This window comes from Humulus lupulus, chromosome 2, assembly GCF_963169125.1.
Source record: "Humulus lupulus chromosome 2, drHumLupu1.1, whole genome shotgun sequence".
In the NCBI taxonomy this organism is placed as follows: Eukaryota; Viridiplantae; Streptophyta; class Magnoliopsida; order Rosales; family Cannabaceae; genus Humulus; species Humulus lupulus.
In genome coordinates, this window is record NC_084794.1 from 157,167,203 (window position 1) to 157,239,291 (window position 72,089).

The window sequence follows — 72,089 nt, forward strand, 5'->3', positions numbered from 1 at the left end:
GAGACAGTATCCCTATGCCTCAGCAGTAGGCAGTCTACTGTACGCCATGTAGTGTACAAGACCTAACATTTGTTATGCAGTAGGGATAGTCAGCCGTTATCAATCCAATCCTAGATTGAGTCATTGGATTGCAGTGAAGAATATTCTCAAGTATCTTAGAAATACTAGAGATTATATGCTTGTATATTCAGGTGGAGACCTAAACCCCACTGGTTACACTAATTCTGATTTTAAATCAGAGAGAGATAGTCAGGAATTGACTACTGGATCAGTGTTTATTCTTGGAGGAGGAGCATTAGTCTGGAAAATCATTAAGCAAACCAGCATTGTAGACTCCACCATGGAAGCCTAGTATATAGCAGCTTGTGAAGCAGCTTTGGAGGCTCTATGACTCAAAAGGTTCTACTCTGATCTGAAAGTTGTTCCAGAAGTGGAGAAACCACTTGTTCTATACTGTGACAACAGTGGAGCAGTGGCCAATTCTAAAGAACCAGGAAGCCACAAGAGGGGAAAGCATATAGAGCGCAAATATCAGTTAGTTAAAGAAATCGTACATAGAGGAGATGTATCCATTCTGAAGTCGTATCAGAACACAACCTCGCAGACCCGTTCAAGAAGACGCTTCCAACAAAGAAATTCGAGGGTCATGTACATAATATGGGATTGAGAGAAATGTCTCACTTGTTTTAAGTACAAGTGGGAGATTGTTAGGATTGTATCCTAAAAGCATGTAAAGACATTTGTTTTTTCTGTGAATAAATAAATACGATGGGTTTATTATTATTGTTATATTTAGATTGTTAAATTATTGTTTGAATAATTTTGTAAATATCAAAAAAATTCCATATTCATTATTGAGGATGTGATCTTGTATTAGTACGAGAGAATTAGGATCACATGAATGAATAAAAGTAGTCAACAACAACAAATTAAAGTTATGGAATTCTTTAATTGGAGTTGTAAGTACGGTTTACTGAGTATCATTATGATACAAATAATCTAGATTCAGATTATTGATGTGGTAAGACATCTCGGTAAAGGTGCTTTATATAATATGATTATATATGACATGGACCGATGTGAATTAAAGTCTTTATCCAAAAACCATTTAACAATAAAGACTTGTAATTCATATCATAACTGATGATCATTTATAGATCAACCTGAATCCTGAGTGTGCATGAACTCCTGTTCATGTTTATTAAATCTTTTGATTCATTCGTTAAGGTCTCTTCAAAGAATGAGGCTAATGACTTTTGTTTTGGAGATTTAATATCATGGATGGCTGGGAACATGTATCAACAATACGGAATCTAATCTTTCCTAACAGATCATATATTAGTTCCCTTAAGGGTTAATTCTGGAACTGAGTGATTTTGAGCTCAAATCTATAATTAGATTATAGATTAATTATTCACTAGTGAATTAATGGTACTTAAGGAATAAGAAGTAAATTAGAAAGGTAAAATGGTAATTCTTCTATTCTAATTTATGAACTAATTAATTAGAGGGTTGAACTATTGTAAGATGGTTATATCAATGAACGACTTAAGAAAAAGATTTCTGTAAAAGTATATCTATAACATAAAGAGTGTAATTCTGAATTTATAGTGGAGTAATATCAGAATTAATAAATTAACTATTATAATTAAAGAGTTTAATTATTTAGTTTCAATTTATTGGAGCTTAATGTTATAGGTCCATGGTCCCGAAATGGCTCAAACAATCACTGTCAAAGGCAAATACAAATATGGGCAAAAATGGGAAAAAAGAACTTATGTGATAAGTAAAATATTTTTCTATGTATCAAACATAATTATTGATTAATTATGTGTAATTAATTAATTGAGAATTAATTAATTATTTGATTTATCAGAAATATAATTAATTTTGAATTAATTTATTTTGGGGATTTTTGGTATTTAAATAATAATAAAATTAGGAAAAATCACATGCCTGCACATGCATGTGGTACACGTGTGGCACAGTGCACAGGAACTGTGCTACACGCATAAGAGAGAGACTTGGTCTCTTGATTCCACAATTTTAGTTATTTAAATATTAAATAAATAATGAGATATTTTAATATGATTAAAATATTATTATTTAAACAAAAATCTAATAATTGATCATTTATTTTGAATTTGTTTAAAATAACAAATATTTTAATATATTGGATATTATTAAATATGGGATATCAGTTTTCATAGAACGTAAGTTTTCAGGGATAGAAAAATATCTAGGATTCTCTCAGAGAAAAAGGTCAGTGACAAAAACAAAGGTCATTGTTCTTCACAAAATCTAGGTCCAAAATTTATCAGATCTCATGTGTTGAGAATATCTGATAAATAGTTATTGCCTATTATTTGTATAGCAAGCCCACACTCGTTCTTTGGGTGACTGAGAACATTTTGGAAGATCTTGGTGTGAGATCTCAAGGATTCAGCCATACGAAAAGATAGCAGCAAGGAAGGACCTGAGGTAATGTTTCTATTCTTGTCCTTGATTCAATATATATATATATGAGTGTGAAGAAGTAGATCTAGAAATCTTATGGGATTAATCTGACAATTTGATTGTTGTTCCGCTGCGCATAATCTCTGATTTGATCAATAAAAACCAACACATACCATCATCTATAACTCACCCCACATAACCCAACAACCTCAATTCTAACCACATGCATCATCAATCAATGAAAACAAGCATTGAACTCAGAATTCAAGAACTCATCTGAAAACCAGCAACTACCTAGCAAATCAAGATGACCAAACCCAGAAATCCTCACTTTTTATGGAGAGCCCAAACCTAGGTTTCCTCTAGTATCCTTCCAATCCTTAGATCCTCTATCCCCAAAGCTCAATTCCTTTAAGTTCCATCCAAAACTCAAGTTTAGAAATGCATTCTAGGAAAATTAAGAAAACCCACTAAAACCTTGAAATCTTACCTTAATTGAGTGGCTAATCTCTGCTAAACCCTCTAGATTCACCAAGGACCTTAGCCCCAAGCTCCAACCTGAGTTTCACCTGAGTTACAGCCTCAAAAATCCTCAAGGTGAGGAAGAGAACAATGTATCGATAGGGAAAAGGAAGAAGAGTTTCTATTTTTCTTCTTTCTCTTTTGTTTCGTTCCTTCAGCTTCCATCTCATTATACACATTCCACTAAGTGCATAAAGGCAAAAAACACCCTTATCACTTCTTAACCAGAAAAATGACTATTTTGCCCTCCGATTTTAAACCTAAGTATTAAATCATCCTAAAGGCATTTCAGTCATTACTCCCAATTCCCGCTAATTCCTCGAGTGTCCCTAATAATTACCGCTTACATCCCGACACCTATCTAATCACCAATTATTTTCCTTAGTATCAAATAGTCTCCAATATATTTCCCAAATTCCCAAAAATACCCCCAGGCTCCCCCGAGCCGGGTATAAATCCCCACTGTGACTTTTTCGCTAAATCGCTCATGAGGATCGTCTTGAGTCTCAAACCGCAAATATATCTACATAATAATGTGGTCTCAACAATTTATCACAAATAATCATGTTTATGCCTTCAATGGGCCAAAATTACAATTATACCCTTATAACCTAATCGGGGCCTACATGCATACTAATACTCATAGTCATGCATCTCATTTATTCATATAATCATATAAGCATGCTTATCACATAATCATGCATCTAATCATATCCATATACTCATTTAGTCATGCATGCCATATAGTCATGCATTTAATCATTCATTCACATAGATACCAATCATGCCCTCCTGCACACTAATCAAGGCCCTTAAGCCTTATTAACAATTTTGGGTCATTACAGATTAAATGAGCACTAGAAACTTGTCTAGAACAAATAAAGAGACAAGAGTTCAATTGGGAGCATCGATGGGGTATAAGCTAAAGGGAGTCTGACACTCAAGTTAGTCTAATTGCGATAGAGTAATAAGACGGAAGTAAGTAATAAAACGACTAATGATAAAGAATGAGTAAAAGAGATAGTAATGATGGCAGAGCTTGAGAGTGATGACTAGGTCGGAAGACTGGTCAGGCTAGCTAAGTACGAGTGATTAGTATGAGTATTTAATATTCGATATTGTTGACCACAATTTTGGCCAATGGCGAGTAGACGTCAAAACTACAATGAACCTTCAAGAGAAAAATACGACACAGATCATTTTATAGTGGTTCAACCCTAATTTATTGGTAATAGCCTAATCCACTTGGAGTTGTGATATATATCCTACACTTAAGATTAGATGAACTTGAGCCAACTGAGTTTCTTAAGTGTAAGTAGGAAAATACATAGTTTCTCTCTCTAACTTTCTTAGAAAATGCCCCAAGAATCCCCAAGTAACAGTCCCAAACTAGAGAGTTTTTCTCAGTCTCCAAAAAATCAGATCCCCTCAAATGATGCCATGAGCCATTTATTTATAGGCTCATGGATCGTACATAAATATCTCCCTTTTACCGGGTCACTAGTTCTTCCAACAAACTTTATTTAATAAAATATAAATAAATCTAATATTACAACAATATGGCTATTATTCCAGGATATCTGAGAGATTCCCGTGGTAGTTGAGAATGATTCAGGTTGAAGTTGTTACTGATGAAATAGGCGAGCACCTCTCGTAGGCAAAGCACTCCTCTAGCACACCTCTGGTCTAGCAAAACACTCTACTGGTCGGGCAAAACATATGACTAGTCGGCCATGCACTCCACCGGTCGGCCAAATACTTCACTGGTCGGCCAAACACTTAACTGGTCGGACCAACACCTCACTGGTCAGACAAGCACATGACTGGGCAGACAATCACAAGACTGGTCGGACAAACACATGACTGGGCAGACAAGAACATGACTGGGCAGACAAGCACATGACTGGGCAGACAAGCACATGATTGGTCGGTCATGTCACTTGACTGGTTAGTCAAAAATCCTTATCGGTCTGACAGAATCTCTACCAGGTCAGTCAGATCACTTTATCACAACTCTGAAGAGCCAATACATTTATTGACTACTAATGTGTCATTTACGGACCATGTATTGCCACTTGTCACTTCTGATTGCCACGTCATCGAACTCCAATTTTTGGGGATAACATTTGCCCCCCAAGTTTATTATATGATATACTCACATAATAAGCTTTTCTTCTAGCAAAATGTTTTTGAGGTCATCAAAAAACTTCTATCCAGTCGGTAATTTTCACTCTTGTAATAAACCCACGATCGAACTTTTCTTTTGATTTCTTCAAATTCCATTCTTTGAGCTTGTTTGAATAGCTGATTTGAAATGTCTGTTTGGTCCCCGGGACCCAAAAAAATTTTTGACTACTAACCCTTGGGTGTATTGTTTCTTGCTGCTCAGACGCCTCCCTGGCTCTTCAGACACCACTCCAAATATATGCTCAACCTCTCGGAAGCAGACCCTCGGAAGCACCAGGCTCCTCGGATGACCAGCTAGCATCCCCTCGGTCATAGATAGCAGCTCCTTGAAGGTGCACCCCAGCTGCTCGGACGAAGTCCGCTCGGACGCAGCCCACATCCACTCGGACGCACCCCTGCTACTCAGACACAGCTCACACCCCGATCGGACACAAGCCTTCGGACGCTCGGACGCACCCTCGAATGCAGCTTCTCGGATGCCGAGCCAGAAGCTCCTCGGATGCACGCCATCTACTCGGATCAGCACCCCAGCAGCTCGGACGCATGCAGCTGCTCGGACACCTGCAGCCTCACCGCTTAGACATGCCTCTAGCCACTCGGACACATGCAACCTCACCACTCGGACACGCCTCTAGCCACTCGGACACCTGCAGCCTCACCGCTCGGAGACGCCTCTAGCCACTCGGACATCTGCAGCCTCACCGCTCGGATGCATGCCCTTATGTCCTCGGGCTTGTAAAAAATGGTTTAGTCCAGGAACTCATCATTTGTTAGTCATGCTCAAAAACAGAGTTTCCTACTGGACCAGTGATATATGCTCAGCTGACCAAGGAAGTTGTATCTGCTCTCCCGACCAAGAAAACTTTGCACCTGATCAGCTAAACTTTGTACGTGGCCAGTAGTTTACTCTTTTTTCTTGTGAAGTGATATTTTTCTCGTACAACTGAGTTGTTGGCTTTTTATACTTTACTTTTCTTTGTTAACTTAAAACATTCTAAGTCTTTTTAGACTTAAAAAGTTATAAGTTTTTTGTGAATAGTAAAGTCACTCTGATGTATGCCTTATATTTTCGCATGAGTACTTAGTTTTCTAACTTTGAAATTCTAGACATTTCATAAGTCCATACTAAGTATAATATCTCACACTCTTATTGCTCTAATATTTTATGAGCATAATTTTTATTGTCACACGAATATCTGCTTCTAACTTGATTTTTTTTTTAAATTCCAAGTTACTTAAGCTTTGTCAAACAAGTTAGCTTAATGACCTTTTTGGACTTCAAAAATTTACAAGTCAGCCTAAAAACAGATATCTTAACTCGTGCTCTTATTGCCTATGTTAAATTATATACTAGCATACCCCATGTGCCCCCCAATCGATCGAGGGTTGAAAGATCCTAGTCACTTGCTACTTGACCGAATTTGTTCGAGCAGTTAATTGCTCGTGAAACACATAGAATATATTGAAAATATTCGAGCAGTTGAACACTGCTTGAATGTATCGACCAGTTGAACACTGTCCAATTTTACCGACCAATTGAACACTGTTCGAATAATTAACACACATGCAAATTTGTAGCAAGAATCGACCACGCTGCGTGTAATCTCTTTTATTACTCGTAAATTAAAAAAGGACAATACGTGTCTAATAACGAGTCTTAAACAACAAAAATTGTTCAAAAATAGATGACTGGTCAGCAAATAACCAGCTCATAAACCAAAATTTAAATAACAAGTTAAACAACTTGAAATTAAACTTCCACTCTGAAAGCGGTATTTAGAAATAATATATTCACAGACGCTCACCGTTCCGGTGGCTCCTGATCCTAGCACTCCCTCTCAGCATACTTCTCCCTTGCTTCGTTGCTATCCTCAGCCAAGTGTGGACCTCCACATATAGTGTCTAAGGTAAAGTCCACAGGTCCAGGCTTGAAGGGTGGAGATCTTTGTCGTTTGAACCCAGGATTGTTGCTGCCTCCTTCTCCTTGGGGTGTCTCTGCCTGGTACTTTCTCAACTTGCCCGACCGGAGAAGAAATTCTATCTCGTCCTTGAGGTGATTGCATTCATTCGTGTCGTGACCATAGTCTCCATGGAAATGACAAAACTTATTCATATCTCTCTTCCTCATCTCTTTCCTGATGGGGGGAGGCTTCTTGTAGGGAACCTCTTCATGACTAGCAAGATATATCTCCGCTCAGCTAGTCGAGAGAGTGGTGTAATTAGAGAACTAAGGCTCATACTTGGTTGGCTTTTTGTTTGAACTCAACTTTGCTTTCTTTTCCTCATGGTGGTCAGACCTGTTATTTCCACGTTTCTTTCCACCATTATTAGGAGAGTCAGTTGATCCGCCCGGATTTTTTATGCCATTCTCCTCTTTTTCGATTGCATCATCCAATTTCATATACTTGTCTACTCGGTCAAGAAATTGTTGAAGTGTTGAAATTGGATTTCTATGTATGCTATCCCACAAAGGGCTCCGATAAGTTATCCCAGCGGATATTGCAACGATCTTCCCCTCGTCTCCTACAGCAGTTGCTCTATTGGCGTGTCTCATGAATCTTTGTATATAATTCTTTAAAGACTCATTTTTTCCTTGTTTGATACCTGCCAAGTGGTTGGCATAAACTGGTGGAGTCCGGGCAGTGTTGAATTGTCTACAAAACTCCTTCCTGAATGCTTCCCAAGAGTTAACGGAGTTCGTCTTAAACCTCCAATACCATTCTTGGGTAGTATCTGACAATGTAGTCAGGAAAACTCTACACCGATAATCGTCACTTACTCCGAGCAATTCCATTTGGTCCTCGAACTTCCCAACATGTCTGATGGGATCTGCCTTTTCTGTATATACTGGCAGATTCAGTGCTTTATATTTTTCCGGCGGCTGGACTGCTCTAATCCGGGCACAAAATGGGCTGCCACTCTGGTGGTCTATCGCATCTATCCCAGAAGGTTGTTTTGACAAACTTTGCACTCCAGCTGTTAGCACGTGAAGTTGGGCTTGGATGGCTGGTGTAACTGATGAAGCTCCAAGGTCTTGACCGCCTGGTCGGGCATTACCATCTGGTGCACTGTCGTCAAGTATTTCTACTTGACTGGCAGGGCAGTTCAGATTTTGCCCTTTGACCGGAACGGTCCTTCTCTTGTTGGTGATAACGTCCCTCGGATCCTTCCAGGAAGCATGCTCTCCCACTACGCTGATGGCCGGGGTGCAGTGGAGGCCTTTCGGTACGCCCCGGGTAGTCTTTTCCTCCTTGTTGATCGTTGTCTTCATTTTCCTTTGACTGGTCGGCGTGATGACTATCAGCCTCATCACGACCATGCCCATCTTTGAATTGTGAAGTCCTCTTATCTCGAGGAGTCCTGGTCTGATCCGGCCTGGGTGGAGTCCTTTTACTGCCTGATCGGTGACTTCCTGATCTCCAAGTTTCTGATCGTTGGCTCCTGGAGGGGGTTCTAGAGTGCTCCCTTTGCATCGAGGCAGTTCTGGATCGGTCCCCATCATCTTCCCGACCAGGGGCATTACTCCTGCTTCTGTCTGGTCTACGAGAATTGGCTCTGTCAGTGGTCCTCTGATCAACATTATTATTTCTTGCTCCCTAGGAGGCTACTCGTGCTTCGGCTTGAGCATTGGCTTGGGCCAATTGGGTAGCCACTTCTAGAGCAAGTGTTGCTTCATGATGTCTCCGGTCGACTTCCTCCTGTCGTTGTCTGAGCTCTTCGCTTTTGGCCTCCATATCGCGCCTTTGCTGCTCTAACACAGCTCTCTGCTTGGCCATCTCTTCAGAGAAAGACTCCTGTCGAGCATTGAATTGCACCATCTCCTCTTGGAAAGCACCTATTGCTTCCTGGAGTTGTTCAACTTCTGGAGTGGTCTCCTCGAGAAAGACCCTAGGCTCAGTCTCTGGGTTCTGCGGTCCAAGCTCTTCTGATCTAGCAGGCTCCTTTGACGTGCCTGACTTTTTGGATGCCACATTGGCATTCTTGGGCGCCATTTCGATATGATAGTCGTGTGCTTCTTCTCTTCAGACTCTCAATGAAAGCACCAAAATGTTGACCGCAATTTTGTCCAACGACGAGTAGACGTCAAAACTATAATGAACCTTCAAGAGAAAAATACGACACAGATCATTTTATAGTGGTTCAGCCCCAATTTATTGGTAATAGCCTAATCCACTTGGAGTTGTGATATATATCCCACACTTAAGATCAGATGAACTTGAGCCAACTGAGTTTCTTAAGTGTAAGTAGGAAAATACATAGTTTCTCTCTCTAACTTTCTTAGAAAATGCCCCAAGAATCCCCAAGCAACAGTCCCAAACTAGAGAGTTTTTCTCAGTCTCGAAAAAATCAGATCCCCTCAAATGATGCCATGAGCCATTTATTTATAGGCTCATGGATCGTACATAAATATCTCCCTTTTACTGGGTCACTAGTTCTTCCAACAGACTTTATTTAATAAAATATAAATAAATCTAATATTACAACAATATGGCTATTATTCCGGGATATCTGAGAGATTCCCGCGGTAGTAGAGAATGATTCAGGTTGAAGTTCTTACTGATGAAATAGGCGAGCACCTCTCGTAGGCAAAGCACTCCTCTAGCACACCTCTGGTCTAGCAAAACACTCTGCTGGTCGGGCAAAACAAATGACTGGTCGGCCATGCACTCTACCGGTCGGCCAAATACTTCACTGGTCGGCCAAACACTTAACTGGTCGGACCAACACCTCACTGGTCAGACAAGCACATGACTGGGCAGACAAGCACAAGACTAGTCGGAAAACACATGACTGGGCAGACAAGCACATGATTGGTCGGCCATGTCACTTGACTCATCAGTCAAAAATCCTTATCGGTCTGACAGAATCTCTACCAGGTTAGTCAGATCACTTTATCACAACTCTGAAGAGCCAATATATTTATTGACTACTAATGTGTCGTTTACGGACCATGTATTACCACTTGTCACTTCTAATTGCCACGTCATCGAACTCCAATTTTTGGGGATAACAGATATCAGATTGTCCTTGAAGACTCCTTTTAATTTCGTTTTGTAGAGTCCTCTTATGTATAGTTGCCACTCTTCCTCATCATCTTGTTCGACTCGTTCAGAGTTGTTGTTCCCTGAATCTCGTGGGAAAAGTCATGTCTGTTATGAACGATTCAGTTATCCTTTGGCTGGCTGGCTGGATGAATACACGTTTGGACCCGAGTGCGGGTTGGATGGGTTGTGTGATCTGCTAGCATCATGGGCCAGCTTATTGACTTAAAATAGGTTACCTTCCACGCGTATAAAAAATAGTCACGCATGCAATACACTATTTAAACTTTGTTTTCTATCCTATAAATTATTCGAAATTTCTCAAAAATTTGCAAGATATTCTAAATAACTACAATTTACACGCTTATAAAAAAATTGTGCCAAAAACACTTCCCAAACCAAAAACTAGGGGCGCACCGGAGAATCCTCCAATAATATTATTGCATTCTCCATGTTTTATGGCCTCCATCCGTGTCAAAAGATACATACTCTAAAATAACTTGACAAATAAATATCCAAGAAGAAAGGAACCTAATATAATCCAAACTTCAAACATATTCTATAGACAGAAATTTAAAACAAAATATATATAATATATTAAAAAATGAACATCCCACTCCACAGTGGGTACAGGAAAAAAAAACAAAGTTTCATTTTGATATCAAACAAAGGTCCAAAGTCGGGTACGTAAAAACTAAAAACATGAGTTTTGGTTTAGAAGTTGTTACACACTCTAACTGGAATAATCTAACATACAATTAATTACATGAGAACCATCAATGTCATCTAACAAATCAATTAAGAAAACGCGTAACTTTTCCACTCTTTCATTTTGGCGTTTCTGTCCTTCGTTTTCTCTCCCTCGTTCATTCCACCTCTTATCTTCTATCGTCGTATAAATATTCCTAGCCTCTTCCAACCTTAGCTGCTACTTCTACCCCTTCTTCTACATACTTCTCTTTCCTTTGCTGTTGCTGATTATGTCTCTTTTCCAGAGCAACACTTTGTTTCTCTGGCTCTGTTTTTCCTCACTCCTCTTTACCCTCTCCACCCAGGAAAAGGAAAAGCAGCACGCCTCCACCTCCATCTCCCTTTCATTCCCACTCAAAACGGTTCGTCTTGGTTCCTCCCCCAATGCTTCCGCCACTTTCCGGAATTCTCTTCTTTTGAAATTCAGGCGGAACCCGAGGCTCAAAGCGGCGTCGTATAACTACAAGCTGTCGTTTCAGTATTCGATGGCTTTGATCGTTTCTCTCCCTATTGGAACTCCGCCGCAGACCCAAGAAATGGTTTTGGATACCGGGAGCCAGCTTTCTTGGATTAAATGCCACATGAAGGCTCCCAAGAGATTCCCTCCAACGCCGCCGTTTGATCCCTCTCGATCTTCTACTTTCTCCGTTTTGCCTTGTACTAACCCTATTTGCAAGCCTCGAGTTCCCGATTTTACTCTCCCGACAACCTGTGACCAGAATCGCTTCTGCCACTACTCTTACTTCTACGCTGACGGAACCTTCGCCGAAGGTAATCTAGTCAGAGAAAAGTTCACATTCTCTCCTTCCGTAAGTACGCCTCCTTTTATCCTTGGATGCGCCAAGGACCCGAGCGACACCAAGGGCATTTTGGGAATGAATCTTGGTCGCCTCTCTTTTGCTTCCCAGGCAAAAATTACCAAGTTCTCGTACTGCGTGCCGACCCGGAAAACCAAACCCGGTTCTTTCCCGACCGGGTCGTTTTACCTGGGTAATAACCCCAACTCTCGTTGGTTCAAATACGTCGACCTGTTGACTTTTCCAAAAAGTCAACGCGCGCCGAACTTGGATCCATTGGCTTTTACACTCCCGATGCAGGGGATTCGAATAGGCGCTAAAAAGCTAAACATTCCACCCTCAGTGTTTCGACCCGATCCAAGCGGTTCAGGTCAAACTATGATTGATTCGGGCTCCGACTTCACATTCCTGGTGGACGAAGCATATAACACGTTGAGGGAGGAAATTGTGAGACGGGTGGGACCGAAGATGAAGAGGGGATACGTGTACGCAGGAGTGACTGACATGTGTTTTCAAGGAGCAAACACAGCCGAGATCGAACGGCTTGTGGGCGATATGGTTTTCGAGTTCGATAAAGGAGTGGAAATAGTGGCGCCAAAGGAGCGAATCCTGGCAGATGTCGGGGGTGGGATCCATTGCCTGGCTATCGGGCGGTCCAACATATTGGGAGCTGCGAGCAATATTATCGGCAACTTTCATCAGCAAAATCTATGGGTGGAATTTGATCTGGTGAGGCGCAAAGTTGGGTTCGGTAAGGCTGTCTGTAGCCGCAGTTCTGTATAGGACAGTGAATACTGATCAATGAATATGCATTGCTGGGAAAAGACTCTGATCTAAATTACAAAAAATAATACCGGTGCTCAAGTGGGACCGAATCCGACGGTTGCTTACGTCGATCTATTGTAATATTAGACGGTATGGAGGTGAAGATTCTTATAAGGTTTGAGATCATCCACGAGAGTTTAGGCTTTCAGATACCTACATGAATCGTTGTATGATATGTTGAGACTAATGTATATACGAGGATATTTGAATATAAGAATAGCTACTAATATGTTATTGAATTACGTTTCTCAAAGCCCTTTTCAAAAAATAAAATAAAATAAAATAATTTTTTATGCAAGTATTTCCACATATATGTACATTATGTTACTGTTCTGATAATCTTAATTAGGGTCTTTCTTTTCTTATCTTAATATTAAAACAATAAACGAAAAAAAGGACAATGTATGTCTGCAACAATCAAAACAATTATGTAGGGTAAGCTATCATAATAAGTTATTATTTATTTACTTTTTATGAAAAATATATAATATATGTTATGGCCTTTCCTAACAACTTCAAAATGGGGGCAAGCGTTGGGTCTTTCCGAAGAGAGCTGGGCTAATTTATTATGTAGTTTGGCGAGTAGATAGCTTAAACTAAATAAATATGAACACTCGTACCAAATCATTAACTAGGACCCTCTGCTCTGATATACAAGTGTTGTAATATAAATGGACCTTATCCGCCACGCAATGGGTCGATGCCTTCACGTTAAGTAGCATAGAATTGTCTTCTCATGTGACTGTCGGAAAATATCTATTTGCAGGTCTTTAAATTTTTCGATATAGTAATGTGAAAGAAAGTAGAGGGGTGTTATCTTGTGCTCTCACTCTTTCTCTCTCTCTCTCTATATATATTTTTTAAAAGATTGATAAGTAGACAAAACTTGAATGTTAATATTCTTAAAATATGTTAAATTATTAAAAGAATATATGTTGGCATAATTTTAATAATGTCACTTCTTTCAAGTTACTCTTCTTAATTAGTTCGCAAGCATCACGAAGATCGATATCAAGGTCGTGAGAGTGATAGATAAGATTGAAGGTATGACCAGCCCCGGATCCTCGCATATAACTTGCAAACGAGTAATTGTTTCACGACATAACTAATTGTTAATAGTGGGGCAAATAAGCATTTTGAATAACACAATTTTAAAGTAATGTTACTTTGTCATTGTACTCAAACTCCAATCTTGGATGACAATTTACTGTACTTATTTGAATATCTTTAGAGAAATTGGTAAAAATGAAATCTTTTTTTTTAGTGTATTTGTACTTTGATATACTTTTGATAATGTTTTACAAAATGACATTTGTCTAAAGTTTTCTATCAATTGTTTGAATTTTTCGATCACCTATCTAAATTTTCGACTATCTATCTAAATTATAAGAAATAATTTTATAAAAAATTATTAAAATTAAATTAGAGTGCAAAATAACTTTAAAAAATAAATTATTTTGCAAAATGATCTATCTTTTTATCATTTAGTAATAAAATAGTTAGATGGATTCTAAGTTTATTAACCATATAGTTTATTTTTAATTGAGTAATGATATGTGAACTTAAGATATGTACTCAAACAGTATACATGATGTGTTATTATTTTTTAAAATAGTGAGTCCTAATTTTTTATAAATGAGATTCATTAATTTTAACTATGAGACCACTATATATATATAATTTTTAAGTATATATTTTGGGTACATATTATTACTTTTATTACTTTTGTTATTTTTGCTAAAACATATATTATCATTGGTTTTTTTCTGTGTAAACAATACATAATTAGACAGAATAGTGTTAAAAAAGGGGTTCTAATGTTTATTTGTTTGTATTATTAATTTATCATTTAAAAACTTCCTCACATGTGTACATGTGTATAGTTATAATGCTTGCCCCCACTTTTATTGAGTTGCAAAACAATTCATTGAAAAGTCGAACGTACATAATTTTAACCCAAAACAAAAGCAAAATAAATAAATATAAAAACAAAATTAAACTATTAATTACAATCGTAGCCAACTCTTCTTAGGCCACTCAGTCAATTTGTTTTCAACTTTTTTTTTTCTTCTCAAACTTGCTGACCTATTAATGTTGAAGTGATGGGTTTGAAGCTAATGAACAACTGGTGGCATTTAAAAGAGAAAAAGAGTAAAGGGCTACCAGTTAAGTAGAGGCCGAAAGGTTATTGTTAGTAGGCCAACCAATCACTTGTGGGAAATACAATAGGAAGAGATCAATTTAAAGATCTTAAAAGAGTCATGTTTAATGTATCAACTTCATCTCCCAAATCTGTGGTTATGGCTTTGCAATTTGCATGCCATAATATATATATATATAAATATATAAATATTTATATAGATAATTTATGAATTAATGCGAAAGGTCTCCGTCATCATGCGCGCAAGTATCATCATCAAGATCTGTTGTACTCTTCATAAAGATGGCCTTCATATCAAATCACATACAACTTTCGTGTGATCAGACACTGTACATCGGTCCTATTTGCAGTTGCCACGTTAAAAAGAAAAAGTCTTTCTATTTATTTGAGGGTAAATATTCGGGGGACAAATTCTTTTTTAGGGTTTTACTTAGGATTGTACAAAAAAATTTACAACTAGAATAAACCGCTTAAATTAATCCGAAAAAACCACCAAAAAAATACAACCCGAATAAACCGACTAAAATTTAAACTGTCAAATTGTTACATTGAGCGGGTTGAAAATAATTATCAACCCGCCCAATTAAGAATTTATTATTTTTAATATATTCAAATAAATATATAAATTAATTAAGTTTTGTTTTAATTTTTTTACTATAAATTTAAAATATTGTTTTAAGCTTAAAAATATAAAATTCACAATATTAATACTAGTATTTAAAAGCAAAAAATTACAAAAATATTAAAAAAAAAATACCACTTTTGTTTGGGCGGGTTGACCCGACCAACCCGCCCAACCCGCAAAAAAAAAAAATACAATTTCGGTTTGGGCGGGTTAACCCGACCAACCCGCCCAAATTATTTGACGGGTTAAACTTTTTTTTTTCTTAATTGGGTAAGTTACGGGTCACTTTTGCTAACCCGATTATGACACTGGACAGGTAAAAATGCCTTGTAACCCTACCAACTCGCTCAATGCTCAGCCCTAGTTTTACTTTAAGCCCTCTCGGTATGGCTTTCAGTGTTTCTCGACTCGTGAATAGTTTTCGGCGCGACTTTTTTTTTATGACCGTGTATATTGTAGCTATTTAGAGCATCCTTGAAATTTTCAGAAAAATTTGAATAGTTTACAGTACCGAAAACTAGGTTCAAACATGTTGTTTTCCATGTGCATAAAAAAAAATTAGTCACGCGTGCAATAACATGTTTGAACCTAGTTTTCGGTACTGTAAACTATTCTGAATTTTCTGAAAATTTGCAGGATGCTCTAAATAGCTACAATATACACGGTCATAAAAAAAATCGCGTTGAAAACTTTTCAAGAGTTGTAAACACTGAAAGCCCTACCGGTAGAACTCAAAGTGAAACCTCTATAGGAGAATTCATCAATATTTAGCTCCCAAATTTTATGGGTTTAATAGTTTTGATTCCATATTATTTTAACAATTAAATGCTAATTTTTTTTTTTTTGCTATCATAAATTCTCAATATTATATTCTTTTAAATAAACCTAAAATGTTAAAGGTAATATAGAATTTAAAAAAAAAAACAAAAACAAAAGTTGCACCCATTTTTTCTCTTTACACCCATTGTAATTATTTTATTATTATCAAACATATTACTTTAGTAAATTGATCAAAATATTCTCATTAAATATAAAAAATTATATTATACCTCTAAAATATTTTATGTATCATTTATATATTAATTAATTTATCATTTTTAATAAAAAAAATTACATACTTTAAATTTTTTAGAAACTAAAAATTTATTAAGGGAGATTTTATCTATGCCCCATTTTTTTCTCATTATACACTTTTCTTTTTACATTCATAATAAATTGTTAAAACAAATTTCCACACACCTTGCAAAAAATTCAAGTATACAGAATTGCCTAGTAATTAATTTTACCTTTATTCGTTCCAACTTTAAAATTTATTATTTAAAAAGCTAAAATACGTTTGACACTCTTAATGAAATAATAATAATCTTTTCAAGAATATTAAACATAAATAAATTAAAAATTAATAATATATATCACCATAATTAAATTGATTAGTAAAATCAAAATATTAAAGTTGATGCTTCTAAAATTTAAAATATTTTTTTAATATTTGATGAGGATATTTAAGTTAATAAACTAAAATAATATATTTAGTAATAATTAATTAATTAAAAAGGGTATAAAGAGAAAAAAAAGTTAATATAATAGAATATGACATTTGGTACTTATGTGAGCTAAAAAGTAATGGTTGGACCTAAGTGCTATACTTGGTAAAGTTTGGGGATTCTAAATGTTATTTACCATTTATTATATATTAGATTTATTTTTTGGCAAGAATATTTTATATCGAGTTTAGTTTTCCTTTTATTACTCTTTGTTTGAAATAAAGTGTCTTGTCTTCTTTGTGGAGTTGTGGTTGCTTAGGTTTTTTTTTTTTCCAAATAAAAAAAAGATCGGGTGGTGCCCGTTATATCCCCAACATTTTCAACTAATAGTATACTCGAGAACCACCGAGGAGTGTTAGGGACGTGACATAGTCCCTATCACATTGCCAACCGAGGCCCACCCACACAGGAATTGCTTAGTTTAGACATAGTAAAATACTATTTGATTGAGGCTCATGCCCTGCTAATTTTTTTTCTATCAACTTTTATTAATTAAGTTTTTTTTAAAAAAATATGAATTAATATAGCGTAAAATTAAAGAAAAGAAATGAAGACTCTCTCTAAAAATTTAACAAGAGTACACATGTGAGGAAGTTTGTATAAAATTTACTACAAAATATTAAATATGGTCCACATTAATCTATTGTTATTGTTGTTAGTAGATTTCTCTCTCAAAGATATACATGAAATCGAGAGACATCGATCGTGATTGAGCTTGAGTATTAGGGTTAGTCCCCGAGCCAGGTTTTAACACTAAAACTGGCAATTGCTTTTCTCTTCAAAAGTAATAGTGTGATGGGCACATGTGTGTCTCTATGGCCACTTAAAGGGATTCGATGCATGCCTGAGTGTTGGTTATAACTGCTAAGCCTGCTATTTATGATCTAAATCTATTGAATATTTGTTTATGTTATTATCTGTGTTTTCTTGTTGAGTTTTGGTTCACAAGTGCTATGTGGTGCAGGTAAAGGCAAGGAGAAGCTAGACTAGCCATGAGTTGGAAAGCTTCAGGGGCGACGTGTACATATATGACCTGCTTGATCACCACTGTCGAGACCTCTTTTGTTGATGACCATAGTTCATTTTGCCGCTTAGGTCGGCCACTTTGTACCTTGGTTATGGTTGTAAAGGCTTATAAACTCTTTTTGGGATCCCGTGTACAAACTTAACATTTTTAATAAAATGATTACCGTTTGACCAAAAAATTTAATACCTAGTCCTTGAGTTAGTTTTAATTACACATTTTAAGTCCAAATGACTCGTTTAGCGAGTTAAGCACTATTTAAAACATGCAGTGTAACAATCCTGGATTAGTAGGGTGTTACAATTTTGTCATATATATGCCTTATTTGCTACAATGATGTAGTCAGGGCTGCAAAAGCAAAGTACGCTCTGAAATTTGATAGATTATCCAAGTTTGGTGTAGGGCGCCATGACAGTGACAAAGTATGCTCTGAAATTTGACATATTAGCCAAGCTTGCTTCAGACTTGGTACCCACAGATATAACCAGGAAGGAAAGGTTCTTTCGGGGGCTGAATGCTATGATAGCCCAAGATGTTAGAATCACCTTTGTACTTGGAGTGACATTTTACTGCTGAGGGCGCAGAGAACAAGATCTAGTGCGACCACGCGAGATACTAGGATGGTGGTACCTCCATTTACAAGATTTGGTAGGGGCAGAGGCCCTAGTGACCAGAAGAGAAAGACCCCCGATAATTTTATAGTTTCAGGCCTAGACAGAAGGCCACGGGGTGTTCAGGGTAGTCGTCAAGGTGGCAATGAGAGCTAGAGGACTTATCCAGAGTGTGTCAGATGCAGAAGACTTCATCTGGGAGAATGTTGAGCGAAGTCATACTTTTTGTGTGGTATAGTTGGGAATTTCAAGAAGGATTGCGAGAGCAAAGGAAGAGAAACCAAAGAAGGCGGACAACTTGACTACAACTCGAGTGTTATCACCAGCTGAGGATCAAGGAGGAAGATATTTTGAAGATGGCCTTTCATACGAGGAATGAGCATTATGAGTTCTTAGTCATGTCATTTGGATTGACTAATGACCCCACATCTTTTATGGATCTGATGAACAAAGTGTTCAAGGACTACCTAGACATATTTTTGATAGTCTTCATTGATGACATCCTGGTTTACTCTCAATCAAAGGCAGAGCACGAGCAACATCTCTGGTTGGTATTACAGAGGTTGAGGGAGTACATACTGTATGCTAAGTTCAAGAAGTGCGAGTTTTGGTTACCTCATGTGATGTTCCTCGGTCACATTGTTAGTAAAGATAGAATTAAGGTGGATCCGGCCATGATTGAGGTAGTTAGAGATTGGCCAAGGCTAAGGAGTACTTCAGAGATTAGAAGTTTCCTTGGATTGGCAAGGTATTATCGGCGTTTCATAGAAGGGTTCTCAATGATTGCTACACAACTAATAGAGTTGACACACAAGAATCTGAAGTTTGTATGGTCAGGCAGATGTGAGAACAGCTTCCAGAATTTGAAGCGGCGATTGATTACTACTCAAGTGTTGAGTCTCCCATCAGATTTAGAGAAATTTGTGGTATATTGAGATGCGTCAAGACAAGGGTTAGGTTGCATCTTTATGCAGGCTAGAAAGGTGATTGCCTATGCATCACAATGTTAAAGGAATATGAAAAACGGTACCCTACACATGATCTGGAACTAGCAGCAGTGGTATTTTCCTTGAAGGTGTGTCGACACTATTTATATGGAGAGAAGTGGGAGATCTACACCGACCAGAAGAGTTTGAAGTACTTCTTTACTCAGAAGGATCTAAATATGAGACAGAGACGTTGGCTAGAGTTGGTAAAGGATTATGACTGTGAAATCCTACATCATCCAGGGAAATCCAATGTGGTGGAAGATACCTTGAGTCGGAGAGGTCCGGGACAGTTATTCAATTTGTAGAAAATATCAAAGGAGTTGATAGAGGATATGACTAAAGCAGGGATAGAGTTGGTGGTTGGCCAGTTAGCCAACATCACCTTACAATCTACTCTTTTGGAGAGAATTAAGGAAGGTTAGCTGAATGATCCTCAGTTGATGAGGCATAGAGGGGACGTCCTAGCTAGAGTGGCTAAGGACTATAATATTTTCAGAGATGGGTTTGCTAAGGTATAAAGATCAGATTTGTGTTCCGATGGACTCTGCTATCAGATGAGAGATTCTTGATGAATCTCATACTACACCTTATTCGCTACATCCAGGTACCACGAAGATGTATCAAGATCTGAGATCTTTTTATTGGTAGTTTGGGATGAAGAAAGATGTGACTGAATATGTGGCTATGTGTCTAACCCACCAGCAGGTGAAGGTTGAACACCAGAGGCCAGCTGAGTTGTTACAGCATTTAGGTATTCCTGAGTGGAAGTGGGAAGACATCACTATGGATTTTGTGTTGGGGAAACATGACTCGGTATGGGTGATTGTAGACAGATATACCAAGTCGGCCCATTTTTTTCTTGTGAGGACAAATTTTTACAGTAGATGAGTACGCTAAGTTGTATGTCAGGGAGATTGTACATCTCCATGGGGCTCCAAAGTCTATTGTGTCAGATTGGGACCCCACATTTACTTCCAAGTTTTGGGGAAGCCTACAAAAGGCTGTGGGTACTCAGTTGGAGTTTTGTACCACCTATCATCCTCAGACAGATGAAAAATCTTAGAGGACAATTCAGATATTAGAAGACATGCTGTGAGCATGCATTTTTTACTTTGAATGGTCCTGGAGTAAGTATATGCCTTTGATTGAGTTTTCCTACAATAACAACTATCCTTCGACTATTGGAATGGCTCCATATGAGATGTTGTATGGAAGGAAATGTAGATCGTCCATCAATTGGGATGAAATGGGTGAAAGAAGATTCCTAGGTCCAGAAGCAGTTCAAAGGACCAACGAGGTTATTGAGAAGATTAGAGCTTGGATGCTCGCTTTATAGAGTAGACAAAAGTGCTACGATGATCTTAAGCGTAGAGATATAGAGTTCCAATTTGGGGACTGTTTACCCAAAAAAAGGTCATTGATGACGTGGCAAAGATTACTTACACCTGGATTGACACATGGCGGAATTAAAAGGCAGAGGTACTGTTCGGCTATCGACCAGAGGCGCGCCTCCTTGTCGGTGTTAATTTTTGTCACGACCAGGCTGGTCGTGAAGCCTGATTTATTTCCTTTTTAGGTTGTAATCTAATATTAACTGCATTTGAATATTTCTTCATAATTATCCTTGATACGCGGTTATTAAGGATAATATATGACACATTATCATATGTAACCCTCCTTGAGCCTATAAATATGCATGAAATAGCTCAAGGAAGGGACTTTTGGATTCATTGAGCCTTTTTGCTTAAGATTGAGAGAAAAAGAGCTAAGGTGAGTTGTTACCATCTGATTGTATTACGCCTAAGGATTGTGAAACTCAAGAACCCTAGTTCTTTGATCACGACTTTAGGATTCTATAATAACAATATCACAAAGTGGACGTAGGTCATTACCAATCACTAGGGTCGAACCACTATAATTCTTGGTGTTTTTCCTTTCCATTAGATCATCTTTTCAAGTGTCGTTTATATATCCTATCATATACTTGACTCCGCATCATTGTCTAATTTGAGGGTCAACATTCTGGTGCTTTCATTGAGAGCTTGTGAGAGAATCCAATGGCGAAAACATCCAAGAAGACAGGACAGGCCGCTAACGCTGCATCATCCCAACCTCCTCCTCCAAATGTGGCTGAGGACGAACCACACTTGGAGTTTGATGAGGAGGAGTTGGATTGTGAAACCTTGAAGGCAGCACTGGGAGTGTTGCAGGATGAGTTGGCCAATCTGAGGGCCAATCAAGAGAATGCTACAGAGATAATGACGTCGCAACAAAGAGAAATAGAGCGCTAGCATCAGGAGCTGAGCGAGCGACAGGCTGAGATGGATCGTCGGCAGAGGGATGCCATGGCCGCCTTCGAGGCAGCCATCCAACTGGCTAGGAATCAGGAATCAAGCTGCGCCAGCCTCCCAGCCAGACCAGCCACCAAACGGGCCACCTCAAAGGGGTCCCAATCCTAGCCCTCCGCTCCAGCCTGTAAGCCCTCAAAGGCCGGAGCAACCTCCTGTGGCTTAGGATGATGTCCTGCCTAGGGATCCTGAGCAGCAGCCTCCATCTCAGGCTGGTCGAGGAAATCCCCAACTCCCGAGGCAGAATAGGGCCAGGCAATCGCCCTGTAGTCCTAGACGCCCAGGGGATGAAGAGCCACATCCACCGAGCAGGGGGCAGCGTCCTTCTGCCAACAGGAGGAACTCCGAGACAGACTCTGTGGTCCGGGGCCCCCCACGGCATAACAATGCACATGGACCCACCGACCAGCGCATGCCTCCCCTTGACGCTCGGGAAATTCCAGCTCGAGGAGGCAACAAGGTGAATAGCCGGTTGCACCATAGTCAGCCACAATTCAGAGATGGCCACGACTACAATGAGGCCGATTTTTGCAGAAGAAATGCTGGTCGGAGGCCGATTTCCTCAATTACGTGAGGTTGGCCCTATTCCAGCTCCCCCCCAACTCTTATCGTTTGTTGGCGGGGTTAAGATACTTGTTCTTGAAACAGGAGTGGGAGGTCCCCACTCCTGCGAACATTCTTTATTTCTTCTGCCTCAAGGCCAGCCCAGAGTAGCGGGGGCGAGGTGACGGGTTTTATTACTTAACCCGATTCCCCAACACGGCCACGGTCATCGAGTTGCCCAGCCACCCCAATGACTTTAAAGATCAATTCCTTATGTCGATGGGGTTCCGAAACTGCGAGATGCACTACTTCAACCATCCTCGTAAGTGCCTTTCAGTCTTAGCTCGTAAGTTAAGTACCATTTAGCTCCTCCTGTATCCCTTTCTGACTTAGATTAATTCTGCAGCTATCTTCGCGAGGACAGAGAAGTCTGTGGTCCTCGGGAACCAGTACGAGACACTGGCGGGCTTGCCCCCCAGTGAAAAGGACTATCGTCAGCTCGTGATAGACGAGACGATGCTGGCCTGTAAGCTGATCTCCCCAGGCCAGACTCTGAACCTGAGGAGGCTTCGGGCACTTCCCCCAGCTCGCAATACCAGACCTATCATCGTGGAGGAGGACGCGAGGGATGAAGATGAGGAGGACGAGGTGCCTCTCGTGAGGACGAAGAAGCGGGCGTTGGAGGTCGCCCAAAGAATGGACGAGGAGAGGATCCAATCCGGAGCAGCCGCGGGTCCTTCTGGCCAAGGTAACCCATACATGTTTAGGAGCTTAGATAGGGCCACCGTCGACCCCCGGCTAGCTAGGTACAATCCCAAACAGATTGTCAAATTCCATCGAAGTGACCCAAACTTAGATTAAACCCTGCTCACTGCGTCGACCAGCTCGTGCTGGATTACGAAAGTAACCGCCCTAGGGGGACCATAGTTGTAGATAACACCCTAGCTTTTAGGTCGGTCCTATTCGAGGAGTATGGGACTAACCTTCGATCATGGCCATCACTCCGGGAGGGTACCGTAGCTCCAGGACTTAGGCAATATGTAGAAAGTACTCGGAACATTGAACTTCACCAAATATGGTAAAAGACTCAACCCCGAGCACCCTAGGTTAAATTTCCAAGCCTAAAATCTTAAAATCCCAAAATCCCATAAGCGCCGCGGCATGGCCCCCAAACATAACCTCCAAAGGTACAAAACACAGGCAAGGGCCGTGGCATTGCTTGGGCCATGCCGCGGCCCGCCCTTCTTCTTCAGCATGCAACTACTTCGAAGGGCCGCGGCTCACCAAGAACCATGACGCGACCCGACCCTTCGAACCCAGAAAAAACCACCATTTTCAATCTCTAAACCTCACCTTAAACCATCCCAAAGCCCCCAACTCAAAACCAATTAATAATATCAACATTAGAATGATTTAAACAACACAATCCAACCAAAAATCCAGCCTAAGACTCACCAAAACCCCAATCCCAACTTCTGAAATTTCAAACCCACAGAACTCAAAACCAGCCATGAAAACTCTCAAATTCAACCATCAAACTTTAAATTAAACCTTACCTCAGCTGTAGAATCGATTCTCTAACGGTCCCCTGACCTATCTTCAAAGTTTCAAGCTTCAATTTCCACCTTGAATGTCAAAACCATAGCCATTTAAAACTCAGCCATTTCTTTAAGTTTCTAACCCCAAGAACGAAAATTCAAAACTTACCTTAACACTAGCTCAGACCTTGATCAGTTCCTGAGCTAATCCTCCTAATTATTCCCTTCAATTCCCAAAGGCATAGCTCAATTCCAGCTATTTCCTCTCAAATTCCAGTAGTTTTCCTTTGCTAAGAGAGAGAAGAAAGAGAAATAGAGATAGGATCGGTTTACACTTTTCTGTCTAGTATTTTCCTAAGTCTTCCAAGTATACCCTTAGATTATTAGACTAATCCCAAAGCTCGGGGTGCCGGAAACGTCCCCGAGGCCAAAACGGTAAAATTCCCTAATAATCCCGCCTAGACATCCTAACCTTAAATATATCTCCAATTATTTATTTTCATCACCCGATAGTATAAATCACTACCTGATACCTAAAATACCCCTGACTTGTCCAAAGTCAATTATAATACCTCGTTGTGACTTTTCCCGCTATCTAGCCCTAGGATCGCCTCGAGTCGCTGGCTGCAGAATTATCCACATCATAATGTGGTTCTCGCATATATCTCAAACATATATATCACATCATCATATAATATCACTAATTATCATAAACACACTATTAATCATACATTTACGCATTTAAATCAATAACATTCATTCTAATCCCAGTTATGCCCTCTCGGCACACCAATCAAGGCCCTTAAGCCTTAATAGCAAGTTTGGGTCGTTACACCCAGGGTCTCCATATTTATAGGAGAAGGCACCTGGGAGTTGGTAAGAAGGTCATCCCGTGACCTTCTTACCTATCATGTCAACTCTGTGACATTCATGATTTATTCTTAAACCTGACACATAAGTGTGGTCAAATCAATAGGTAAGGGGATAATGGGCCGCACGGCCCAACCCAGTCGTGGGTGTCTGAATACGCACGTTCATGCTGTGCGTCCGAGAAGTCAGGGATATATCAGACACGTGATGTCTAATATATGCACGTTTACCTTGTGTGGTTGACTTTATAAAGGGTCACAGCCTCCAACTCTAGCTCGTACCACGAGCTGGATGCTTCCCTCGACCTGTGGTCTTCAGAGTCCAAACTTAGTCTATTCTTAGCGAACCCTTATGTTATCTCGAGCTGGGGAGGTAGGGCCTTTCTATGGCAGCTCCGGTCTTGGGGATGTCCACGTGGTAGACATGATTAGGTCGACTCTCATAATTAGGCCGTGTCTCAGCTTGCTAACAGCCCGTGGGAAAACCAGGGCGTACAGTCCCCAAACCCAGTTACTTTCTTAGTATAAATGTTAATTAGTTTTTTATTTTTAAAAGTCATTCCAACTATCATCATCTTAACCATCGACTTCTTGCCATTTCCTAAACTAAAAGCCATTGATGATTATATATGAAAACCAAATCAAGTTTATATAATACATGCACAATAATGTATATATATATATATATTGTAGAAGCCAAAAAAAAAAAGAACATGTTGAATCACTTCTGGTCCTAAGCTTCACTTGGTTGTTGACTCTCTTCTTGATCCGAAGGTAGCTCCACCCCTGACGAGCGCAAGTATACTGCAGCCGGATCGCCTACTCGCAGTCTCACCGGAATATTGTCTCCGAAATAAAGCAGAGAGAGGAAGAGACAAGGAGAAGAGAGGAAGAAAGAGTAGAATCGTAGATTATCGACATCTTTCTTCAACACATTCTTAGCATCTCCTTGATCGAATTCGTTAGTCGGCTTCTTCTCCCACGACTGAGTCTTGGGAGACATCATTGATGGAAAATGTTGGGTATTGGGTGACATCTTTGGTGGCTTAGCACTGTAAAAATCCAGACTTTGAAAGCTTAATGCTCAAATCCATATTTTACTTAATTTTTGTAAAAGCCATATTTAGGAAAACTTCTATTAAAAAATCCATATGTTGTCCGTATTTTTACCTCCTGACACATGACAACTCACAGTGACTGACTCAGATGCTCGTAGACATCTTCGGGGTATGTTACCCCCTGAGGCCTCTCTCCAGGGTGAGGATCCTTCCAGGTGATGTCACCTGTCTTTGCCAGTTGGTAGGCCGTGGGTACCTTAAAGGTAGATTGCCCTCGGAGCTAGAGTTTTTCTAGGAGAAGTAACTGCGACAATAACTCTCCTCCCTTAGTCGTCCCCCAAGTCTGAGGTTCTAGTTCTTGGACCTAAGATAGGCGCCATTTGTTAGCCAATGCGGGTTTGCAACACTAGAGGATCGTCTGACAACCTTTTTGGCGATCCGTCCACAGTGTTATCGAGTGTATGACTTGAAAATTCGCACTCCCACTATGCCGTCTGACATGGAGATACGTACAACACGCTCTGAGAGTACCTGAGGCAGGTTCCCTGTAAAGTAGGTACCTTTATGTAGTGGGCCCCGCGGATCTCGCCTGGGCTGTGGTCTCTATTTAATGTAGCCCAATGCATTGAATTTGTATTAATCCCTCAATAACATGAATAGTGTGTATTAATTACAGATGATTAGTATTAATGACTCTAACCTCTATAAATCGGGTGGAGAGTCTCATTGTAAATGGTTCGGTTTTTTGGAGAGAAAAATACATTGTACTCAGAGCAATCTAAATGCTGCCTGAGAAAACTCTATTGGAGCTTGTCCTAACAAGCTTCCGATCCTCTTAATACAAAAAGACTTGTGGACTAGGACTCTTTTATAGCCTGAACCACATAAAAACTATTGTGTTCCTGTTGTTTATTTGTTTAATCTTTTGTTTTAAGGTTGATAACGAAAAAGATTATTAACACTATAAATATAGAAAAGCCTTAGACTTTAGCTGTCATATTATTTTATAATTATATTTTCAAATAAATACATAAAAATAAAAAAAATACTCAGAATTTACACATACAGGATGTAATTTAATTGTTAATACTATTTCAAAGTGGAGCTATGAAGAAATTATAAAGAATGACCCATTTTTAAATTAATATGTTAAATAATGTTATGTTTTTATTGGTTACTTCCACTCACGGAAAAAGAAATACTATAGAACAGTAAAGTAAAACTACGAAGTAGGAGGAAGATACAGCATTACTATAAGATATTATACAGTGCCCAATGTCACTTATTATGATATATTATGATTGTTTAAATTTAATAATTTTAATATTTTCAATTATATTTAATACGACCCAGTTATGAATTCAATCGTTATTAACAAAAGTAGACTTATAAAAATAATACATATAAAAACATAACAAATAAAGAGGGAAAGGGCCCATAGAATACTAAATTCAACACACGTGTTGGATGGTAAATGTGTTCAGAAAACGAGTAAAGGCTAGCCGAATCCCATCAATGGACAAGCAAAAGAGTTAAAGAAGTAGAAGAAACAGACTAGGGTTTGAGAAGGAAACAGCTGTCCTATAAGTCAAATTTAAAATATACACTCACGCTTCTTTCTCACTTTATTGCTTACTAATCGCTTTCAATTCAACCCGATCTCGAGAGACTAGGAAAAAGAAAATAAAAGCCATTTTCGAGAGCCTAACCCAAAGCTGAAGGCACAGCTAAGACACCAGTAAAGAGTGATGAAGACAGTGACACACTTTCTTAACCACCATTAATTGGTCCATGATTAAAATGAAAGTCCACAATTTACATTCTTTTTATATTACTACTTTTCATGCTATTGTTTTTTTTAAAAGTATGTAATTAATTAAGTAATTATTACGAAATTAACTATAATATGCTACCTCATGTGGTGTTTGATATTTAAAGTGTCAAATAACAACCATCAATAATAAATTACCATTTTACATTAGGAATTTGAAAAAGAAAATGATAAGTGGATTAAAGATCCTATTGAATATAAAAAGGTGTGCTACTTTTAATTTAATATGCATAATAATGTCAAGATATTATAAACTTGTCACTTCTTTTAGCTTATGCTTTAAAGACTACAAAGCTAAAACAATGGTTGGTCTGGTAGCCATTTTTGCCTTTTGTTTTGTTCTTAATATAAAAATAAAATGGTTACATCACTTGAGGTAGCCAAAACTTGCACTTCTTGAACTTGGCATACAATATGTGCTCCCTCACCCTCTATAGTACCAACTAGAGATGCTGCTTGTGCTATGCTATGATTGAGAGTAAACTAGGATATCATCGATGGAGACTATCACAAATTTGTCTTGGTAGTCCTTGAACACTCTGTTCATCAGATCCATAAAAGATGTTGGGGGCTTTAGTCAATCCAAATGACATGACTAAGAACTCATAATGCCCATACCTCGTATGAAAGACCGTCTTCAGAATATCTTTTGTAACGCCCTGCTAATTAGGGTCCATTACCAGGTGTGTTTTGAAACCAGTGCTGGACTTACTAACAAGTCATTTGGACTAAACATGTGATTAAGCCACTAAGGTTTGGGTATTAAAATTTTTTGATCATCTCATAAACATTTCCACTAAGTTAAAGATAAGTTCTTTACATGGGATCCCAAAAATGTTAGTTTAAAAGCGTAATACAAAACTCAGATTACACAATAAGCCGTCCTAAGCAGCAAAAGTTGGGTTTAACCCTAGTTCCTCTGAGCATCTCGGCCATGGTGATCGAGCGGACTGCATATGTACATACCACTGCTAATGCCCTCCGACTCATGGCTGGCTGAGCTTCTCCTTACCTTTACCTGCACCACAAAGCATCTGTGAACCAGAGGACTCAGCAAGAAAACATAATCAACAATTCAGTGAATAAAACAACCATCAAACAGTAATAACTGAATCCAGCGCATTCTTTAAACTCCATTGGGGACTATAGAGTCACACAAGTGCATGCCGCACTTTCTATTAAGTTGTTGGCATCCGAGCAAGTCAAGTGCATGTTGCACTCCCAGGGTGGCCAAGCCATGGTGGCCTGCACTCCACGTGCATTATGGCAATCTTAGCTTATAAACTAAGTTCCTTATGCCCTTGACTTATAAGTCAAGCCACCACGTGCCTCCAACTTATAAGTTGAAGCCTTGGGATTCTCAACTAATAAGGATCTTCTAGAGCCCGTCATATTCTCAACTAACAAGTTGATCTCCACTTAACATCCTAATGATACCCTAGTTTATAAACTAAGCTTCACAGTCATAACAGACAATCACATGTTTCCTATAGCATACTTATCAAATAGTCACACAATGCATTATAATACATTCACTCAACAGTCATAAGCATAATCATAATTATGCACATTACAGCTTACCTAATCAGACATTTGCAACATAATTATAATCATGTTCATTACCTTAACTAAGCTCTAATCAAGCATTCACATAACAGGTGCAGTTTTCTTACCTCTGGTCCGTATGCAGGTTATTAGTGACGACCCACTGAGTACGATCCCCGATCCAAGCCCTTAGCGAAAACCACAAATGGTTGTCTTATGCTCCCAAGCTACTCCTAGTTTAGTCTTGAACATCAAATCCCCAACCTCTTATGTTTTGCTCCTTCAATTATCCAAAATCCCCCAATTTTCAAAAGAGAGAAAGAGAGGGAGAGAGCTACGGGAAAGAGAGTTTTCCTTCTTTGTTTTCTTTCTGAATCAGTCTAGATTCCAGCTGCCTATGTCATATATTCCTTTTACCAAAAAGTTTAAATTGCCCTTCCACCAATTTAAAGTCCTTTAATGACCTCAAGGGCAATTCCGTCAATTGCCACTTCGGGTAAATCCTCAAGTGTTTCTCTAAATCCTCAACTTCCACAAAATAGTGACCATTAAATCTTCCATTACCCACTAGTACCCGGTAATATACTAAATCAATAAAATACCCCTAAGCTTACCCCAAGCTGGGTATTAAAACTCTGATGTGACTTTTCCGCTAACTTGCTCATCGGGATCGCCTCTCGCCAAGTAACCCAAATATGTCCACATAATAATGTGGTCTCAATCACACAAACACATATTAGCATTCATACTCCAAACGGGTCAAATTACTAAATACCCTTCTTATAAGAAACGGACCCACATACACATATTTAATATCTTTAAAATACAAGCAGAATTATATTATAATATAATTCACATATTAACTCAATTATTGCCTCCCGGCCTCCTAATCCAGGCACTAAGCCATATTAGGACATTTGGGATGTTACATCTTCCTCCTTGATCCTCAGGCGGTAATAACTAGATCGAATATCAACCTTTGAGAACACCGTCTTTTCCTAGAGCTAATCAAATAAGCCATCAATCCTTTGCAGCGGATACTTGTTCTTGATGGTCGACTTATTCAGTTCTCTATAATCAATGCACATCCTCATCGACCCATGCTTCTTCACAAACAAAACTAGTGCACCCCACGATGATAAGCTAGGCATGATAAACCCCAAATCAAGTAACTCATGTAACTGTATCTTCAATTCTTTCAATTCTGCTGGAGCCATTCTGTACGGTGTTCTAGACACTAGTTTCATCCTCGATGCCAATTCAATAACAAATTCTATCTCCCGGTGCGGCGACAACCCTGGTAAATCTTCTGGGAATACATCCAGAAATTCATAGACTAATTTGGTCTCTTTAGGTCCAACTGGTACGACCTTAGTAGTATCTACCACACTAGCTAGGAATCCTATGCAACCACCTCGCAATAGGTCTCTTACTCTCAAGGCTGATATCATAGGAATGCGGGGTCCACTCATAATACCCACAAATACAAACGGGTCCTCACCCTTAGGCTCAAAGGTCACCATATTTTTCTTATAGTCTATGGTCGCCGCATACTTGGTCAACCAATCCATACCCAAAATCATGTCAAAGTGTTCCATAACTAGCTCAAACAGATCAACTGATAACTCTCTATTGTCAACCTCTACCAGTAATGATCTAACCCATATTCTAGAGACTACCAACTCCCCAGCAGGCAGTAAGGTCCCAAACTCCACAACGTAATAATAACATGGTCTACACAATATATCAATTATTATACTAGATTCAAAAGAATGTGTAGCACCAGAATCAATCAGCACAATATAAGAAGTACCAGCACTAGAAAGCAGACCTGTCACTACTGAGGGACTAGCCTCAGCGTCTGTCTGCGTCAGTGTGAACACTTAAGCTGAAGTCAAGCTATCTGCCTTCTTTGGTTCCTCTTTCTTTGCTCTCGAGGAATCTTTCCTGAGATGCCCAACTATACCGCATAAAAAGTATGCCTTCCCTCAGCATTCTTCCAGATGAAGTCTCCTGTATCTGGCACACTCTGGATAAATCCTCCAGCTCTCATTGCCGCCCTGGTCGCTACCCTGAACACCCCTTGTTATATTATTTTATAATATAATGTTTTAAATTAAATAAATGTGACATAGAGTGTCACATATTGTAACATATAATAGAGAGTTACATTATTTGGATATATGTGAAATATCCAAACATGTAACATATTTGGTGTTACAAATTCATCACAAATTTGTAACTCCTAAATATCACCCATTATTGTATAGATTTGTTGTTACACAATATTGAGATGAATTTCTTAAAGCCATATGCGAAATGGCTGATAGAGATGTGATTTTAACTCCCATATTGTGTATGGAAGTTACAAAATCAAGTGGGAATAAATTGGAACGTTTTGGAAAAAACTGAAAAATGTGTTGTTGAAATTGACTGAGGGCCGCGGCGCCTGGAACTAGCGCCGCGGCCCTAATGCCTGACAGCTTCTATAATTTCAGTTTTTTATCCAACTTTGAACGATTCCAACAGCTTAGTAACTCCCAATTCTCTATTTTAATTCCATAAAACACCCAATTAATCATTGGTAATAGCCATGGGGGTTGGTGGAATTTGAAATTCAAAGGGTGTCTCTAAACTCTATAAATAGGAGCCTAATGCTCACTTGTAAGACACACCATTTCTATCCACTAGAGCACTTGGCTAGAAACACCTTGAGGCTTGATTATTCCAGAAAGCATTTCCAAAATCTGAGAGAGATCCCTTAGTGCTTGAGTTAGGGGGAAATAAGCTTTTGGACAAAGGTTTTAAACCTTGTTCAAGTTGGTGATCCCCAATCCTCTTCACTTAGGTTGTGTAAGTGAGAGTTTGTTTGTGGTTTATGTTCTTCCTTTTATTCTATTGTTCTTCTTCTTATTCTCTTGTTTTATTTACTTGTATATTTTGTTTAAGAGTTGTAATCTCTTCATTTGGTCCAAACACTTTATTTTACTTGTAACTTTTGTTTTGAGTTGTACTTTACTATTCTCTTCTTCTTCATCATCTTCTTCATTTCCTTTGTTTTATTTGTATTTTCAGTTATAGAGTTGTAACACTTTATTTAATCAATCTTGTCCATTGTAATATTTTGCATAGAGTTGTAACATTATCTTACCATTTCCATTGAGGCAATATTATTTTTCCTAACACCCCTATGACCTCCTGTCTAGGCCTGAAACTATAGAAGTATCAGGGGTCTTTCTCTTCTTGTCCCTAGGGCCTCTGCCCCTACCAATTCTTGTAAATGGAGGTACCACTCTCTTAGTATCTCGCCTAGTCGCACTCTCACGCCAGATCTTGTTCTCCGCGCCCTCACGGATAAGGGCCTTCTCTACTATTTGAGCATAAGTCATCACTCTAAGTACAGAGGTGATTCTAACATCCCGAGCTATCATTGAATTCAACCCCCGAAGGAACCTTATCTTCCTAGTTATATCTGTGGGTACCATGTCTAAAGCAAACTTGGCTAAGTTGTCAAATTTCAGAGCGTACTCTGTCACTATCATGGTGCCCTGCACCAACCATGGCTACCAGACCAACCATTGTTGTAGCTTTGTAGTCTTTAAAGACTGCAAGTAGTCTAGATTCGGACTACTGATGTGGATAGACATCTTGATAAAGGTGTTGTTTATAATAGTGATTATATATGACATGACCGATATGAATCAAATATCTTTATAAAATTACCATTTTCCACAAAGGTTTAATTCTTATCATAATAGATGATCATTTGTAGATCAGTCTAAATTCTGAGTTATCATGAACTCTTGTTTGTGTTTATTAGATCTTTTGATTCATTTGTTAAGGTCTCTTAGTATAATGAGGTTAGTGACTTTTGTTTTGGAGATTCAATATCAAGAATGGCTGGGAACATGGTTTTACAATAAAGGAATCCATGGTTTCCTAACTGATCGAATATTGGTTCTTTTAAGGGTTAATTCTAGAACTGAATAGTTATTAAGCTCAAATCTATAATTTTATTATAGATTAATTATTCACTAGTGAATCAATGGTACTTAAGGAATAAGAGGTAATTAGAAGGGTAAAATAGTAATTTTGACCAGATCTAATTAACGAACAAATAATTGGAGGAAATAACTACATTTATTGATTATATCAATGGAATACAAGAGAAAACTCTGTAAATATAACTCTATAAATACTTAGAGTGCAATTCCATATTCACGATGGAGTAATCATGGAATTAATAAATAAGATTATTGAATTAAAGAGTTTAATTAATATTCTTCTTTATTGGAGCTTCGTATTATAGGTCCATGGCCCCCAGGTCGCCTTTGTTCTACACTGTCAAGGGTAAGGATGTCACAAGAAAGATTTATGGAGAGAAGGTCTAAATTGCAAAGGAATGAATTTTCTGGGGCACGGAAATAATTATGTGATAATTATGGGAAATTGATTAATTGTGAATTAATTAATTAACTATATAGTTTTTATTTTGAAAAACTTTATGTTAAAATAATTATTAATTATGTTTGGATTATTATTTGGTGGAGTTTAATTATTATCTTATTGTAAGATAATTTATTTAAAACTGATAGTTTTTAAGATAAATTTAATTTTGAATTAATTGATATTTATTTTTAGAAAAATATCTTGTCTTAAAATTAATTAAATAAACAAATGGGAAAATCAGAGATAGATATATAGTGTACACGCCAGTCACTGTATTTGACAGTGAGTGGCGCTACACACATATTCCCATCCCTGGGATTTGAATTTTGAATTTCAAATTAATTTTTTATTTAAGTATTTTTAAATAAAGATTAATTAAATTAGTTAATTATCTTTATAAACTTGAAAATAATCAATTTTTTTCTAAGTCAGTTGTTTCTAGGTTGATAGACTCTCTCAAAGAAAGAAAAGATATAATATTCTATACTTGAAATTCTAGAAGTTTCTATAGTCTCGCTCTTCTCAAACCTCTCTAGATCTCATGTGCTGAGTACATCCAGAGAGCCTAAAATTAACCTGTGAATCCTACGTGCCCACACATGTCCTTGTGTTTTAGAGGATCGACTTGGAAGTCTAAGATGTGAGCTTTCATAAGGATAAGAAGATTGTTGATTTTACTAAAAGACTAAAGGACACTTGATAGACTACGAGAGGTAATATGTATTCCTTGTATGTGTTATTTAATATATCTATATATGTATGAACCTGACTAATATTAATGATTCTTTGAAAATCCCTATACTTTCCGCTACGTATTTTGATTTTTTTATAATTTCATACCTTCCTATCCTTTAGTATTTGGATTTCAAGAACATAGCTCACTACTCCCAAATCTTTCTTTTGGGATTTCTCAGCTAACAATTTCTTTACTGTTGATAATGTATCGTCCACGTAAAAAACTAAGAAAATTACTATTTAATCTTTGATGTATTTATACATAGAGGCTTTGTTAACATTTTGTTTGAAGTTGTATGTTTTAATAGTCTCATCAATGGTAAGATTCCAAAATTTGGATGCTTGCTTTAGTCAAAAAATGGATTTGAGCAATTTGTATACTTTATGATCTTGCCCCTTTTCACGAAACCTTCTAGTTGTATCGTGTAGATACTTTCATCAAGAGAGCTATTGAGAAAAGCTTTCTTGATCTACATTTGTCATATCTCATATTCAAGACTAGTGGCTATGGATAAAATGATGCGTATGGATTTTAGCATGACAACATGAGATAATTTCTCTTCATAATCAAAATTTTCCTTTGGGTATAGCCTTTGGCTATTGGCCTTGCCTTGAAAGTCTCAACTTTCCCATCTGCACCTCTTTTCTTTTTGAAGATCCATTTGCACCCAATGGGCTTGGCATCTTCAGGTGAGTCTACAAGTTCCCCGACGTGATTGGAATACATCAATTTTATTTCTTGGTTCATAAACTCATGCCATTTTGTTCTTTTCAAGATCTTTCATTGCCTATTTAAACGTCAATGGATCATTCTTATCAGTGTCTGATAGAAGGACATGTGCTTCGTGTTCATAGCAAATAGGTTATCTAACAATCCTCCCACTAGGATGTTGCACCGAGGTTTCCTTTTTCAGGAACTATGGTTTCAATGGTATGCCATTTATCACTTAATGATGAAGATGATCTGATCCGATCAATTGTGAGTTCTTCAAGAACTACTTCGCTATGAGGTTTATAGTTTATAATATAGTCATGTTCAAGAAAGGTTGCATATGTTGAAACAAATTCCTTCTCATCATTTTGACTATAAAAGTAGTCACCTCTTGTCTCTGGAGCATAGCCAACAATTGTATACATTTCAGACCTTGCATCTAGCTTACTGTACTTAGGTTTAAGAACATGAGTTGAACACCCTCATATATGAAAATTGCATAAACTAGGTTTGGAGCCATTCCATAACTCTAAATGTGTCTTGCTTATTGTCTTAGATGGGATTGAATTCAAAATGAAAGTTGTTGTTTGAAGTGCTTAACCCCAGAATGTGAGTGGAAGTGATGTGTAGCTTAACATAGATCTGACCATATCCAAGAAGGTCCTGTTTATCTTTTTTGAAACACCATTTTGTTGTGATTTTCCTTGCACTGTGAGTTGGGATAGAAGGCCACGCTTCAGTAGGAAATCCTTGAATTCTAAATCCAAGTATTCTCCACCTCGATCTAATCAAAGCATCTATAGAGATTTACCTAGTTGATTTCCAGCTTCAACTCTGAAGTCTTTGAACCCACCAAAAGTTTCATACTTCTTTAACATTAGGTAAGTATAACCTTTTCTTGAGTAATCGTTAACGAAGGTGATACAATACTCATATCCACCTCTAGCTTCTATATTGATTGGTCCACAAACATTATAATGTACAAGCTTTAGTGGTTCTTTGGCGTTGTAACCTTTTTGTTGAGAAGAGCCTTTTGGTTTTACCCTCTAAACATGATTCCCAAACTCGAAGAGTTCCAACTTTTAGTTCCCTCAAAGGTTCATTCTTTGTTAATCGATTTATTCTGTCTAGATTAATATGACCTAATCTAAGATGCAAAAGATACATGTCATCCTCTTGAGAATCTTTTTGTCTTTTGTTACTTTTTGGATTTGCTACTTTAAATAACTTAGAATTATTTAATGTTCATTCAGCTAGTCTAAGCATATACAGTTCGTTAGAAACTTTTGCATAGCAAATATTGAAACCACTCTTTGAAATAATAATCATATTATTACTAAACGAAATACCAAAATTCAGTTCATGCAACAAAGATAAAGAAATTAAATTTCTAGAAAATATTGAAATAAAGTAAACATTATTTAAAATAAGACATTTATATCCAATGTTTAAATAGATTGTTCCTAATGCTTTGGTTGAAATGATCACACCCCTTCCAACCCTCATTGTCACCTCACCATTTGCACGTTCCCTTGATGAATCAAGTATTTGCAAAGAAGAACAAACATTGTTAGTGCCTCCTGAATCAATAACCTAGGATGACATATCTTCTTCCAAAACACAAACTTCAAGTACAAGTAACTTAGGTTTACATTTATTTTTAATTTCAATGAGATACTTGTTATACTTTCTCTTCTAGTGACCTTCAACTCCACAATGGGAACACTTCCCCTTAGGTTCTTTCTTTTTGAAGTTATTGTCTTTCTTGTTCTCCTTCGCCTTATGTGACTTGTTGGACTTCTTCCCTTTCTTATCCTTACAATTGCTCTTCTTCATCTTCTTACTTTTCTTTTTAGAGGATGAATGCTTTTGCTCAGAGACATTTACTTCGCTCTCTTTGGTCATAATCTTGTTGAGTGAATCAAAGGTTTGCATTTCATTCAACAATTGGGTCATGTTGTATTCCATCTTATTCATAATATAGTTTGCTTATCAATGGTAGCCCCGTGTATTTCTGTTTCATGCATTATATTAATAATGTTCAAATCGTGTTCATGTAGGTTATAGTAGCCTCATAAAGACCTTAATCAAATTGCTGCCCAAACATTACTTGTAGAGAATCCATAATCTCATAGGCTATTTTCATGCTTTCGTGATTTTTTCTAAGAACATCATTCATGCTTACAATCATGTAACACTTAGCCTTGTTGTTGGATTGAATCCAAGCATTATACCTGTCCCAAATACTTTTTGGGGCATTGGTTCTCACATATTAGGATCATATTTAAATTTGATTTCCATCTTATAAAGTTATCACCATTACATTTTTCATGTGAAAGTAAAGCAGTAATATGATTGATTATGTTCGACATTTAATGAAAAGAAAAATATAACATGCACAGTTTAATACAATTAAAATAAATATCATAACTTTCGGAAAGTAAATATATTGTATGAATACAATCAAATAAAACACATAAAGTTAGCATTTACTATTCCACGATAAAACTACCCAACAATTAATGAGCCGCCTTACGGTCGATCTTATTAGTTTTAGGCAGTACACTAGACAATCTTAGCCTAATTAATTTAAAACTTAAAACATCTCATATTTTTTATTTTAAAAATAAGGTAATGTTTATTTTGTCAAGATACAATTACCCACTGGAAAACATTAATTGTATCTTTGTAAATGTAACCAATTATTTCAGAGTCCATGACTTAGAGAAGGCCACATTAGGATCAATGAAGTCTAAAATTCATCACTTAAGCCAATCCTAAAGAAGCCAACTGATAACTCTACAAAATAGAGTTATTTTACTACTATTTTGTATGCTAATTGTTGCTTAGTTCTTGAGTTTTTAATTAACTTATTAAGTTTTTATGTAATTTTTAATTTATTAGTCTTATTAGAGTTCTCTAGATTTTTATATGTTTTTATAGATATTTTATTATAATATGTTGTAATTTAATTATTTGAAATTTGTATTGTTAAGTTAGAAGTTAAAAGTGTAATTCTTGTGAACTTAAATGCTATATTAAATTAAGTTATAATCAATATTTTTTAATAATTAATATGATTTATTTATATTTGAAAATATTTGATTGCTATTTAATTTATTTTTATCTTGTAGGAATTATATTATAGTTTTGGGAAAAAGAAAGAAAGAAGAGTGGCTTTTGTGAGAAAGAATTAGAAAAAATTGGCACAAGGCCATTTACTCCATTCGGCCCAGGCCCGTTGGCCATCTTCAGCCCTCAATTCTCCACCGTGGGCCTGTCAACCGGCCCAACCCCAGCTCGCCCAGCAGGCCCCTTAGCGCCCCAGCCGCCTGTCACTGCTGTCCAAACGCCCCTTGAGCCCATAAATGTGCTCATTGTCCCCTTGTCTAAAATGCCACCTTTTTACCCATTTTCTACACACTTTTTACCCCAAAATCATCATCACTCCTACAATTTACCCCTATTTACCATATTATTATTAATTTAATCAATTTACTTAATTTAAATTGATTATTTTAATAATCTCATTTTGGCTATAAATAAGGGTTTTGAAGACCAGTTTGTGGTGCTTAATTTTTGGTTACCATCTTTTTTCTCTCTCATATTCTCTCTACCATTCTATCTTCCATTTGGGTTTTCCAAGAGCATTTTGCAAGTATGTATGTCTTTTATTTTGTAATTTCTACTCTAGTTATGTGCCTCTAATCTTTTTCATAAGATTATTAAGATCATGATGAAGCAACTTGTAACTAGGTAATATTTATGTTGTATGTTGATTTCCCTTGTAATGCAACAAAGTCTATGGATTTTTCTTCTTCATATATTTCTTTCATCTTAAATATCTTGTATTTTAGATTGTTAGAACATATTTACATTTTGTTCTTCATTAGTGCATAAACATAATATTCTTTGTGTAAGATGTGTCATTAAATTGTACACATCCATGCTTAGAACAAAAATATTATGTTTTGCCTTATAAATAATGTTCATTGATTTATTTGTTATTTCATTAGATTGATTTACACTAAATGCTTTGAAATTATAATTTTGAAAAGTGAAGAAAAATCCTATCTTTTTATAAGAAATTTGTGTTTAAAATTATAAATCTTTTTGAAAAAGGATAGTTTAAATTATTTTAACTATCACTAACGCTTGGGAATCAATATACTAATAAATATTATTAAACTTACATTTTGTGGATTCTAGTATCTTAATAATCTTTTCTTTTAACACTTATTGTCAAATCATTATTGGTTTATTTTCATTCTCTTAAATAGCTTTATTTTTCAATCTTTTATTTTATGTTCATAATATTAAAACTCATCAATATTTGGAACTAGGTTAGAATTTATTACTTTTGATTTAAAATAGTTTTATTTTTGATTTTAGACAACTCCTTTGGGTTCGACCTCGTGCTTACACGAAAACTATTCTATAAATACGATTCGTGCGCTTGCGAGTATAAATATTTAAACATACCCGTTTCGGGTACATCAAGTTTTTGGCGTCGTTGCCGGGGAGTTGCAAGAGAAAAGAAACGAAAATTATCTCAAGGTTAGTAAATTCTTCTACTAGTTATTTTAATTTTTGCACTTAAAAAAAACTAAAAAAATATATATCTATAAAAACTAAAAAAAAAAAAAAGATAAAAAGAAAATTTGGGACGGTTCAACCACCCATAAAATATATATATATATACTTATATTTCTATATTTATTGTTTTTTTTAGTTGACGGCACTTGTGCCTCCTATCTATCCTTTTAATTTTTTTAGTTGACGGCACTTGTGCTTCCTAGTTTTGTTATAATTTTGTTGTAATTTTATTTCTTTTATATCTTTGTTAATTGACGGCACTTGTGCCTCTTAACATTTGTTGTAATTTTCTTTATTTATATTGTTGTAATTTTTATTTTATTTAATTTCCGCAAATTACTAGTTGATGGCAATTTTGCCTCCTAGCTAGTTGATGGCAATTTTGCCTCCTAGTCTTCTATCTTATGTTTTAGTTGATGGCACTTGTGCCTCCTAGTTTTTACCTTAATTTTGTTATGGTTGATGGCATGCTATGCCTCCCTACTCTTGCTTAAATTTTAGTCTTATTTAATTTTTGCCTTATTTTTCTTTGATTTCTATAATATTTTAGTGTAATATTGTGAAAAATACTTGAAAAAAAAAAAAAAAACCTAAATCTTGTCCTTTCACCATAAGCAATTTTTGCTTAAAGGAAATTTGAACAAAATTCCCAATCCGCCTCTACTAATTAACCTCGGGGAGTTGTTAGTAGTGCGCAAGTAAGTGGAATCAAATAGGCCTGGGGACAAGTAAACCATAAGAATTATATTGTTGTGAAATCTCTAAAAATTCTAAGTATGCTCTGTGGTTGCGGTTTTAACTGATCTTCCACATCAGAAAATTGCTTGTTTGAGATTATCCTTGTTGCCTTGTTTGTGAAAATTGTATGCATCATTGGGAACGTAATTCTAAAAAACGATTAGTAAAAAGACGTTTATCTTTATTTGAAATTGAAAGTGTTAGTAAGAATTTGAGCATCATGGAACCTATTGCTAATATTGTTGATGAAAATGTTGTGCCTGAAAAAACTTTGCTTGAATATTTTGCACCTATTTCATCTAATGCTCCTTCATGCATTGTTTTACCTACTACTTCTGCTACTCATTTTGAGCTTAAACCCGCAATCATTCAATTATTGCCATCTTTTTATGGGTTAGATAGAGAGGATCCTTACATGCATGTTAAAGATTTCTTAGAAATTCGCTCAACATTTAAATTTCAAAATTTTTCTGATGAGTCGGTCAAACTAAGATTGTTCCCTTTTTCATTAAAAGACAAATCAAAAGCTTGGTTAAATTCCCTTCCCACGGGGTCTATAACTACATGGGATCAACTTTATAATAAATTCTTACTAAAATTTTTTCCTATGTCTAAAACTGATAGTCTAAGGAGAGAAATCTCCGAATTTTTTCAAAAAGATAATGAAGAGTTTTATGAATGTTGGGAAAGATTTAAAGATTTATTATTAAAATGTCCTCATCATGGTTTTGAAAAATGGAGACTTGCAAAATATTTTTATGATGGTTTGACTCCCTCTAATCGTCAAATGATTCAATCTATGCATACTGGAAATTTTTTAAAATTTCAAAGACAAGAGGCGTGGGACGCCCTTGAAGATTTATCTGTCAATTCACAACAATGGAATTATTTTGATCCTAGGTCTAGGTCAACTAATTCACCAAAAAGAGGAGGAAGGTATGAAGTAAAAGAAGAATTAGACTTAAGAACATCCTTAGACAAATTAGCGAGAAAAGTAGAAGCTTTAGCCATAAGCCAAACTATAAACTCTCCAATTCAACCAAGAAAAGATGTATGTTCTATATGTTCTAGTCCGTGCCATAATGCCCAATCATGTCCTTCCTACCAAGAAGCCTTTTCTGAGGAGGCCAATGCTCTTCATTCTTATGGGAAACCAAATGATAGCCCGTTTTCATCCACCTACAATCCAAATTAGAGAAACCATCCGAACTTTTCATGGAGACAAAACCAACCCCAAATGAATCAAGGGCACCAATACAACACACAAAATCAAGCTCATGCCCCACAAAATCAACCATATCCGCAACAAAGAAAACCTTCCTTAGAAGATACTTTACAACAATTTATGCAATCCACCCAACAAATCCTACAAAATCAATCTCAATCTATTACCAAACTCGAGACACAAGTAGGACAACTCGCCATTGCTTTAGCTGATAGAGAAAAAGGAACATTCCCTAGTCAACCTATCCCTAATCCAAAAGGTCAATATGAGATAGGAAAGTCTAGTCATAATGGAGAAGTCAAATCAATTTCAGCTCTTAGGTCTGGAAAGAAAATTGTCAAACCCGATTACATACCCGAGGTTGAAAACGAAAAAGAAAAAGAAAAGAGTCAGCCTTCTAGTTCTAATCTCAATGACTCATCAAACAAAGAAATTCCAATCCATCCTTTCATTCCAAAAGCCCCATTCCCACAAAGATTGCTTCCAATTAAAAAAGGCGGCCAATATAATGACATCTTAGAAGTTTTTAAACAAGTTAGTATCAACATCCCTTTCTTAGATGCCATTAAACAAATTCCTGCCTACTCCAAATTTTTAAAGGATCTTTGTACTGTTAAAAGAAACACTAATGTTCCTAAAAAGGCGTTTTTAACTGAACAAGCTAGTTCCATTATTCAATATAAGAGTCTTGTTAAATATAAAGATCCTGGGTGTCCCACAATTTCATGCATTATTGGTGATCATTTTATTAACAAAGCTTTACTTGATTTGGGTGCTAGTGTGAATTTATTGCCTTATTCTGTTTATAAGCAACTTGGTCTTGGTGAGCTAAAACCTACCTCTATAACTCTTCAATTAGCCGATCGTTCTGTGAAAATTCCTAGAGGCATTATAGAGGATGTTTTGATAAAAGTTGATAAATTTTATTTTCCTGTTGACTTCATTGTTCTTGATACTCAACCTGTAGAAAACATGCATGCTCAAATTCCTATCATTCTAGGTAGACCATTTTTAGCTACATCTAATGCAATCATAAATTGTCGTAATGGTGTTTTGAAATTATCTTTTGGAAATATGACTGTTGAATTGAATGTTTTTAATGTTGCTAAATCTGTTGAGTGTGAGGAAATACATGAAGTTAACATGATAGATAGCATATGTGAAGATGATGGAAATGACTTACTTGATTTTTGTGAAAAATACTTTGGTATGAACTTGCATGTTGATGACTCTAATGATGATGTGAATTCTTTGGTAGAGCCTATACCCTTAAATGAAACCAAAGTTGAACCTTTTTCACCCTTAGATCATGTGTCAATCAATTTCTGAGTCTCCAAAGTTAGACCTTAAACCTTTACCAGAAAATTTAAAATATGCTTTTCTAGGAGAATCTGAAACCTTACCTGTTATCATAGCATCTGCTTTAGATAAAGAACAAGAAGATAAATTGTTAGATGTCCTTAGAAAACATAAAGAAGCCATAGGTTGGACCATTGGAGACATTAAAGGAATTAGCCCATCCATATGTATGCATAGAATCCATCTAGAAGAGAATGTTAAAACCTCTCGAGAATGTCAAAGAAGGCTAAATCCAAATATGAAAGAAGTAGTTAGAGAAGAGATCATAAAATTGTTAGACGTAGGTATCATTTATCCTATTTCTGATAGTCAATGGGTTAGTCCAGTTCAAGTTGTGCCTAAGAAGTCTGGGATCACGGTTGTTGAAAATGAGAAAAATGAATTAATCCCTACTAGAGTACAAACGGGGTGGAGAGTGTGCATAGATTATAGAAAGTTGAATAATGTTACTAGAAAAGATCATTTTCCATTGCCTTTTATTGATCAAATGCTTGAACGATTAGCTGGCCATGCATATTATTGCTTTCTTGATGGGTATTCGGGGTATAACCAAATCCCCATCGCCCCAGAAGATCAAGAAAAGACTACTTTTACATGCCCTTTTGGAACTTTTGCATATCGTCGCATGCCCTTTGGATTATGCAACGCATCTGCGACTTTTCAAAGGTGTATGATTTCGATATTTTCTGACATGGTTGAAAGATTTCTTGAAGTATTTATGGATGATTTTTCTGTGTTTGGTTCCTCTTTTGATGAATGTTTGCACCATCTTTCACTTGTGCTGATTCGTTGCAAAGAGAAAAACCTTGTGCTTAATTGGGAAAAATGTCATTTTATGGTTAAAAAAGGAATTGTTTTAGGTCATGTAATATCTTCTGAGGGAATAGAAGTTGATAAAGCTAAAGTTGATCTTATTTCAAAACTTCCCCCACCTAAAACTGTGAAAGAAATTAGATCATTCTTAGGCCATGCCGGTTTTTATAGAAGATTTATAAAAGACTTTAGCAAAATTTCTCGGCCTTTATGCCATTTACTTGGAAAAGAAAATGCTTTTGTCTTTGATAATAATTGCCATGTTGCCTTTGAAAAATTGAAAAATTTGTTGACTACTGCACCCATTATTCGACCTCCTGATTGGAAAATACCTTTTGAAATAATGTGTGATGCTTCTGATTATGCTATAGGTGCTGTCTTAGGACAAAGACTTGAAAAAATACCTCATGTAATTTACTATGCTAGAAAAACTTTAAATGATGCTCAATTAAATTACTCCACAACCGAAAAAGAATTGCTTGCTGTTGTTTTTGCATTGGAGAAATTTAGATCTTATTTGTTAGGATCTAAAATTATTGTCTATTCTGATCATGCTACATTAAAATATCTCTTATCGAAAAAAGATGCTAAGTCTCGTTTGATCCGTTGGATCCTGCTTTTACAAGAATTCGACTTAGAAATACGTGATAAAAAAGGATCTGAAAATGTTGTTGCTGATCATTTATCTAGACTAGTTGTTGAAACTATACATGATTCCACTCCTATCACTGAAACTTTTCCTGATGAACAATTAATGCATATTTCTTCATTGCCTTGGTATGCTGATATTGTTAATTATTTGGTCACTAAAGAAATACCATCTCATTGGTCTAAGCATGATAAATCTAAATTTTATTCTGAGGTGAAAAACTTTATTTGGGATGATCCTTACTTGTTTAAATACTGCCCTGATCAAATAATTAGAAGATGCATTCCAAACTGTGATCAATCTAAAATCATATCTTTTTGTCATGATCATGCATGTGGAGGACATTTTAGTGGTAAAAAAATAGCTGCTAAAGTTTTACAATGTGGTTTTTATTGGCCTACTATCTTTCATGATACATATATTTATTGTAAAGCTTGTGAACGTTGCCAAAAGTTAGGAAGTTTAACTAAAAGAAACATGATGCCTTTAAATCCTATTCTTATTATTGACATATTTGATGTTTGGGGCATTGATTTTATGGGACCATTTCCTAACTCTTTTGGTAATCTTTATATACTTGTTGGAGTTGATTATGTGTCTAAATGGATTGAAGCTATTGCATGCCACACTAATGACCACAAAGTTGTGCTTCAGTTTTTAAAAGAAAATATATTTTCCCGTTTTGGTTCACCACGTGCTATAATTAGTGATAACGGTACACACTTTTGTAATAGGACATTTGAACATTTAATGAAACAATATGGCATTACGCATAAAGTCTCAACACCATATCACCCACAAACTAGTGGTCAAGTTGAAGTGTCTAATAGGGAAGTTAAGCACATTTTAGAAAAAACTGTGAATCCAACTAGGAAAGATTGGTCCTTAAGACTCACTGATGCATTATGGGCGTATCGTACCGCGTACAAAACACCCATTGGCATGTCACCCTACAGACTTGTGTATGGGAAGGCGTGCCACTTACCTGTTGAGTTAGAACATAGAGCCTTTTGGGCAATTAAGCAGTTAAACTTTTCTTTAGACAAAGCAGGTGAGAAACGAAAGCTTCAACTAAATGAACTAGACGAAATTAGGAATGATGCTTATGACTATTCAAAAAAATATAAGGATCGTATGAAATTTTACCATGATAAAAATATTTTGAGAAAAGATTTTTATCCAGGTCAGAAAGTCCTTTTATACAACTCTCGTTTGCATTTATTCCCGGGAAAGTTACGCTCTAGGTGGTCCGGTCCTTACATTGTTCATATTGTTTTTCCACATGGAGCTATTGAAATTGAAAATCCTAAAAATGGTGATATATTTAAAGTTAATGGACACAAATTAAAACCATTTTTAGAATTAAAAACTGATGAAGTGGATGAGATACTTCTTGAGGACCCTGTTTACCATGCTCTTTGATTCCTGTGTGATCTTGATAAATTGTGTTTTATTTGTATTGTTGTTTTATGTGTGATTTAATTTTTGTTAGTTGTATCTTGTTCTCACTTCGCAATGCACAATATCGAGGTACGACCATTCTAAACTTTACACTCTTGTCAATTTTAATTTATATTTATATTTTGACACATTGAGGACAATGCTTTAATTAAGTTTGGGGGTATCGAGTTTTATTGTGTTTGTTTTGTGTTTTATTTATGTTTGTTTGAATTTTTTTATTTTTATGTTGTTTTGTTAATTTTTTTTATTTGTTCATTTTCATAAAAATTCAAAAAAAAAAAAGATATATAAAAAAAAAAAAATTTTGGTGATATTTTTCATTTTCAATGATAAAAATTCTGATTGAGTTTGAAATTATATCTCTTAAAAATATGAATAATTTTTAAGCTTTGTTTTTAATTATAGGGTCAATTTTGCTTGTAACAAAAATTACATTTTTCATAAACACTTTTATTTCCTATAAGTTTAAGTGAAAAATAACTTTAATGAAAACCTATTTTCTAAAAGCAAAATTGACAATTTAATTAATTACATAAGCTTGACTTTTATTCATAATAATTTCTTAGATTTATTTTCATTGTGCAATTTTTGAGAAAATCATTTTTATATCACCAATAAAAAAAAAAAAAATAATATGTGTATTTTAATTTTTCTTTTGCTTGAGGACTAGCAAAACTTTAAGTTTGGGGGTGTGATAACTCTACAAAATAGAGTTATTTTACCACTATTTTGTATGCTAATTGTTGCTTAGTTCTTGAGTTTTTAATTAACTTATTAAGTTTTTATGTAATTTTTAATTTATTAGTCTTATTAGAGTTCTCTAGATTTTTATATGTTTTTATAGATATTTTATTATAATATGTTGTAATTTAATTATTTGAAATTTGTATTGTTAAGTTAGAAGTTAAAAGTGTAATTCTTGTGAACTTAAATGCTATATTAAATTAAGTTATAATCAATATTTTTTAATAATTAATATGATTTATTTATATTTGAAAATATTTGATTGCTATTTAATTTATTTTTATCTTGTAGGAATTATATTATAGTTTTGGGAAAAAGAAAGAAAGAAGAGTGGCTTTTGTGAGAAAGAATTAGAAAAAATTGGCACAAGGCCATTTACTCCATTCGGCCCAGGCCCGTTGGCCATCTTCAGCCCTCAATTCTCCACCGTGGGCCTGTCAACCGGCCCAACCCCAGCTCGCCCAGCAGGCCCCTTAGCGCCCCAGCCGCCTGTCACTGCTGTCCAAACGCCCCTTGAGCCCATAAATGTGCTCATTGTCCCCTTGTCTAAAATGCCACCTTTTTACCCATTTTCTACACACTTTTTACCCCAAAATCATCATCACTCCTACAATTTACCCCTATTTACCATATTATTATTAATTTAATCAATTTACTTAATTTAAATTGATTATTTTAATAATCTCATTTTGGCTATAAATAAGGGTTTTGAAGACCAGTTTGTGGTGCTTAATTTTTGGTTACCATCTTTTTTCTCTCTCATATTCTCTCTACCATTCTATCTTCCATTTGGGTTTTCCAAGAGCATTTTGCAAGTATGTATGTCTTTTATTTTGTAATTTCTACTCTAGTTATGTGCCTCTAATCTTTTTCATAAGATTATTAAGATCATGATGAAGCAACTTGTAACTAGGTAATATTTATGTTGTATGTTGATTTCCCTTGTAATGCAACAAAGTCTATGGATTTTTCTTCTTCATATATTTCTTTCATCTTAAATATCTTGTATTTTAGATTGTTAGAACATATTTACATTTTGTTCTTCATTAGTGCATAAACATAATATTCTTTGTGTAAGATGTGTCATTAAATTGTACACATCCATGCTTAGAACAAAAATATTATGTTTTGCCTTATAAATAATGTTCATTGATTTATTTGTTATTTCATTAGATTGATTTACACTAAATGCTTTGAAATTATAATTTTGAAAAGTGAAGAAAAATCCTATCTTTTTATAAGAAATTTGTGTTTAAAATTATAAATCTTTTTGAAAAAGGATAGTTTAAATTATTTTAACTATCACTAACGCTTGGGAATCAATATACTAATAAATATTATTAAACTTACATTTTGTGGATTCTAGTATCTTAATAATATTTTCTTTTAACACTTATTGTCAAATCATTATTGGTTTATTTTCATTCTCTTAAATAGCTTTATTTTTCAATCTTTTATTTTATGTTCATAATATTAAAACTCATCAATATTTGGAACTAGGTTAGAATTTATTACTTTTGATTTAAAATAGTTTTATTTTTGATTTTAGACAACTCCTTTGGGTTCGACCTCGTGCTTACACGAAAACTATTCTATAAATACGATTCGTGCGCTTGCGAGTATAAATATTTAAACATACCCGTTTCGGGTACATCACCAACCTTGATATTGATACATCTTGAAACCTTTTTCAGAGGGACAAAAACAAAGTCACCTTGAGACCCTTACCATATCACACGATGTTGTACTAATAATGGAGACCATAGGTCACATTGAGATGCCAATATTCTTTCACTCACTATTTTACAAATAATGTGTTTTTATTAACTAATAATTTAATTCTAAATTAGTTATTAGTTATTATAAACCTATGAATGTAAATAATTAATTATATATCCGCATAAGTTCATTTAATCTATAAAAGAACCTAATTCTAAATTTAGATGAATTTAAAATGATCAATTAATCCATTATATTCATCCAACTTTAATAAAATACTTTTAAAATAAATTTGGTTATTTTAAAAGGCCTAACTAAACGCTTGCCTTTAGTGTGGTGTGATTACCAAGTTCATTTAACTAAGTAGTTTACATGCAATTAATTTCACAAAAAATAATTCATATAAACAAATAGAAAAATCCTAAATTATCATGTTTCTGTTTAATGAGATGAATGACTAATAAAACTATGTGGGGTTTCATGCATGCCGTGTAATTGACTAATGCATGATCATGTTATCGATCACATCAAAGACCATTTATTTAAATAAATACAATAGATATATAAATAAACAGTAAATAATGGACCGAATGACTATTGGGTATTTCTAAATTTACAACCCTTGACAAAATAGAAATAAAATTACAAATTAGGCTTCAATGATACATATTTCCAAAAGATGCTCCTTTTCCACTTGAGGCTCGTCTTCATAATTCATAAGCTTTAGTCCCAACCATTTAATTAAATAAAAAATATTTTCTAATCAATTTATTTTTTAATTAAAAAACAATTTTTTAATTAAATGAGCCCTTTCATTATCTTTTACATTTAATTGAATTTAAATAGAAATCAGATGACTTTTTAAACTTGGGACAAAAATATCCCAATCAATTAAAAAAGTATTTAAATTTTCTAATAAAATCAAAATAAGATAATTAATTTAAAGTTCAAACAACTAAAAAATAAATTAAATAAAGATATTTTAGGGGTTAGGGATTTAGGTGTACCATGGGCCAAAGCCCATGGCATTTAGGGCAATATTTTGTCTAGCTGAGAGGTAGATGCCTATGCTTTGACGATTGGTGCTGGGGTGCTAGTAGCTGGGCACACGTGGGTGTTGGGGCGCTTGGGCGATGGCAGCCCTCTTTTTTCCCTTTTTCTTCTTGTGTGCATAATTTTTAAAATACAATATAAAAAAAAAAAAAAATCCTATTCCCCATAATAATGACTCACACAAGAATTAGAAAAAAAAGCAAAGCCTAAACCCAATAATCACCATATAATTAATGATCCATCATTCAATCAAACATTTAAAAAATCCATCCATTCATTATACATACCATCACATATATAATAAATGCAATTAACCCACACAATATTTAATGTATACACGCACACATATATATATATACATATATATATGTATAGACTTCTATGATACCAATTGTTGATATAAAAAAAGCACATCAATACCAATCCAGGATCAATATATATATATCTATATGTTAAATCAAAGTATACAAAAGTTAGATTTAATACCTCTTGTAGCCAATCAAGTATTCTCGCTCTCTTCTAGTAATTGATAACAATCATCCAATCCATGAAGACAACACTGGGATCCACACCACATTCTTCCAAGACAATCCTCAACACATTAGGATATGTGCGGGCACACAGAATGATCAAGGATAAATTTCTCTCTAGATGTACTCAACGCATGAGAACTAGAGATATGGAGAAGGAAAGACTTTGAGAGAATTAGAGAAAAGTTAATATTTTTCTCTTTGAGCGAATTTTAGGTTTCTAAAACTTGTGATACCCCCCTCTGAGAAAAATCTATATATAGTCTAGGTCAAATCACATTAAGTTTACATTTTCTTTATTTAATTAATATTTTAATCAATTTATAATATTAACTAATTATTTGAATAATAATTAAATAACATAAATAAGTAACTGCTTAATTTTTGTCAAGCCAAGTGGGTCCCACAGATGACCTGTGCTAGTCACTATGGCATCAAGAAATGCCATATGGACCTATGATTCTAAGCTCCAATAAACCAGATTATTAATTAAATTATTATTTATTAATTCCATTATTACTCCACCATAAATATGGAATTTCAGTCTTAGTAATTTTGTAGTCCATTGATACAACCACTTCATGTAGTTCTATCCTCCAATTATTGGTTCATAAATTAGAGTTGGTTACCCTTGTAATTAACACGTGTTCCTTAAGTACCATTAATTCACAAGTGAACAATTAATTTATAATCATATTATAAATTTGAGCATAATAAGTATTCAATTCCAGAATTGACCCTTAAGGGAGTCAATATACGATTTGTTAAGAAAGCTTGGATTTCAAATCTTGTAAGATCATGTTCCCAACCATACATGGTATTGAATCTCCAAAACAAAAGTCATTATCCTGATATACAAACAAACATTTACGAGTGAATAAAAAGACACAATAGACATGAATAAAAGTTCATGACTACTAAGGATTCAGACTGATCTACATATGATCATCATGTTGATATGAATTAAGTCTTTATGGTAAATGGTAAATTTATAAAGAAATTAATTCACATTGAACCTGTCATATATAATATAATTTTATAAAGTACCTTCACTAAGATGTCCATCCACATCATAAATTCGAATCTAGATTACATGCATTCAAATAATACTTAGCGAACTGTACTAGCAATCATTCATTAAAGATTTCTTACTTTAATATGTTCCTGACTATTTTATTCATTATTTATGATCCCATTCCTCTCATTCTCATACAAGACCATCTCTCATAAATGAATATGGAATTTTTCTAGTATTTATATTAATTATTCCAACAATAATCTAGATATTCTATTATAAGAAAAGTCACTTTTATTAACATTCAAAATAAATTATTGTTGACTTGATTTTTGGATAACTAAATTAATTATAAATGAGAGCTTTTGTGCATGAAACCTAGAGAGAATATTCAAGCAATAAATGTACAGAACACCAAGAAATTATAGTGGTCCGACCACTAATGACCTACATCCATGTTAGTCAATGATTGATTATATGATTCTTACAAGGAGTAAATTCTCATGAATACAGACTTGAATCCCCCCATCAATGGTCTCAAACACATTCTTTGTATGGCGAAAAGGTGTGTTTGGGAGTGACAAGACAACTCCTTTCCTATCCTACTTTAATCCTTATGGTGGTTAGAAGGTTTTGACATTTATAATTTCCAAAACCCGCAAGGCGAAGAATACATGTTTCCTCTTCCAGAGGTGTGGAATTTGGCATTAAGTTCATGAACTTATGTGACTTGAGGATTTCAAAACCTTACCCCACTTGAAATCTCTTTGGTGAGGTCATGTTGGTGAGGCTTCTTGAGTGATCTTCGATGAAATTTCCTTGCCAAGAACATTGTAGCTCGCTTGTCGAACACATCGAAATCACGTCGGTTGCCACATCATCTGGTAAAAAATGTGGTATAAAAATTAACCTCCGAATCAATCTACAAGAAGGATTATGTTTGACTTATTCCTTGGAGAACTGGTCCTTTGTGAACTTGTCATTTGTGAAGGGAGTTATGCCTCGCAGGCTTTCTTGGACTTGCCAGATAATTGGACATTGTCCCACATTTAGGCTAAGCTGTTGTGGAGGTGCCTTTCCAGCCCCGCACGTACAAGTGGTGGGAGGCCCATGGGCCAATAGGGTATAAAAGGCTAGGGAAATAATTATTATTGCATCCAATATTAGTTACCCTCAAGCGATAGGACGATGAATAATCTCAAGTGCCTAAATTTTTGAGATCTGCCATATTTCAATCTCAATTTCTTAGAATCCCCTCTGATTTCAATACCTTGTAAGTTTTTGACCTCATTTTTCATTTAGAGAATTTTATGCAGTGTACAGTGGATCCATAGTGTCCAGATTAAGGATTTTCTCCTTTTAGGCTTAGGTCGGGTCGTTGGGACTTGACCCTCGCTAGATTCAGAAGGATCGAGGGTCAGGTAGTTTTAAAATAGGGCACGCGTATTCACATGCCCACTTATCTTTTGGATGAGATGTTGGTTCTTGGGTGTCAGGATAAACACCCATGAACCTACAAACGTTTCAGAGATACCTCTGAAAATCACTTTTCGATCAGTTCATTTGTTTAAGTCACCAATGAATTATGTTGATTGGACGACCTAGTTATCCTTATGGCCTTAGTGACCTATTCGGTGGTATCTATTTGTATCCACCGTATTCATTTAGAACTTACCTCCCATTTTTGTATCAAATGTCCGTTGGAGATGGTGATTAGTGAGGAGGTTAGCTACCAATCGTTGACAACCTGCTCCGTCTTTTAAATGACGAAGAGTCACTACCAAAACCTGCCTTGCCTACTCTGCAAGTGAAGCTAGAGTGCCGTCAGGAGGAGTGGCATCACCAATAATGCGAGTCGACCGAGCAAGCATTCCATTATCATCTTATTCACAACCTGGAGGAAAGAAAAAGACAATTACTGCCAATGAGTTGGACACGCGATGTGGAGGTTGATTAGATACAGCAAGACAATGCACCACCTTGGGGTCCATCTGAGTTGCAAGAACAAGTTCATTTAGCGATTCTTTTGCTCCATACATCATTTATGGTGCATCAAAAATGTTGCTAGAGTTGCCGAAAAAAAGCAAAAGAGACCAGTAGCTGAGGCATCTAGCGTTGTTGAGGCCCAAGATAACGAAACGTCTTCAGGCTCTCTTGACTTGACCTAGGTATAGAGACAAATTGTCGACCTGGTTGTGGCTTCCGAGGTAAAAATACATGCCAGCGGAAGGATGCAGAAGAGACATGGATGGTACCACAGGCCGCATGTGAGGCAGGAAAGCCTAAAGTCCCAAACTTCTAGAGGTTGGGGCCCTCTTGTCGCTGAATGATTATTTCATTCAGGTCTTGAATTACTGTAGGATCTTAGTATTTCAGGTTGTAACGACCCAAATTTCCTAATAAGGTTTAGGACCTTGATTAGGAGGCCGGGAGGGCCATAATTGGTTTACTGTACTATTATGTGATTATATGCATGATTGTGTGGGTCATATTATTATATGATGATAAAGGCATGCATGGGACTATATACTCTGCTGTGAGGGTATTTTGGTAATTTGGCTCATTGAGAGCGTAATTGCATACTTGTGTATATTTTGGTAAGCTAATGTTGAGACCACATTATTATGTGGATATATCTGTGATCTGTGACTCGAGATGATCCTAGTGAGCAGATTAGCGGAAAAGTCATGGTGGGGATTTATACCCGGCTCGGGGTGAGCCTAGGGGTATAAATGGGAACTTAGTGAGCATATTGGAGTCTATTGTTTTTAACATTGAGAGTTATAATTGGAGATTAGTTAGGTATCGGGAATTAAGCGGGAAATGTTAGAGATACTCGAGGAGTTAGCAGGAATTGGGTAAAATGACTAAAATGCCCCTAAGTGGATTAAAGGGTTTGGGCTTAATAGGGAGGGCATTAAGGTCATTCGGCTTGCAAGGGATATATATGCTGAGGCTTTATGTTAGTGGGAATTGTAGAAAGTAATAGAAGTCAGGAAGAAAGGAAATAAGGAAAAGAAAGAAAAGAGAAAAGGAAGGGAAAATAGAGTTGTACTCTCTAAGTCGGTTTATGTTTTCTTCACCAATTTCTTGAGGGTTTCTGGAGTAAAACTCAGAGGAAAGTTAGTCCAATTAAGCCACAAGGTTACTGAGCAAAGATTGAGGATTTGGCAAGGGTTTAGCAAGATTAGGCCATCACTTGAGGTAAGGTTCTGTAATCTCTTCAGTTGCTGGTTTGGTTTTTGTTTCTGGTTTTTGAGCTATGGTGCTAAGTTGAATTGGATGGAACTTTATGGAATTCAGGCTTAAGACTGAGGAGAAGCAAGCCAAGAAGGTTTAGAGACAGCTTGTGGTCGAAATTCTATCAAAGGTATAAAGCCTAAACTCTAACTTTGTTGTTCAGCTGGATTTGATTGAGTTTTGGAGCTTAGGAGTGGCTATGGTGAATTCTGAGTTTGTGGATGCATGTGCCTGAGTTCTAGATGTTTGGGGTGCTTGGGATGAGTGGAATATGGTCATGAGGTTGTTTTTGAGATTGGGAAGGAGTTGGAAGAGTTTTGGTTCGAGTTGGTTTGAGAAAATCGCTGAGGAGGAAAATTGGTGTAAGTTTGTCTGTGACTAGCGCTAGCCTTTGGGCGCTGTAGCGCTAGGCCAAGTTTGCTGAGGGATTTTGGCTTCTGTTTGTAGCGCTGTAGCGCCCTCCCATGAGCGCTGTAGCGCTACCCTGCTTCCTGAAGTGGATTTTAGGGTTGTTTGCAAGGGTTTTTGAACTAAGGTTTGGGGTTTGGTTCCACCACCTTGTTTGGTGGAACTAGGACTTCCCGAGGGCTCGGGATTGGCCCCGGGGCTAGGTTTTGAACTTGGAGATTTTTAGTGACTTTGGCCATGATTGTGATTAGGTAAGCGCTAGGGCTCGAGGGGGATCGTGCTCAAGGAGTCAAGTGATCAAAGCTAGTGAATTAAAAGGTAAGAAAGCTGCACCTGATTATGTGGTTAGGTTGGGACTAAGTGTTCCCTATGCTTGTATGCGCTGTTATATGAATGTGATTAACTATGTGAACACGATGGGACTAAGAGCTCCCGACATTTGTATATCATGTCATGGGATGGTATTATTATACCATGGGACATGCGATAACTGACCTAAGAGTGTCGGAATCAATATTTGCGCACAGGGCGCGGCTCAGCCACTGGTAGCTGAGGCAGCTTATTTGTCACTGAGCTCGGTTTAGCTGGCCGGAGTCAGTGAGTATTGCACTGGGGGCGGCCCAAGGGAGCCAAAGACAGTGTGTTAAATAGAGGGTGCGACTAAGGGCGCTAACCCTGAATAATACTTGATGGATTATGATTGTGAATATTGTGTTATGAATATGATTTGTTGGTTGTTTGGATGACAAACTGTTAATCTGTTGTGTGTTATCACTGATTGGATAAATGTTACGAAATGCTGAAGTCCTGGTCATGCATTGTGAAATATTTGATAAATGATGTTGATCTTGCTATGTTATCATGATTTCTTGCTGGGCCTCGGCTCACGGGTGCTACGTGGTGCAGGTAAAGGCAAGGGTAGGCTGAGTCAACCATGAGTTGGAGAGCTCTGGGGGCGAGGTGTACATTATCAGCTGCTCGGCCGTCACGGTCGAGGAATTGTACAGGAACGGAAACCTAAAATGTATATTTTTCCATTAGAATGGCTAGAATTACTTGTAACTCATGGCATTTGTTGTAACTAAGATGTCTAAACCCTGTTTTGAGTTTCCATGAATTAAACTGTCATTTTTAATGAAAATAGCCTGTTGTGACCAAAATCTTTTATTCCTAATCTGTTGATGACACTGGATCCACTTTGTTTAAATGACGTGATTAGCAGGTCTTGCATTATTTTAAACACACAGTGTAACAGTCTTGGTTATCCAGGGCGTTACACAGGTGGTCCCAAATAGCTACTGCATACTCACAGGTATCCAAGTATTGTACAAGTCGCTCAACTGGCCTTCACCAACCCTTGAAGAGATCAACTATTTTTACGACTTGGAGCCTAACCCTGCAGGTTGTGATTGAGGTTTCTACCATCTGTGAACTCAATGAGGCATCGAGAACTTGATGATTAGTAGGGTGTCCAACTCCAGCAGTTACCTTCGCTAGTATTTTATGGTGCAAGGATTCACAACAAAGAAAAAGGCCTTTAGTAAGTTCTCAAGACTTAAGATATTAAGTGCATTTTTAAGCATCTTGTGCTTTGCTAACGTTGTAGGCTTGCCAATTTCAGGGCCCTTCAAGTGACCTCATACTTAACTAGAGTATGAAGAACACCTATGGCTTATCAAGAAGTTTGATGTACCACTTGGCACGACCCACCTTTTTGCTGACCAACGAGAATATGGTGGCTTATGACATCTTCAATAAGGATCAATCCTTTAATTGCAAGTCAGCCCCGCCATTGACTAGTCAGGTGTAAGTGACAATCCCCCTTCGCTAGGTTAGGATTGAGTATACCAAGGAAGGGGCACCCATACGCGAGGCTGAAGCATTTGCTAGCGAGGTCTCCTCGCGTTTTAGATAATTGGACTCGTTTGAAGTCAGAGAGGCTGAGGTTGTGGAGATATCTCATTCCTGAGCCTCAAGGGGTTATTTACGAGGCGAGGTCCATCTCGATCCCCATGTCCGCTCTTTCTTGCATGAGTCAAGGTCACATTGCGGAAGATGCGAGGACGAAACCAAGGTTAATTCTCATGATTTTGGCTTCATTGGTCAACCAATTTTTGTGCTTGAGCATTTACCCTTGCCTGAACCTCCTCATTTTTCTTCACACCTTTTTTCCTTCATTTACATGGATGATGTTATGAATTCGGGATCATTTCAACTAGAAGTGCCTAACGATCCCAGGGCCCTAAACATAATTGACCAAAGTACGAGTTCTTTCCTTACAAACTGGCTTGCTAACTGTTTTGGAGATCATTAGAAAAGTCTCGTGTTTCCAAGTAAACCCAAAATAAATAATTTTTCGGCCATCAATTCACTTTGTTTTTAGGCTTTATGAGTTAGCTAGCTATACATGACAACTTATTATTATTTTTTGACTTCGCTAATGTTTACTTTTGATGCAGGATCAATGGTTGAAAAAATTAATGTGGATGGCCTTTTCACTCAACCTACCCTCGCCATCAAGAAGAAGAAGAAGAAGAAGAAGAAGAAGAAGAAGAAGAAGAAGAAGAAGAAGTGACCCTCCGGGAAGTACTCATAGGAGAGACCTAAGAAAAAGGTTGCCTTGGCTCCACCGACCAAGGCAGCCCCGAAAGCAATCCCCAAGGCGGTTTCCAAGGTTGGCAATAAGGATAAGGGCCCTTGTTTGATGTTGATGCCCCATCACAAGAAAGTCAGGCCCATGAAAGATATGACCAACGCGATTTGTGAAGGGGGACAAATCCTAGAAATATGGGTTATGGTCTTGTTGGGGTCATCCTTGGACTTGGTTCACCAAAAAATGGTGAACGCGACCCTGGTAAGATGGCAAGCTTATACCTTGCTTCTTGCACTATTTTTTTGTTTGTTTTACTTGTTTTAAATGACCTACTTATATTTATCACAAGCGTCAATGACAGCAGTCCACCTCTCGCAGTAGCTAAAGCGAGAGGCTGAGGAGAAATAGGCATTTGAAGGAAAGCTCAAAGAGGTAAGGCATGCATTAATAGTCACCAAGGAGGAGGTTCATAAGATGCGACATGAGCTGGAGTAGGCCTACAATGATGTGGAGGTCTAGAAGGCCCAAGCCAGCCCTTTGGAAGTGATTGGGGTAGTTGATGCCAAGAAATTAGTGGGCTTGAGAACCAAATTGCTGCCTTGGAGGTTAAAGTTTGCGAGGCTAAGAAAAATGCCGAAAATATGCTCTACCTCATCCGAAGGTACAACATAAATGTTGAATTGTGCTTCCTTAGGGGGCGTGAGATCGTGATCATTGAGGCCTACAAGAAGAAGCTTGCAGGTGAAGAGGCCGAGGTAGAGAACACTGAGGCAACTGCATCTGAGCCTCATGGTGAGAAGGTGACTAGTGAGTTCCAAACCATTCTCGCAGTTGAGAAACCTACTAAACCACCTATTGACCTGAGCTCCTCAACCCCTGCCTCGTGATCTTTACTGTTTTCCCTATCGTCCATTGTTACCTTTATTTTTCCCATTTTTTTTTGTAAAAGTATTTTCTATTTTTTTATGGCCACTTCAACCATAATTGTACAGAAAATTGCCACTTCGGTGGTTATTATTTTTTGTGCATCTTGTTGCTTTAACTTAGTATACTAATCTATACATCGCATATTTGACATTATGCTCAAATATTTATTATTATTTCACTTGTTTATTTTTTTGTTAGTATACTTTTAAGCTCGTATACCCTATATGCCCCCCAAAGTGACTAGGGAGATTTGTGGTTCTTTGTCACTTAATTTGCGATCGACACTATGGTTTGCGAGTAACCTCGTGGGGCTGCCATATCGCCTATGATGGCTCTTTTATTTTTGTGTGTAAGTTTACTTGTGGTAACATCCTACTTATTGAGGCCTTAACATTTTTGTCACTTACATATTCGTTCTTAAAACCAGAACTTTTAGGGACTTCACTATAATGGGCTTATGTCATGACTTTTTTTATTTTTTATATGCGATATTTAGATCTTAGATCGCTAACTTTAATAGAAGTACGAATAAAACTACCACAATTATCATTAATTTGCCTAAAGTTATTCACATCGACAAAAAAAAAACTCAAAATATTAAAATATTAAGTGCGACAACTGAAGAGTTAGTATTTACAAAAGCAAGGATATAAAACCCTTTCATTAGTATTAATTTTGTAGGTGCTAACCATTTTAGTACATTGGAATCAAATCTCTATTGAGTCACGAGAGCTTGAATGTCCTGGGCGGGAGCACTTTCTAATGAGTTAGGGTCCTTCCCAATTAGGACCCATAACCCCTACTATCGAGTCGCGTGTGTTTATGAACACCTTACAAAGTAATAGGTCACCCACCTGAATATTTTATCTTTTTCCAGTGCGTTAAAGTAGCATGCCACCTTTTGTAGATAAGCATCTACTCAGGTTCGCTAGTTCTCTCCTTTCTTCAATTAGATCAAGTGAGTTAGCAAGTAAGGTTTCATTCTGTGTTTTGTTGTAAGTGATTCTTCTGTGTGAGCGAATGTTTACCTCAACACGTAACATCACTTCATAACCATATGTTAGCGAGAAAGGGGTGTGCTTAGTGGCATTTTTACTATCATTCTATACGAGCACAGAACTTCGGGAAGCTCGTCTGCCCACGCCCCCTTGGCTTTTTCCAATCATTTTTTAAGTGTGTCTTTGAGTGTCTTATTAATGGATTTGACTTGCTCATTTGCTTGGGGGTGAGCGATGGCAAAGAAAATCTTCACAATTCCACAATGATCACAAAAGCTTGAGAAATGATCACTGTCAAATTGAGTACCATTGTTTGATATGAGCTTCTTACGCAAACCATAGCGACATATAATATTCTTGATCACAAATTCAAGGACTTTCTTGGAGGTTATCTTCGCCATGGCTTCTGCTTTGCACCACTTTGTAAAGTAGTCAACATAGACTACAACAAACATAACACCTTCATGACCCTAAGGAAGTTTATCGATTAGGTCTATCCCACAACTTGCGATGGCCACAAGTTTTGCATTTGCTTAAGAATGTTGGGAGAGGCCCACTAAATTTTGGAGAACTGCTAGTATTTGTCCTAGTTATTCACATATTCCATGGAGTCCTCGTTCGTAGTGGGCCAAAATTACCCTTGTCAAAGTATTATTTTAGCGAGGCTTTTCCCCCCAATGTGATTGCTACTGAACCCTTCATGCACTTCTCGTATCAACAGTTGGGACTCTTCTCGAGTGATACATTGTAATAGTGGCATGGAGTAGCCTTTTCGATACAAGTGACCATCCACTATGACATAGCGAGGTGCTTGATACAACATCATCTTTGTTTCGTTCTTGCTTTTAGAGAGAATTCCACCATTCAAATATTTCACGATGGGGGTCATCCAAGAGTTACTTCATAAATGAGCATTGCCTCCAACTGTTTAGTGATGCTCAGGGTTGCCAAGAACATGATGGGAACGACATTGAGGATTTCTACATTTCTTACACTTGCTAACTTTTCCAAGGCATTAGCATTGTAATTTTACTCCCTCGACACTTGTTTGATTGTATAATGATTGAATTTTTTGAGCATTTCCTTTCCTTTGGCAAGGTAGGATGCCTTCTTTAAACCGCGAGCGTGGTACTCGCCTAGGATCTAGTTGACCACAAGTTGGGAATCGCTTTGTATCTTTGACAAGCTCGCCTTTAATTCTCTTGCAATCCTTAGCCAGCCAACAGGGCCTCATATTCAACATAATTGTTAGAGCGTTAAACCTAAATATCAAAGCACAATGGATACGATGTCCTTCTAGAGTGACCACTATGAGATCAGCCCAAGAGTGATTTTCGTTGGTGGCTCCATCAACATACACTTGCCAATAGTATTTTTCGACTCATTGGATTTCTTTTTTTGCTTCAAGTCACCAAGTACATTCTATGATGAAGGAAGCTAGCTGTTGTCCTTTCATGGCCGTTTTAGGCACGTAGGTGATCTCATATTTCCCGAGGTTTATGGCCTACTTTTGTAGGTGACCTGAAGAATTAGGTTTTTGTAAAAATTGTCTTAAAGGCTGATTAGTTTGTACCTTGATAGCATGAGCTTTAAAATACGATCGCAATTTTTGAGATGCCAGAAGTAAGCAGTACACCAGCTTCTCCATTTGGGGGTATCTTATCTCGGCCCCAACAAGCCTTTTTCTAACATAATATATGGGGGTTTTGAACTTTCTCATCTTCCCAAACTAATGCGACTTGGTCAGACATCACTAAATACTAGAAGAGATCTTCACCTTGCAGTGGTTGGGAAAGTGTGGGAGGTTGTGCTAAGTATTGTTTGATTGCCTGAAACATGTTCACACTCGTTAGTACATTCAAACTTTTTACTGCCTTTTAGTAGGTTGAGGAATGGGATGCACTTGTCGGTTAACTTCAAGATAAATCGATTGAGTATGGCAACCCTATCCGTGAGGCTTTATACTTCTTTTGTTATTTTCGGGGATTCCATTTCTACCAAGGCTTTAATCTTGTCCGAGTTGGCCTTTATGCCTAGTGAGTTGATGATGTATGCTAGGAATTTTCACTAGACTACTTTGAAAGAGTACTTCAGGGGATTCAAATTCAATTTATAACAATGTAGGATGGTGAAGATCTCCTCTAAATCTTTTACATTCCCCTGGTCTTCTTAGATTTTACCAACATGCCGTCAACATAAACCTCCATGTCTTTACCGATATGATCTTTAAACGTTTTGTTCCCGAGGCATTGGTATGTAGCCCCTATATTCTTTAAACCAAATGACATTACCTTATTGTAATAGATTCCCATAATGTTCATGAACGAGGTATGTTCCTCGTTGAAGGAATGCATCAGTATTTGGTTGTACCCCAAATATGCATCCCTGAAGGATAGTAGCTCATGACCTGGTAAACATTCTTTCAGGCATTCCTTCTTTAGGTCGGTGAAGTCAATGCAGACTCACAACGTCTCATTAGCCTAACGAACTAAGACTAGGCTTTCTACCCAAAAGGGTTGAAAGTTTCCCTAATGAATCAATTCTCTTAAAGATTTTTCACCTCAGCCTTCAAGGCCTTCTATTTTTGGGCATCTAGCGACCTTCTTTTCTGTCGAACTGGGTAACCATTTTGTTCTACATTTAAGGCATAACTTATAACAAAGGGCCTGATCCCTTCCGTGTCACCGTTCGACCATGCGAAATTGTCTTGATTATTTCTTAAGAAATCCACCAGTTCAGCCCGTATACTTGCATTTAAGATTTTACCGACCCTCACCTTTCGGGCGAGGTCACCATCTATTAACTTGGCTCGTTGGGTCCTACCAAATTCTCTTCATCCCTAAAGCGAGGATCTAACTCCTCCCCACTTTGGGCCTCATTTCATAACATGTTAACGTGTGGCTCACCATCGTTGGTAACTTTCTGCACTACCACCATGGCCTCCTCATCGAACAAATTCATGAGATCTTCGGCAACTTGATCATCAAGAATCTTATTAGCGCTAACATCATTCTTTGCCTTGCATATGGAGGCATTAAAGCACTCCCTAGCTTCTCACTGATTTCCATTTACACAACCTATCCTCTCACTTGTCTTGAACTTGATTCTAAGTGCAAGAGGGAGGAGATGACTCGCAAGCTTATCAGCATAGGTTGTTCAAGAACGACATTGTATGCTGAGGGAAATCCACGACCACAAAGGTGTTCATGCAGGTTGCTCTTTCTGGCGCATCTCCAAGGGTGACTGGTAATTTGATAGATCCCGTGGGGGTTAAGCCCTCCCCATTGAACCCATATATCGTGGTGGTACCGGGGTCGAGATCGGGAGTCGATAATTTCATATTTTCCAAGCACATCTCGTACAAGATGTTGATCGAGCTCCCATAGTCGATCAACACACCTAAGACCTCATGTTGGTGATTTGACAAAAATGACAAAAGAATCGTTATGTGGGAAATGAACGTTCTTTGCCTCATCGTTGGTGAAACTTATGCTTTGATCTTCCATGCAATGTGTCTTACCTGGCCTTTCTACACTGACCATGACTTCGCTTGACTTATGGCATAGCTCTATGGTGTATTTTTCTAGCTCCTTGCTACTTTCTCCTGAGAGGTGCGGACCTCCTACATTGATTTGAGGATGATTTTAGTTCTGGCCTTGACGATTGTCCACAAACCAGCCGAGGTCTCCCTTTCAGATGAAGAATTCAATTTCACCTTACAGCTGGTGGCATTCGTTGGTTCATGCGTGTGATCTCGATGGAATCAACATAACTTGTTTTGGTCCCTCTTACACTTTCCTTATAGGCGAAGGTTGCCAGTACGGGGCTTGATTTTCTGGAGCTTCGAAAACTTCCTCCCAAGTTTGTATCAGGGCAGTGTAGTTTGTGAATTTTGGTTCAAACTTAAACTACTTGTCGTTTTTCTTAGGCATTTTGTTGTTTTTTGTCCTTGGGTGACTTCCGATAGACTTTATTGGGTATTTCCAAAACCACTGCTTTGCAACGCCAACTAGGGTTGCTAGGAAAATCTTATAGCGATCATTCTCAGAGACCCTTGCAATCTCCATTTGAGTTTTAAAATTGTTGATATGCTCCAAAGAGTCTCCCTTCCTATCGTAGGTCACCATGAAAAACAACATAAAGTGCACTGGTGTAGCGGCGTTACCGATCTCAAGAGCGAATAGGCATGCTCATTTTGACCATTATTTGGCTCTTCCATGTTTCTCTCCCCTATCTCCTGGATCTCCCTTTGTAAGTATTTTAGCTGGGAGAGAATTGGATCCAAGGAGCCAATTGTACAAGTCCGGGTACAACGCAAGTCGTTGTCACAAACCTGGATTCCACACGACCCTTGGATTAGCTCAACCATCTCATTTTTTATTGTTCAACTTGTTGCATAGATTGGGATCATTCCTAATCTAGAATCTATTTCTCAGGCGATCAAAAATGTTGCAACTATCAGTTTGTCATTGCATTTGTAGAGGTCATCATGTATTTAATGACTGCTAGATTGGGCTCCTCCGTAAAACTGAGGGATATGGAGAGCTTCCATGTTTGGAGGCGGAATTGACCCATTCTTCCTCAGCTAATCGACCCTACTCCAAGGGAATTTTTTTCCATCAAGGGGATCAGCATTCTCAGGTTGTGTAGGAGCTAGCTATTCACCATTCCCAATTGACACCCTCTAGCGAGTTCGGCTACGCTTCCTACAATTCATCAAAAGTTGTACCTCACTGCCTATAGGTGTCATAACATTGGAACATTGTTGACTTGTTTTTCCAGCTATATGGAGCATAGTCTCAAGAGCTAGTGTTGCCTCTCTCTATCTTTTTGTGGCCTCCCATTGAGTGTGCTCAACTTCTCTGCATTGTGCCACTATCGTTGCAACATTTGTGGGTCACATTCAAGCCAATTTTGCTTGCATGGTCGCTAAGGCCCCCGCATGTCCAGTAGATTTTTGTCGGGTTGGAAGCCTGATAAGGGCATTTTGGATATTATACTTGTTATCCTTTCACATTTAGATAATGTTAATTTCTAGTGTTTTTAGGTGTTCTTAGCTTTGTTTTACGAGTCTTTGATTTTTAAGCCATAAAATATTTTATAAGGTATTATTGATGAATATGATGTATTTTTGTGGTTTGGAAATGATGTGCAATGGTAGGATTCGAGAAAATGCAGTTTGGGATGAGTTTGAAGTGTTTTTGAAGTCCGTACAGCTAAGTTTTGAGCTTAAAGTTGAAGATTACGAAGAAAAAGCACACGAGCAGAAAAAAAAGTCAGAAATGTTCCAGGTCGCGGCCGGAGCCCGATTTTCTGGAAAATACATGTTCCAGTGGTCGCGGGTGCCAAGAAACATTGGCCGTGGCCGGTGATTAAATTTTCCTTAATTTTTTAATTTTAAAAGTATTTTTGAAAGGGCTATTAAAGGGGTTAGGGTTAACTTTTATAATAACTTTGGATTGTGAATTTTAGAGGTTAGAGCAGCAGAGGAGGAGAAAAGACATCATCATCTACATTCTTCAATCTTGTTTTTCTTTCTTCTCCAAACCCCCTATTTTCATTGAATGTTTATGTTTGTGAATATGAGTGTGATTATGGAGTAGTTTTCTTTGTAGTCGAGGGTTATTTCAAAACCATATACATGAGAACTTGAATGCAATCATACATTTTATTCCTTTTATTCCCTTATATTAAATTGTTTCTATTTTTCTAATTTAATGCAATGAATGAGATCTTGTTAGGTGACCAACTAATTAGGGTTTTGCATTATTCTACTATCATCTTAGGATTTCTATTCACCTAATAGTTTAGGATTCTAAGTAGAGTTATAAATAGCAATTAGGATATTGTTACAAGTATCTTGATTGTGATGAAAAATAGAACCTAGGTTAAATGAATTGCATGCTAAATGAATTTGTATCCTAGATTAAATTGTTTCCATAAAGTGTAATGCTTTTATTAGGTTAAATATATTGCATGATCAATGGGTTTATTGTTGGGTAAAAAATATTAATTAAGAGCGCTTAGCTTTAATTAATTATAATAGGAAAATAGGGAGAATTGACTGCTTAAGTGTTATCTGTGGGGCTAATACTTTAACTGGGAATATGGAATATTATTTGTCATTGTTGATAGATTGATTGTAGAAGATGGAGAGTAATTCTTGAATATTTCTTTAATAACATTTTATCCTTATGTAAGGCCCTGGTTAGCAAAGACCGTTACACTGTGTCTTAAAAATAGTACTTAACACGTTAAGTGAGTCATTTGGACTTAAATGTGTAATTCAAGACAAAATTAAGGTTAGGTATTAAAAATTTTAGTCAACGAAGTAATTATTTTTCAATAAAAATATTAAGTCTATACACGGGATCCCAAAAAGTGGCTATAGACTGATTAGAGACAAATAAAATACAAATTAGCCATCCTAAGGGGTTCAATCCTCGTTCTTCCTGTAACGCCCTACTTCATTAGAGCCGTTACTAAGTAAGTTAAAAATGTGCCATTAGCTCACTAATCATGGTTTTAGGTTAAAGTGTAGCTAAACTATAATAAAAGTCATTTAAAGCATTTAATATAAAAAATGTGGTCATTAATTGAAAACATAATGAGTTATACATTTAGGATCCCAAAATATTGTTTAGAAAATACTTTACATCTCAAAATACATTTAAGGTCGACTTAGGCGAAAAATTTACAATTACATTACATCTTCCCAAAATAAACCTGGCCGTGGCAGCTAGGTAAGTCGAACATGTACCCCTTGCTCCACACTCACCGTACTCATGGTTGGTCGACCTTTCCTTTGCCCTTACATGCACCATAGAGCACCCGTGAGTCAAAGCCCAGCAAGAAAACTCAATACAAAGCATATATCATATGCATAGCAATCCACAGTATACAAAAAAGCAGCCAACATGCTAAACACATAGCGGCCAACGCCGTCGCAGACGCTTTACAGGCCCTGGGTTCGCGGTCTTCATTGAGAGGATGACTCCAGCATCCTAGGAGGGTCTCGCCCTAATGGCCTGCACTCAACGTGCTCAACGCCATTCCCAACCCCTTGCCGTATTCGGCTTCCTTCCATTCGTGACCTTTGCTGTAACGCCCCATTGCCTTCGAGCCGTTACTAAGTGAGTTTAAAATGTGCAATTAACTCGCTAATCGAGGTTTTAGGACAAAAATGTAATTAAACCCTAATCAGAGTAATAAACTTGAAAATAAACCTTTCATTGAAAATTATAAAGCGTTTAACATTTGGGATCCCAAAAAAAAAATATTGTTTAGAAATATTTACGATTCCAAAATATAACCAGAGTCGGCTTAACGACAATTTAAGTTTAGTACAATCATCTCCCAAAAGTATCCTTGGCCGTGGTAGCCAGGCAGACCAGACATGTACGCGCCGCTCATCACGCTCACCATACTCAAGGTTGGTCAATTTTTCCCTTGCCTTTACGTGCACCATAGAGCACCCGTGAGCTAAAGCCCAGCAAGAAAACCCTCAGAAGCAGATAATATATGCATATCTAACACTTAACATTTAAACAAGCTATCATCAAGCTATACACGTACAACCATGCCGTCCCAGGTTCTTTACTAGGCCCTGGGTTCGCGGTCCACACCGTGAGGATATCCCAGGTATCCTTTGGGGTCTCGCTCTAGCAACTCGCACTCCGCGTGGTAAACGCTGCTCCCAGCCCCTTGCCGTTCTCGGCCTTCACTGTTCCCGGCCATCGTCGTTCATTCATTTATATGTACACACAGTATAACTAAACAGACACTCAAACACATATAAGTTCAATCAAAGGGCCACACCCTACACCACAGTCATATAGGGCCAAGCTCTGCAACTCAATCATATAGGGCCGAGCCCTACAACTCAAGCTCTATGGGAACAGTAGTTTTCTTACCTGCGTCCTGAGCTTTCCAAGCACCGATGTCCCAAGCATAGTCCCCTAGTCTGAGCCTCGCTGAAACCCTAGTCACAACGCACCAACAATATCCATCCATCAAGTTCTAATCCATTAAATAACTTTGGGTCATAATTCTAGCCTCCGGGACATTGAATTCTATCAATCCGGGTGATAAAATCCATCCCGAGCCTTAACTATTGAATTCTCGAGCCTAAAACCTCTTTAAAACCCAAAGATGCACTAAGCGCGGCGGCCCTAAGAACCCATGCCGCGGCTCCCAGCTCAACCAGAGGCCTTGCCTCATTTTGCCCACATGTGCCGCGACCCTGCCTGTAGGGCGTCGTGGTGCGCCTCCACTTTCATGTGCCAAGGTGTTCTAAGGGGTCGCGGCTCAGCGAGAACAATGTCGCGGCCCGACCCCTCGAACCCAGAAAAATCCTGCATTTTCTCTTCTAAAACCAAGCCAATTATCTATAAAAGTTAACCTAACAATCCAAACAATCATCACAGAAGTTCTAACACAGCCTCAACATCAAAACCCAACAGAAACTAACTCCAAAACTCAACCAACAATCAAGAGCAAATCTCAACTTAGCTCACATGCATACTCTGAATTATCAACAGAAATTCAACATAATCTATCAAGTTAAGAGCTTACCTTTGCTTAGTTGAACCTCTAAGTTAATCTTCTAAGCTCCAAGCTTCACTTCCTCAAGGCTCCAGCCTTAAATTATGAATTTCCTAGCTCAAACTCCTCAAAGTTCCCCCTTGGTAAAGTTAAGAGAAAACAAGAGAAAGGGAAGAGGATTTTGGGTCGGTTTCTACAGGGTTTTGGGCACACCTTTGGTTTTTTTTTTTTTGTATTTATTTAGCCTCTAAGGTTACCTCAAGGCTCGGGGTACCAAAAACGTCCCCGAGGGCAAAATGGTAAATTTCTCCAATATTCCCTCCTAAACATTCTAACCTCAAATATATTTCCAAATATTTATTTCCATAGCCCGATAATCCCATAAAAATGTCTAATCACGAAATTACCCCTCGACTCGCCCCGAGTCGGATTTTCAATCCCGTTGTGACTTTCTAGCTAACCGCTCCCTAAGAATGTCTCGGATCGGGCAGCACAAATATATCACAATTATCACATTTATGCACTCAACGGGCTAAAATTACAATCATGCCCCTAATAACCAGATGGGGCCCACATGCATATTTAATTCACTTAAACATGCATCTCTAATCACATATTAACACAAATTCACATATTATAACAGAAAATCACTTATTACCCTCCAGGCACGCTAATCAAGGCCCTAAGCCTTATTAGCAAATTTGGGTCATTACAACTATTGCCTCCATACAGAAATTTCGTTCTCGAAATTACCTGAATAACTCAGGATATCGCTCCCACATCTCAGATTCAAGTTCCCATGTCACCTCCTCGACCTTGATGTTCCTCCACAACACTTTCACCAAAGCGATGGTCTTGCTCCGTAAGAATTTGTCCTTCCGGTCGAGAATCTGAACCGACTTCTCATCATAAGACAAATCCTGATCCAACACCAAATTCTCATAACTCAGAACATGCATCGAATCAGACACATACTTCCAGAGCATGGACACGTGAAACACATCATGAACCTCTGACAAGGCTGGAGGCATCGTCAATCTGCAAGCTACCTCTCCAACCTGCTCCAGAATCTCAAAGGGGCCAACAAATCTAGGGCTCAACTTTCCCCGAAATCCAAATCGTTTCACTCCCCTTAAAGGTAAAACCCTAAGGAACACATGGTCACCAACCTGAAATTCCACACTCTTGTGTTTCAGGTCTAAGTAACTCTTCTGGAGACTCTGGGAGGCGAGGATTCGAGCTCTAATCTTCTCCACTGCCTCATTGGTCCTTTGAACCATCCCAAGACCTAAATACCTCCTTTCACCTGTCTCATCCCAATGGATAGGTGATCTGCACTTCCTCCCATAAAGCATCTCATACGGAGCCACTCCGATAGTCGCATGATAGCTGTTGTTGTATGAGAACTCAATCAAAGGGAGATACTTACTCCAAGATCCCCCAAAGTCTAGCACACAGGCTCGCAATATGTCCTCCAATACCTGAATTGTCCTCTCTTTCTGACCATCTGTCTGAGGAGGATAGGTGGTACTAAACCATAACTGTGTACCCATAGCCTTTTTCAGACTCTCCCAGAACTTGGAGGTGAAGGTGGGGTCCCTGTCAGATACTATCGACCTTGGAGCCCCATACAGTCGAAAAATCTCCTTCACATATAACTCAGCATACTGCTCCACAGTATAAGTCATCCTGACTGGTAAAAAGTGGGCGGACTTGGTGTACCTATCTACAATCACCCACATCGAATCATGCTATCCCACGGTCTTCGACAAACCAACCATGAAGTCCATTGCGATATCTTCCCACTTCCACTCTGGAAAACCTAGGGCCTGCAGCAACCCTGCTGGCCTCTGATGTTCAACTTTGACCTGCTGGCAAGTTAGGCATTTGGCCAAATAATCCACCACATCCATCTTCATGCCTGACCACCAATATAAAGCTCTCAGATCCTGGTACATTTTCGTCGTACTCGAGTGTGAGGAATAGGGAGTGGTATACAGTTCATCTAAGATCTCCCGCCGGATATCAGAATTCTTTGGAATACATATCCGACCTTTGTACTTCAGCAACCCCATCTCCGAGATAGAGAAGTCCTTAGCCACTTCGACTAAGATGTTCTCCCTGTAACCCCTCAGCTGGGAATCATTCCTCTGTCCCTCCTTGATCCTCTCAAGGAGCATAGACTGAAGAGTGATGTTGGCTAACCGACCAACCACCAACTCTATACCCACTCTAGTCATTTCCTTAGCTAGCTTATCAAATATCTGTCTCAAACTGAACAGTTGTTCTGGGCCTTTCCGACACAATGCATCAACAACTACATTAGCCTTCCCAGGATGGTATAGTATGTCATAATCCTTAACCAACTCCAGCAAACGTCTCTGGCGCATATTCAGATCCTTTTGAGTAAAGAAGTACTTCAAACTCTTATGGTCGGTGTGAATCTCGCACTTCTCACCATATAGGAAATGTCTCCAAATCTTAAGTGCGAATACCACTGCTGCCAATTCTAGATCATGCGTGGGATATCTCTGTTCATACTCCTTTAACTATCTCGATGCGTAGGCTATCACCTTCCAAGCTTGCATCAGCACACACCCCAAACCCTGTCTGGAAGCATCACAATAAACCACGAATTTCTCATTGTCTATTGGTAAATTCAACACTGGCGCGGTGATCAGTCGCCGCTTCAACTCTTTGAAACTGTTCTCACATCTGTCTGTCCAATCATACTTTGTCTTCTTCTTTGTCAATTCTGTCAATGGTGTAGCTATCTTAGAGAACCCCTCAACCCTGCCAATCCCAGAAAACTCATCACTTCAGGAACATTGTTTGGTCTAGGCCAGTCCCTCACTGCCTCCATATTATTTGCGTCGACCAGAATCCCCTCCTTACTGACGATATGGCCCATAAATGTAACTTGTCGTAACCAGAATTCGCACTTGCTAAACTAACCATATAACCTATGCTCCCTTAACCGCTGCAATACCAAACGTAGATGTTGCTCATGCTCTGTCTCTGACTGAGAGTACACCAGAATGTCGTTGATGAACACAATCACAAACTTATCTAAATTTTCCTTGAAAACCCTATTCATCACGTCCATAAAAGCTGATGGGGCATTGGTTAATCCAAAGGACATAACCAAGAATTCATAGTGTCCATACCTTGTGCGAAAAGCGGTCTTTGGTATGTCCTCCTCTTTGATCCTTAACTGATGGTAACCTGACCAGAGATCTATCTTAGAAAACACTGTCTTTCCCTGCAGTTGGTCAAACAAATCATCAACCCTAGGCAGTGGATACTTATTCTTAATGGTCAACTTGTTCAGCTCCCTGTAGTCAATACACATCATAAGAGATCCATCTTTCTTCTTGACAAACAACATTTGTGCACCCTATGGCGAGAAACTCGGTCTGATGATCCCCAAATCCAGTAACTCCTACAACTGAATCTTCAACTCCTTCAACTCCGCCGAAGCCATTCTGTAAGGTGTCCTAGATACTGGCTCTGCTTCTAGTACAAATTGTACAACAAAATCAATCTCCCGCTGCGGCCGCAGCCCTGGCAGATATGCTAGAAATAGATCTGGAAACTCGCATACCAGTTTAGTCTCCCCCGATCTAACTAACACAACCTTCGAGGTATCCACAACATTCGTTAGGAATCCTATGCAACCTTCCTGCATCAGGTCTCTAGCCTTTAGAGCTGAAATCATAAGTACCCGCAGTCCACTAGCTGTTCCCACAAATAGATAGGGTACCTCCCCTTCTGGTTCAAAAATCCCCATCCTGCGTTTGCAGTCAATCGTCGCCCCATACTTCGATAGCCAATCCATCCCTAGGTTCACATCGAAGTCATCCATTGCAAGTTCAAAAAAATCAGCAAACAGTTCCCTACCATATACCTCTACTAGTAAAGCTCTAATCCACCTCCTAGGGACTACCAGTTCCCCAGTCGGCAACAAAGTATGAAAACCCCTAGCATACAAAACACTAGGTCTACACAGCTGATCTATCACTCTAGCAGACACAAACGAGTGAGTAGCTCCCGAATCAAACAATGCAGTATAAGAAGAACCACCACTAGAAATCTGACCTATCACAACTGAGGGGCTAGCCTCCACCTCAGTCTGAGTCAAAGTAAACACCCTGGCAGGAGCGAGACTTTCGCCCTGCTTCGGCTCCTCCTTCCTGGCTTGTGCGCAGTCCTTCTTCAGATGATTGGCACTCCCACAGACAAAGTAGGCCCTAATCCTGCATTCACCCTGATGTCATCGTCTGCACCGAGGACACACTAGAAAACTCCTCCAGTT

The 72,089-nt window shown here is 37.5% G+C and overlaps 2 protein-coding genes, 1 long non-coding RNA gene and 1 other non-coding gene across 5 annotated transcripts; 3 read left to right on the plus strand and 1 right to left on the minus strand.

The window, feature by feature from the left end:
- The first annotated feature begins 11,065 nt into the window (after positions 1-11,065).
- LOC133818647 (aspartic proteinase PCS1) lies at positions 11,066-12,819 on the plus strand. The gene has a single exon (XM_062251653.1). It carries the CDS (start codon positions 11,189-11,191, stop codon positions 12,536-12,538), a length of 1,350 nt encoding a protein of 449 aa, XP_062107637.1. The 5' UTR covers positions 11,066-11,188; the 3' UTR covers positions 12,539-12,819.
- A 24,338-nt stretch (positions 12,820-37,157) lies between these two features.
- LOC133814870 (uncharacterized) lies at positions 37,158-45,559 on the plus strand (the record flags this gene model as incomplete). The annotated part of the gene is made up of 6 exons (XM_062247777.1): positions 37,158-37,170; positions 41,861-43,005; positions 43,052-43,163; positions 43,486-43,488; positions 44,706-44,838; positions 45,451-45,559. Coding segments are annotated over exons 1-6 (1,515 nt in total), but the record flags the coding sequence as incomplete, so codon positions are not given.
- LOC133820522 (small nucleolar RNA R71) lies at positions 41,119-41,225 on the minus strand. Its single transcript, XR_009886929.1, has one exon. It is a non-coding gene; the product is annotated as a small nucleolar RNA R71 (small nucleolar RNA).
- A 6,655-nt stretch (positions 45,560-52,214) lies between the features above and the next one.
- Positions 52,215-57,264, plus strand: LOC133818648 (uncharacterized). Of its 2 annotated transcripts, none has more exons than XR_009886004.1 (4): positions 52,215-53,440; positions 55,994-56,252; positions 56,334-56,973; positions 57,172-57,258. It is a non-coding gene; the product is annotated as an uncharacterized LOC133818648 (long non-coding RNA). The 2 variants fall into 2 exon arrangements; XR_009886003.1 differs by having other exon boundaries at positions 52,217-53,440; positions 56,334-56,786; positions 57,172-57,264.
- The last annotated feature ends 14,825 nt before the right edge of the window (positions 57,265-72,089 follow it).

Bases quoted from the DNA above. Each gene is read 5' to 3' on its own strand.
- LOC133818647 (XM_062251653.1), top strand. From the start codon at position 11,189: ATGTCTCTTTTCCAGAGCAACACTTTGTTTCTCTGGCTCTGTTTTTCC.